Source organism: Takifugu flavidus, chromosome 8 (genome assembly GCF_003711565.1).
Source record: "Takifugu flavidus isolate HTHZ2018 chromosome 8, ASM371156v2, whole genome shotgun sequence".
NCBI lineage: Eukaryota > Metazoa > Chordata > Actinopteri > Tetraodontiformes > Tetraodontidae > Takifugu > Takifugu flavidus.
Genome location: NC_079527.1, coordinates 10403626 through 10475006, shown reverse-complemented (window position 1 = coordinate 10475006; position 71381 = coordinate 10403626). Strand labels below are relative to the sequence as shown.

General features: G+C 45.4%; 3 protein-coding genes across 4 annotated transcripts; 2 read left to right on the top strand and 1 right to left on the bottom strand.

Annotated features, from left to right (window-relative positions):
- The first annotated feature begins 15204 nt into the window (after positions 1-15204).
- Positions 15205-39174, top strand: opn7b (opsin 7, group member b). Its single transcript, XM_057039904.1, has 6 exons — positions 15205-15485; positions 30208-30295; positions 30379-30541; positions 31124-31251; positions 35077-35411; positions 35495-39174. Exons 2-6 carry the CDS (start codon positions 30208-30210, stop codon positions 35978-35980), a joined length of 1200 nt encoding a protein of 399 aa, XP_056895884.1. The 5' UTR covers positions 15205-15485; the 3' UTR covers positions 35981-39174.
- Positions 39175-49364: 10190 nt separating this feature from the next.
- Positions 49365-55471, bottom strand: spata2 (spermatogenesis associated 2). 2 transcript variants are annotated; one of them, XM_057039896.1, is made up of 3 exons: positions 55114-55471; positions 53363-54152; positions 49365-53240 (listed from the first exon to the last, which is right to left on the bottom strand). In XM_057039896.1, the coding sequence occupies exons 2-3, from the start codon at positions 53705-53707 to the stop codon at positions 51903-51905; spliced, it is 1683 nt and encodes a 560-aa protein (XP_056895876.1). In that variant the 5' UTR covers positions 53708-54152; positions 55114-55471; the 3' UTR covers positions 49365-51902. The 2 variants fall into 2 exon arrangements, with proteins under 2 accessions (XP_056895876.1, XP_056895877.1); XM_057039897.1 differs by lacking the exon at positions 55114-55471 and having other exon boundaries at positions 49365-53286; positions 53363-53501.
- Positions 55472-55623: 152 nt separating this feature from the next.
- rnf114 (ring finger protein 114) lies at positions 55624-58742 on the top strand. Its single transcript, XM_057039910.1, has 6 exons — positions 55624-55821; positions 56371-56521; positions 56665-56771; positions 57140-57254; positions 57323-57430; positions 57503-58742. Exons 1-6 carry the CDS (start codon positions 55685-55687, stop codon positions 57566-57568), a joined length of 684 nt encoding a protein of 227 aa, XP_056895890.1. The 5' UTR covers positions 55624-55684; the 3' UTR covers positions 57569-58742.
- Positions 58743-71381: the final 12639 nt, after the last annotated feature.

Below are 71381 nucleotides of genomic sequence, written 5' to 3'. Positions count from 1 at the left end.
AGGCTCAACCTTCAGTCAGAAACATGCGAGACCAACACACCGATCAGGTCATGTTAAAACCTGTTAACCACGTGACTCTCACACCCGCTGTAATTTCTTTTTCATGACCTTCTGAGCATCTGGGCATCGATCAGCTGCTCGTTTTATTCTCAACTGGCGTGCGCGGTCACTCCAAAGGTCGGCGGCCCCCATTTCCCACTGTAAGCCGCGCAGTTTACTTATGTAAATAAAGCAGCTTTGGACATTTCCATAACTCAATTTTGATTTAGGGATACAGTTTAACAATGGCGAGGATACGCTCCCGGGGTTTAAAATGCAACGTAAAGAAATGTTCAGCCAGGCTTTGGCCCAGGACAGCGTCATATTTGAATGTTCTCCAAGCACCGGGGGGGTGGGGTAACCTTGGAAATTGCGTCATCATCAAATTAGCCTTAGCTAACCTGATGACGGTGCGAGCAGGCAGAGGAGAGGCGGTGGGGGAGGGAAGTAGAAAGGGACAACCACAAGAAAGAAAACTGAAAATCTGTGTGTGTGTGTGTGTGTGTGTGTGTGTGTGTGTGTCCTTTTATTAGCTGCATATTGAGTACCAAAACACTTGTTCTACTTGCAGGTGATGAAGCCCATTTGGATGGTTCCCACAACTTCAAAGGACTGTTTGAGGGTGAAGACAAGGTTTTCATCGTGAGGACAGAATTGGGTTTAAGGTTAATGTAAGGAACACCCAGTTCCTTACATTAACCTTGTATTATGTATTATGTCTATCGGAGTCCCACGAAGCTAGAAAAATGGTGGCGTGTGAGGGAGACTCCTCTTCCTCCTGTGGACCCTGATCCGGAATGAGAAGTTCGAATGAAAAGAGTTCTGCCAGGATGAAATACAGCTGCTCTACAAATCAAAGCTCAATCTGGAAAGCAACAGCGCTGAACTACGAATTTGTAATTTGTCAAAAAAAAAAAAAACAATTAAAAAAGTCGCTGCTGAGGTCACCGGCTCCTTCCGTCAATTGTGTAAATCTGTTTGACGGGACAGGACGCGGGCGGGAGCGGCGACGGCCGATGATGTATTTGTGACAGTCTGAGGTCAAAACAAACGCTCTTTTGGGTATCGACATGTTTTTCATGGGAACGACAAAGTCCAACAAGGACTCCTTTGATCTGGTTAATCCACAATGCATGATGGGAAAAAACCACACTGCTTTAGTCTGGTTCGCAAACAATTTTTGCCTGCAAACACAGACCTGAAGAAAAAGGAGAATTGTTGCTGATAATTGTTGAATCACGTGTTGAGAATCTTTTTAATGGGGAACAGCGGCAGCTTTGCATGAGTTTAAATCATGCTGACGGTACCGTTAGCATTGTTTATTACCGTTAGTATTGTTTATTACCGTTAGTATTGTTTATGTAATATCGGGAAAAGAAAATCTGAATTGGATCGAGTGAATTGACCCAGAAAACGTCTCCGCACATCAGAGGGAGAAAAACCCTCCTTCAAAGACGCGACCGATGACGTCATCATTAGCGGTGTGATGACAGCAGGGGCAAAAGGTCAACGGCGCATTTGTTGTCAACATGACACCGTTTATTAGAAAAAGACGTCTTATTAGAGGCCGTTTATGCAGCGAAGAGTACCCCCGCTGCTCACGCAGACCAAATTTAGAGAAACAGGAATTAAGTGACACCGGCGCTCCTGGGAAAAGTCAACATTTGTCTCCTTAATGCAAGTCTCTAATTACAGAGGTTGAATTTAGAGCCGTTAGCTGTTTGGGCTCTTTAATCAGAGGCTCTTTCTCCCTCTGAAAATGAATGAGCTTTTCTATGTTGTGTTGACAAGTTTACCAAAAAAAAAAAAAAAAAACCCATCAGAGGATATGAATCCCCAACGCTTTTGTGGATTCGCATTTTCCTTTTTGCGTGACTCCCTCAGAACCGAATCCGAGTCGATGGATTAACGTGCACAGAAGCTCTTTTCTGGAGTCAAAGCTGTCTGCTGTGAGAGTTCCCATCCGCCTGACGTAGCTTTGCATCAGCACAAACAACAGATCCCCGAATAAAAATATACCATTGTTTAAGTCTCCGATCTCACCTGGGGAACACGTCCCCAGATCATAATGGTGCCAGTATACGCTCCTCCGCTGGGCAACAGCCCCCAGATTAGGCTGTGAATCATATATAATACCCTGACTCGTTGGGAGAAGTCTGTTCACGTCAAACCGCTGCACATCTCAAATGCTTATATCCACATTTGGAGCGTTTGGAGACACATGTCAGAGGGAGACAGCAGAAAGCAGCAGCTATGGTGCTTGTTTGGTTTTTTTGGGATTTGGAAAGAGTGTTTTCCCCCAATCCCCCTGGAATTAGATGGAACGGTTTTGATCAATGCGTGGATTTAGGCTGGCTCAACGTTTAAAAGTGTACGTTTTCAGAGATGAATCGGCCCGGCTGTTTATGTTCTCTGTCCTGAATCGATGAGGAGGGAGGAGGCGTGATGCAGGGTGGAGGTGGATGGGCGTCTATTGATCTTGCCCTTGAGGAACTCTCATATTCTTTTCTAACAGCATCCATAGAAAAGAGAGGTCTTGACACGTGTAGGGTCCGTCCTTGGAAAAGCACAAGCTGACTTAATGAGCCCAGTGTTGTTTTAGTTTTGTGTTTGGTTGTGTTATTTCCCATTTTTCACTGACAGTTGCGCCCTCCTTCTGCTCTGCATTTCAGTTTAATCCCCTCATGTGTGCAATTTCCTCCTCCTCCTCCTCACATTTATGCCCTTGCACTCACTTTCCTCCTGTCTGTGACTCTGTGACCAGGGCCAGCGGTAGCTCAGTCTGTAGGGGTCTGGGGTGACAAGCAGACGTTTTGAATTCTGACCCACTTTCCAGAAGAAATGCAGCTTGACAGTGGAGGAATGGCTGTACTTGGTATTGGTCCGAGTCCTGGAACACGCTTCAGTACCCGAGAATGGGCAATATCTGCAGCAAGCAGCAAATTATTCAGCACGGTGATGTTATTTTTACTGAAACACAATAAAAAACAAGCGAATCATGTGAGAGGAGCATTGAAATAAAGAGAAAACATGTAATTTATGGTAAACAGGAACTTCTGCAGGCTGATGTTTGCCAGCAGCTCCCAGCCGCTGGTCCTCTGGTCCCCACCATGAGTGGGTGCCAGTTCTGTGAGCGTGCACAGTGGTGCACGGCCTTCTGCTAACAGCAGGGACAATGCTCACATCTGCTCCCTTCAGCTGAGACGTGCAGATGCACAGTCCAGTGCCTGGCCTGGACCCAGGGTCCCTCAGGGCTGGACAAACAAGTGTCCACCTAAAGATCGATATAAATGGCACAACTGTTGTGACTGTAGATTCTCAACACGTTAAGAAGGCACGAGTCTTTCAGTTAAGTCGAATCCTCTAATGGCTCTGTCTCCAGGGTCCAGCGGAGCCACGTTTCATCCTCCCAGTCCTTTCATTGCCCCAAAGCCAGTGCAGCCGCTCAGCTGTGAACAGTCGCCTCTCAACCCGAGACGCTAATGAACTCCACTGCCGGCCTGAACAGTGAACCGAGCAACACATGTAGTTCACTCATCTTAACCATCATCCCTCAAAACGAAACCTGCTTATCGGTCTTCTGCTAATCCTGTAAAAACCTTTTCTCCTTCGCAATTACACCAGGATCCACCTTCCACTTTTAGATTTACATTTATATGAGATTTAGATTTATAGAGCCCAGCTGCATCATGCGGTCCAGACTGACATGTTTATAGACTCGGCTTCAACCAACAGTTGATCCAAAGCATGTCTGTAAATCCTAAATCACATCAGGCACGCCAGCAGATCGACACCGCAAGCGTTCCGCAAAAAGATCACAATTATCTCGTCCACAATGCCGGGGGAAGTTCCCACACATCGGCTTCTTAATCGCACCCAAGTCACACGCTCACCACCCCCTGAAAGCATCACCAACAGGAGCAATGCTTGTGTTCACATTAGTGCCAGAAGTGTTATCTGGGGTTGTGGTTCTGGAGGTCCCACGCCGGGCTTTCACTGAACTCCTCTTGTCTGCATTTCAGTCAGAAATAAAGGAGGTCGCGTCCTAATGCATCACTGCTGAAAGGGTAAGACAGCAAATTAATCAACCTGAGCATTTTGGTCAGCACTCCAACACACACCTTTGTGCGTGTGTGTGTGTGTGGTGTGTGTGTGTGTGTGTGTGTGTGTGTGTGTGTGTGTGTGTGTGTGTGTGTGTGTGTGTGAAAGAGACACGGGCTGATAAGAGTTTCTCAGACATGTGTCCTCTTGATGTCAATATACCCTGAGGGAAAAGGTGCCACAGTGGAGGATATCAGGCAGGACGAGGAGCGTTCCGCTCTGCTCTGCGATTCCTCTCCACTGTCTTCGCAGTCCCCCTCCCACAAACACACACACACACACACACACACACGTGTCCTCCCTCCCTCTCCTCTCTACCTCCCATGCTGGAATAATCCATTTGCTCCAGTAACATTTGGTTTATTTTACCTCAGCGGTGAATCATTTTCATTCACGTGGTGTGTGTGTGTGTGTGTGTGTGTGTGTGTGTCCCCGTTGTGTGTGCCTGCCCCTCGCTTAGCGGCGGCTGGCCTGCTGCTGGCACAGACCCCAGACCCCCCCTCCCCCCCCCCACTGCTTGGGAAGACGGGCACGAAATTGTTGGGCTGATTGTGGTCAGACATTATTCTCACCTCATCCCTGGAGCTGTGCCAAAAGGGCTGTTACAGCTTTAGTCGCTAATAAAATAACTGCACCAGCCATTTAGAAGATCAATGGGGATGGTTGGATGAAAAAATATTCCCTTATTTTTAAAATTCGAGAACTCATCCAGCCACTGCCGCTGCAAATGATCGGCCTCCGTCCACACAGCGATGGGCTGGACAAAGAACCAGGAGGCTATTTTCAGTGAACGTTAGAAGGTCGGACCTGAGAAGAGAACAATCCTCATCTGACGACTTCTGTAATCCTTTTATCCCTTCCCCTGATTTCCCTCCGTTGGGGTTTTGGTTATGTAACTCTGTTTACAAGAACACAGAGATGTGACTCTCAGTGACACACATGCATGCGTGCACACACAAAGGCACAGGCAGTGTGTTCTGTAGATATACACACCGACAACAGCACGTCCTCTCAAAAGACCTTCCATCCTTCAGCACATATGAATATATATGATGATATATAGTAATAATTCAGGTTTCTGTCTCTTCAAGCTGTGCTGCGATCATGTGACAAGAATATGGTGCTCAGTGCTTAAACAAGGGTTATCAACCCAAGCTATCAGGGTATCTTCTTAAATGGAGCCAATACGGGCGGGACAGTTATCTTCCTTTTGGCGTCTTGAAGGCGTCTTCCCGCCATCATCACGTGGCCCCTCACATCCACTAATAACATAGGCTTTCTTAAATTCAAGAGATAAATGAGCATCACATATGAAGCTATGTCCCCCCCCTGGGCAGCGCGGAGTCAGCGTCTGAGTGACAAATCAGCACAGAAATCAGCACCGCACCGGAGCACATCAGACCTCCTGTCCATTAAACAGGGCGGACAGTTATGGCGCTCTTCAATGATAGCATCCTCCTTAAGTGGCTGAAGCAGTCTTCATCAGCTGTCGCCCCGCAGTGGGACTGCAACGCCAGGATCGGAGGGTGTGTGTGTTCTCGAGTGACAACATTTCGATTTCAAACGTTTAAAAAAAGACAGGAAGGAGCGAGAATGATTTGGGAGTTGCAGGCGATGGTGCGAGAAGAGGGAGCGACGGAATTGAGATGAATGGAGCGATCCATGCTCTGATAAACAGGCCTCGGCTGCAGCTCACCAGGGTTTCACCTCCCAAAACAGGAACCAGCACACAGCCAAAATAGAAAACACCCTGCAAACACAATTGAGCAACGAATGTTTTTTTTTTTTTTTGACGAACAACTTTCTTTCTGGCATGCTCAAACACCCACACACACACACACGAAACCGCAGACGCACACACGTTTGGCACATCTCCCCTGACCCCATCATCCATGCAGCCAGTGCATCCAGCCTGGGATGCATCGCATCCAGTTTAGTGGAAATATGATAAATGACCCCCCCCCAGGCAACATGTGACCATCCATCTATCCATCATCCCATCCATCTATCCATCCATCCAACCGTCCAGCCATATATCCATCATCCATCTATCCCTCCATCCTCTGTTCTCCCAGATCAGGGTTGCAGGGCTGAATAATTCAACCCCAGCATTCACCAGGAGAGAGTCGCGCCCTCACCCCCACTGCACCCCGGCCCCTCCTTGCAACAAGATCGGCGCTGAAAAGTTTGAGCAACTTAGCTTCTTAGACAGACTCCTATTTTTCCTCTTGGCCACTTTCACACAGCATGCAACCTCTGAGGAACCTCGTCCCCAAGAGAAGCACGCCACATTCCCATGGATGCTTTAAACACGATTACTTAGCCCAGAGACAGCAGAGGCCATTATGTATTCATGTGACACCAGTAATTAAATCAATGGCAGCCATTATTGCTTTACCATCAGAAGGTAAATCAGCTGCGTATTTAATGTTTAATGTGGAGCTGAGAGGAATAACCTCAGGGCTGAAGTCCAAATACACACATGGAGAATGTGTTTATTCGATCAATCAACTGCTATTTTCTAATCCGACAGAGCTTCATTACTCTTTTTATTAGTGTTAATAATATTATCATCTATCGGTGCCCAGCAGTGCACAAGTCTATGTTTTCTGCAAGAAAAGAGATGTATCACACATTCAACCTCTGGAATATGCACATTCATTCAATGCAAGCACAGACAATGAGCATAATTGCACTCGCCACACAATGAGAAAACGCTCCTAAAGTATAGGAAATACTGTGGCTTACATCTGTGGGAGGCAAGTGCCAACCATCTTCACAGCTGATATACTTGAGCTTCATTTCTACCACATGAGAAGAGGTTTACCCCCAACTTAAGACCTTATATTTGGCTTCCTCGGTAAAAATGAAATATTGGTTGTGATCAGGCATTTCTGGGGCCTGAGATAAATTACCTGCTGGTATTATGTGAGTGTGTGTGCATTGAGTGTATGCATAGCAGATAGACTGATCATTTATTAGCATCGCCTATGCCGAAGGTAATTTCCCAGACTAACCTGCTCCATCCATCCATCTACCAATAAGCTTTATCTTGCAAATCATTTGTTTTTATTAATAAATATTAAATGCGACATCCGTTGGGAAATGCGGGAGGATTAATGCAGCTGTAATAATGTCACCTCTTAGCATGCACATACTGTAAATCCTGAACAGTCAAATCTGTCTAACTTTGCATAAAAGTCAGGTTTAGCGTGACTGTCAGAACAGGATGAAAGCAGCTAGAAATTCATTTCCTGGGCATAAAAACAATTTAATATTGAATGATTAAAAACGCTGTATCACGCTGCACAGCTGTAGAATCCCATTATGCTGCCCTAAAATAATGTCTTCAGGACACACTATGAATGCTGGGAAAAAAATCTAATAAAGTTGCCTGTTTTGAGGTCGGTTTGTAGAGCGGCCCCCGCCTTGCCAGCCTTTTCCAGCCTCCGTGTAACTGACAAATGACAGAATACAAAAGACGGCCACCTGATCTTGGTAGATTTTTTATTGGTATTGACAGTCGCGGGAGTCACGTGCTGTGCGGAGCTGTGGCATGGAGCTTCACCCAAGGATTAAGGGATCAACAATACTCACAAATAAATGACACCGCAATATTTGGCTGGTGAATAAAATCTGGATGAAAAACGTGAGTGTTGGACATCTGTCGGGAATCAGTCACTCAAAGTCAGGAGAAGAAGCACCCGAAGCCCCAGGAAACTATAGCCAAGGCGGGTCCGGGAGCATGGCTTATATAGAGGAGGGACTGAGAGGGGCAACGAGGCACAGGTGTAACACATCAGGACAGAAAGGAGAAAAAAACACACTGTTTTCCAATCTCTAAATGCACTGAGGGCTATTTAAAAATGTGGTGCTATTTAATTGTTCAATATTGTTCGACTTGTCTAGTGATTGGGATACCTGCCGCCTGTGTGGTATCACATATTTGCTCTTTTCCTGCTCTTGAAATCAGACGGTATTTCAAATGTCGCAACCGCCACTGTTTTCAGACAAAGACGAGCACAGCAGTCAAAGGTGAAAGAACAAAAACATCATTCATTTTCACAGCCCTCAGTTCAGACGTTTGAGCTGACCGAGCCAAGAGCAAGAGACCAACAACCATCCGAGAGGCTTTTACAGGCTGCCTGGACCAGGTGAAAAGCCTTTCACTGGTGACGCTTCGTCCTAATCCTTTAATGTTGGTTACAGAAGCCCGGTGCTTCAAAAGCAGTTTTTGAACATTCCAATGTTATGCAATGAGGCAGTGATCACGTTAATGGGGGAAATGGTGCGCACGATAAATTAGCTGCAGACGCCTTCGATTTTCAGGTTAGTGGTGCTCTGCTGGTGAAAAGGCAGACAAATAATCTCTCTGCAGCTCAATCAGAATCATTGAAGGGAAAAGACATAAGAGATCAGGAGCTGAACAGAACAGAACGTCTTACAATACCAGGCAATGAAGGAGGCTGGCTTTTGAGAAATGGAGGACAAATGTCTTTTTTTTAGTCAACTTGAAGTTTGTCCTTGAATCAGATGTAATATGTTACCCTGTAATCCAGGATAAAACATCATCCATGGGATTCTATTCATATCCTCTCTGGAATTCCATCCCTCAGATGATTCAGTGAACCTTTTGATGAATCTCTCTACTTTAATAACAAAATTATGGTGATTTATAACAGAGAAGAAAAGCTATAGTTTCATCACCTGTTTACCAAGTTTTCATAATACTGAAACAGTGAATATCTCTGTTCCTGGAATGGAACCCTGTGATGCACCTACATTTAGATGTCACAAATAAATGAACAATGTAGACTGTAAAACAGACAAAGCAGTCTGTGATAATTAGGTTGACAGGGGTGTTGTGGTGTCTGTCTGCAGCCACAGGGGTCACCAGTCCATCACAGGACACACACCATCCATGCATCTGTCCCTTTATCTGTAGCCAGCTGAGGGTCATGCCCCTCCAGGGCGACTTTCTTATCAATAAATGAACGGGTCAGTCCTCTCAAAGGCGTCATGTGACAGTTGCGCTTTCAAAGTCACATTCACACAAACTCACATGAAGTGCTTTTAGGGTCCACTCTCACCAAGGACACGTTGTGAAGCTCGCAGCAGGAGACAAGTCCTGTGATTGCAGGACAATCAAACCCCCGATCGTCCTCAGGACAGGACACTCCCTGTGCGAGCGTGTGTCGGAGTGGTGCTGACGTTGCTGCAGAGCTTCATCATGGAACGTCAAATTGAGCCTCCTCTCAAAAGTGTCCTCGATCACTGTGAAGAACGTGGAGAATGTGGTACAATTTGGAGTTAAGTCATTTTCTTCCGCCTTTTCAGTCCATTCACACCAGAGTGTGTGGCACACTGTCGCTGCGTGATTTTGCTCTTGTTGGTACCTGAATGAAAAACAACTATTACATTAGTCGTGTCTGCGGCCAAAATTTTTCTTTTCGTTGTTTTTATTTAAAAGTGCACGACAAAAGTCACCCAGTGGCCCACTGTTGACTGTGTGATCAGTTCATTTGCATGTAGCTGCATTAATTGGCTGCTTGTTTACAGCAGCCCAAGGTCACTGTGATCACCCAGCTAGACATTAATCACTTGGCATTGTTCAGCCATGATAAGCTGTTTTTACTTATCGCCACCATCAGTCTGCAACACACTAAAGGATTTTACTCCACTTTTTGAGTGAAGGGTTCTTTCCTGTGATGTGCACGAACGAGCGAAACTCTGCGATCTGGAACATAATCTGTATATTTTCTGTGTACCTGGCCCAGGGCTGTAATTGGACTTCCTGCAAGCAAAACTGATTCATCCTCCCTCAGTGTAACGAACTCATCTGGTCTGTATAATCATCAAGGACATGCTGAGGGCATGCACAATGCTATCAACATGCTCTCCTGACACTCCAGTACTGTTTTCACACTGAAATTTGAGGGATTTTCAAGTGTGGATTGACCCGCGCTTGTTTGGCATTGTGGCCAACTTCACATTGTAGCAGCTGGGGGTCTGATGTTCTACTGAGAGGGGCTGGCAGTTTTTTCCTGTCTCTCATTAAACACTTCTGCACACTGCCACACTGCGAGGTAAACCGGGGGAGGTGTTCTTCTGCACGTTACAATTTTGTTCCTGAAGCAACGTGTACACACTCGGCACTGATTGACCGAAATCGAGGTCTAATGCTGAGATCAAGGACACAATGGAGGACGCTGACGAAGAGCAGCGGAAAACACATTTTCAAGATTTGAAACACAAAAAAATGTTGTGATTCCCAAGAAGTAACTTCCGAGGAAGCTTTGTGCTCATAATAACTTGATGTTTGACAAAGTGTAAATGAACTTAGACCAGAGGAGGGCAGAGGGCACCGGTGGTGCAGCTACCTGACAGCGGGAGGTACTTGGGGGAGGGAGGGGGGGGGGTTGCTGAATATCTCTAAGTACTAAGCACTCTGTTGCACATGTACAGTTTTAAATTCTTCTTCCTCAATACTCATAAGGCTTTTTATGGGTGTAATTATGCCTGAAAATAATGTTCCCCAAAGTGTTAACATGGAACAGTTAATAATCATATAGAATTGTATATTTATAACAGTCTAATGACCACTTTATAAGAAATACCCTTGAAAAGCTAAGAGATAAAATTCAAATTCAATATTATTTCAACTGGGGATAATAAGGAAGAGAGGGAATAGGAAGAAGCGTAGCCATTCACTCCCTCCTGCAGTCTCCATGAGAGTCTCTTCTGATTTCACCACATTGTGAAACACATTGTGAAACAAACCAAAATCTGATCTCACAGAGCGGGTCAAGTTGTTGGTTCTGCTGAGTGGTGTGAAGACTGAAAAAGACAGTGTTGCCCTCTTAAAGTAGACATTATTCCTCTTCCTTACTTTTGCAACTTAATCCATTCCAGGACTTTCTTTTCAGCTCAAAGCATAAGCACGAAATGATTCAGCGTGACCGTAAAACAAGACACTACTCACCACTCGGTGCTGATCAATGACGTCATCTTCATGAACTCTGACCTCCCAGTAAAGAAATGAAATGTATTTGTCTGTATGTAGTTGTAAAATGTATAAAATGTCACACAAAAGAAATACACAAGAGAGGAGGAGGAGAGGAGAGGAGAGAGAGAAGGAGAGGGAGAGGAGAGAGAGAGGAGAGAGAGAAGGAGAGGGAGAGGAGAGGAGAGGAGAGGAGAGAGGAGAGGAGAGGAGAGGAGAGGAGAGGAGAGGAGAGGAGAGGAGAAATTTGAAATTCTAAAATGGAAAACTCAACTTTCTAAGTCCCCTTTAAAAAAAATTGAAACGTGTCCAGGAGATGATTCACCTTCGGTTAGGGTTGCCATGGTGGTAGAAAATATGGAATTTTCCCATATTTGGAAACTAAGAGATGAACAAACATCTTTGTTCTGTGTGTTTGAATATCCATGTTGTCTGATTTCAGTTATTATAAATCGGGGCAGTTGCGATACCTGTTTGGAATGAGATTCTCACTGACCAATGAGACGCCGCCGTGTTTCTCTGTCACTGTTGCTACCAGAAGGCAGATCTCTCAGCCAATAGAAAGTGAGCTCAGTGTTGCTAAGATACGCCTGCGACGCTACCCAGACAAGTGTGGTGGAATCACTGAGGTTAAATAGTCTCAGGAGACAGGAGGCAACCACAGAGGAAGGAGGTGCTTCAGAGGAGTCAGGGAGGACTTTCAAAGGTTAGTATTCCTCTGGGAATCTCCAGGGGAGCAGTGACAGGGAAAGGAATGGAAATGTGAAAGCATAGCTATTATTAATCACATGCACTTCACTACTTTCCCATTCAGAAAATGATTGTCTGGAGGCTACTAAAAACGTTCACTTTTATTTAGAGCTATGACAAAACCATGTTTGCTTGTTTTTTAAATTGATGCTGTATATCCATAAAATGCCCCCATCTGTTGCACTTCAACATGATTAAAACCGTTCGCCTTGATGTTTGTAGGCTTGGTTAGTAGCAGCTAGCATTAACACAAACAGCAAGTTTATGGTCCTCTTAAAGCAGACGTGACTCATCTCCTTCACTTTTGACTTCACTTTAGTCAACCCACTTCTTTTTTGTGTGTTTGTTTTCTTAGCTCAAGCAAAATGAACTGAACTCAGCGCAAAAACAAGACACTAAACATCATCATGAACTCTGACCTTTCAGTAATGAAGGTGACAGTAGTATTAAAACAAAAATTAACACACATTATTTATTTCTTGAATACATACAGTTTTATAATCTCTCTGCCTTTGAAATGATCAAGTGGAAAATTCACCTTGACAAATTCCTCCTAGGTCCAAACACGAGCCAAAGCCATCATAAATCACCGAAATTGAAATTAAACCACAAAGTCAACATTTACAAGACAGAAAACAAACACTGATTTCACTACTGAAAAAAGAGAAGAGAAGACTTGCTCTTTTTCGTTCAGTCGTTTCCCACCCGAGGCGCGTCGATCTGATGTTTGATCTGATGACCTGCTCTCAACAACGGATTTTATTGTCAACCTAAGTCACGAGTGTGTGGGGCAGCTGTTGGAACAATGTTAGCTTCAAAGTGTAAAACCAAAAAAAAGCAAAATGCAATCAGCAACATCAGTAACTAACATTGGCAACAGTCATAAAATGACCACCGTATACAGCAGCGCGACCAAAGGTGATGCTCAGGACCACAGACCTCAACTGAGGAGCAGAGAGGGAGGACAGAAGGTTGTTTTTCCACATGTCATGTGAAATATACACTTACATACTATCACAAATGGACTCCAGTCTGGTGCAGCAACGAGGAGCTAAGTGAATAGAATTAGCAGTTTGCTAAGTGAATATCCAGCATAAGAGGAAGGATCCAGCAAACTGATAATTCTGATTTCATCTTTCGTTAAAGAGCACAAAGAAAGACCTGTGATGGCTTGAGCACTGATTGGCTTTGTACCCTGGTCTTCCTTTCGTTCCCATTAATTTATATTTCTACACCGAACAAAGAGAAAAATTTGTATTCTCTCCAAGGTAGTTTTCTCTGTCAACTGGACTGCGTTTCTTCTCTTTGAAGACATTTTGCCCTCTATCCAGAAGGCTTCTTCAGTTCTGAACTCGCTGGGGACCGAGCTTGAAAATACAGCCCCTGTGGCCCATTGGCATGTTAATTATCTGAGTGGTCACCTGAGAGTCGTCGGCAGGGTCGTTCACCTAGCTTCGGTTGAGGTGTTTCCCCTTTATCTGCTGGCTCACGCGGTGGTGAGTCACCAGGTCTCCTTCAAAGATGGATGATTGAGAATCTACACAGACATTTGCATTCTAGTGCAAACCTGAATAGGTGTCATTATAAACAACACTTGGTATGAAATGTTTCAAGGTCTCCCTCACCTCTCTTTCCCTTTGGAAGTAGTAGACCAACATGTGCCTGTCTGTTTTCTTGACTAGCCTACAGTGGATCTTCCAGTCTGTTGGGAAATTGTATTCATTCACTATACTTGTCTTTGCTGGTGGCAAAAGAAGCACTCGCTAGCAAAGATTAGCCATTACATTTTGCTTTCATTTACACTTCAAAGCCAAATGCCAAGGCTGCTCTTAACCCCACCCTACAGGACTTTCACACCCAGATATCAATTATGTGTCTTTGCATCCCCTTTGTCTTGATCTTTTTTCTGTTTTTCTGTTCTTTCACTCCATTGACGTAATACACTTAAGGCTAGCACGGTGCGGCATGAGGGGCAGCAGGAATGAGAATCCAGATGAAATGCAGTTTTTCACTAGGAGAAATTGTTCTGGGAGGATGTAAAAGCGACACGGAGGGTAACTCGCCACTCTCAAGTCCGTGTCTGCAGGAGAATCGATGAGGATTTAAGGTGGAAAGAGTCGGCAAATGCATCAATTCGCAATGGATAGTTTTAGGTCTACCGAGAGGAACCTATCATTTTCTGAGGATATTATTGTCTACCCAGCTCATGAATGGTGCAGGAGCTCATGCATCACCTTCACAAAGAAATGTGGGGCATCTTTAACCTCTTCCTCTCACAGGTTAAGTAAAATGTATGAGTATAAGACATTTACAACAAGTTTCAATACAATAAGATTCAGCCAGAACAGCACAGGGAACATCCGGGGACAATGACACTGACAAAAAGACAATAAAACATTCCAAGGAGGAAGAGACCTCATCCAAAAATCACATGCAGTTAGCTTAGCGTAAGCTACCAAAAGCGAGCCTGAAACAGGTGTGACTTAAAGATTTAAAACCAGCCACAGATGTTTCGGATTTCAATTCATTTGGTAAACAGGTCTGCCGCCTGGGAGCAAACACACAAAAAGCAGAGTCCCCTTCCTGTACCAGACAAGACTGGAACGTCAAGAACTGTTCTGAGCTGGGAAAAGCTACCACAGCTTTACCACACCGTTTATCTGCTTGTCAAAATTTAGCATGGCGTCAAACAAAAGTCCAAGGAGTAACCTCAGTTTTGCCCTTCTTTAATGAAGTTGTGCGTCATCCTGCAGTCACTGAGCACGGTTCTAGAGTACTGACTACCAAGGGATAGAGCAATATACATTTGCAGATCATCGGCATAGCGAAGAAATTAGATATACTTTTGAATAATAGAACCAATAAGGAAAGTCGTTGAGCGATGTCCGGGTGATTCCAACAGAGACACGGAAGGATTTCAACAGCATCACAACTCAAACAATTCTTTCTCACAGATGCGACCTTTCAGAACAGAGAACAATTCTGGTGTTGTTGCTTCTTACTTTTGGGACTTGCGCCTGCAAGCACACGTGGGATAAGTCACATGGTGAATTATGCTTCCACGTAAAAAACTCGTGAGTTTATTTTTTTTAAAAAGGCTTCAAAACTGAGTTTACCTGGAGATGAGTTTCACTCTGTACTTGTTATCATGGTGATATAGATGCTGTGGGTGCTGGGAGCTACAGCCAGCACGGGTGTGCACGAGCGAGCCCGTGTGAAAGAGAGTAAGTGGGGGCTGAGGGGGGTGGGTGCTGTTGTGTGTAGAATGTGTGTAGAAGACAGGGATTTAAGCAGAGAGGCAGAGCGGCGGAGAAGGCACTGTGGGGGGAGAGCGTGTGAGCTGCAGACTGTCAGAGAAGAGGAGCAGAGACCAGCGGCACGTCTGAATCCATCGGTTCCCTCTCGGATCTCCCGGAGCACAGCTGTTCAGCCGCCGCCTCCACTGGTGGCGCCACGTGCCAGGGTCCCAGGGGCGTGCACAAGCCCGTTTTCACCTGCTCCTGGTGCTGCTGTGAAGGTTTGGCCACTTTCGCTCGGGATTTGACAAGACACCCATGATCCCCAGCCAACTCTGGCATACCTTCTCATTACGGTAAGCAGGGAAGAGATGACCTCATCTGTGAGTGTGGTTCTGGGACTCCTGTGGGCACTGGAGGAGGACTAAGTGTGCGTTTCCCAGCCTCGTTACTGGTTTTGTCTGTTGCTGGCACTTGCATCCATGTGACTGTCTTATCTTTGCTTTGTGACACATCCTCGACCTTCTTGCCTGACATTAGAGGGACATTAAGTGTCTGTTCGTTTACAAGCTTTTTTTGTTTGGAAAAATAACTCTATGCTGGTCATGTGACTCTCCTCAGCAGTGCATAATAATTGTACCATTAATTCTACACTCCACCCTCGTGGTCAATGTGGTTCTCTGTGTTACCTTGGGAAGCTCACACTCACTTCTGTTACGTGAGCTGAAAGTCATAAAACACGTTATGTTATTGACTTTCCCAAATATTTGCTCAACACCCAAATGTGAACTCATGCGTCTCCTGCTGCATTTATTCTTTTTAAAAATTTGTGCCGGACGTAGCCACGTTAACATTAAAGCCAAAAGAGACGAGGTCATCGGTCCCGTCCTCGTTCTTTCTTAGGGTCACTTGGCTTAAGCTTTTTTACGCTTTCCATGAGTGAAAAATGTGAGCTGCAAAAGCTGCACGCTGAGTCATAAAAGTGATCGTCGTTTATCGAGACATGTTAAGTCGCGTTGTGCCGCTGACACAATAATCAGACAATCAACATAAGAAGTAACGGAGCCTCTGCCACGTGCTGTCGACGGCATCGCCGTGGGAAGTTGCTTACCCCAGATGCTAATTTCTCCGTCATTCACACGGCGCTCACGAAGCAAAAAAAGCAATCGCTAATTCAGCACAGTTGGGAATTACGCAACACTGTGACCCATGCAGAGCTGAGGTGGTCGCAAGTCACTGTTAGTTAATCAAGCGTTTCATTTCTGCAAAATGAAAAAAATATGCCTTTTTCTTGTGTGTAGCAGGTTTGATGTCCCATTATGAGCTGACTGGTTTTGAGAAATAACCGTGATGAAACACGGAGTCATCAGATGAGGTTCTGACTGGTGAGAGTGAATAGAGAATCCTTTAACATCACGTCCTGCAGCCTGAGGGTGCGGTACTTTTGAAGCACGCCGCCTCCCTTTTATTTATCCTTTCACTTTTTGATGAGGGTGACAGACCGAGCCCTAAATTAATTACAATAATGGAGGAGATCAGAGGAGAAATTTTGATGACTCTTCCCATCCGGAAGGTGATGTTTTATTGGGACGACAGTGTTCATGCTCAAGGTTGGATCGTGCACCTCATGCGCTGTTTCCTGATGGCGCCTTGTGTGTTTTCTTTGTTCCTGGTGTTTAAGGGAGGTGGTGGAAGGGTAAAGAATGAGTTGTATGGATTCATTTACAAATGACTATGAAGGATGTTACAACAGTGCAACCGCGATCAATGATCACCAAGCAAACATGGTCTTATTTTGCTAGTAGAACGAGGACAGACACACACATACACACCCACAGGAGGAGGCACTTGAACCTTGATTTGCTGGCAAACCTGAATGGGAGAGGACTGGCGAAATGCTCACACATGTGTGCAGTGCCACACATACACACACAAATCGGAGTGTGAATCTGGTTCCTCTGACTTTAACTGTCAGGGTGTCCATTTTACATGGGGGAAAACAATAGTGGACTCAGGACTTCTGTAGACGACTTCGTCTCTAGATCATAGCTCCAGCCCGTGCTACTAGCAAACGCGAACGAGAGCAGTGGGAACAATGTGGCAGCGTCTTGATTTTAGAAGGTTTGTATCTGAGAATCACTCCGGTCCTGAACTCAGGCAGGTCAGCTGGAGGGGAACATGTCTGGTCAGGGTCTGACAGTCATTTGATTCACTCTTACCCTGGCTTATCTAACAGGATGGAGCAGGACTAAAATAGCTGTGGTCACTCTTTGGTTGATGAATATTTGACCTTGTTTTCACATTTATTGTTTCAAAAATACGACAACTCGTTTACTGTCATCTTTTAAACACTAAACCTGTAGGAGCCCCAGAGATTTGGGAAATCAGTCACAAATAAAGTTCTCTCTCTCTCTCTCTGTAGGTACGTGCAAGGTTATTTCACAAAGTGCTTTTCAGTGTGTTCTTACACACATATATATTTTTTGACATGTTTTTACTTCTGGTTTTATGCTGAAAAGTGTCTCTGTGTGTGCTCTATGGGTCCATACAGACAGAAAAGGCACTGAAAAGAGTTGATGCGCGTTTTATACATTTCAGCTGGAAACAGACCCCCCCATGACAGGAAAAAAAGAAGACTTTCAGACTAAGATGTTTTCATAATTGCTTTTTATGTTTTAGATTTTACATCAAAGGCCTCATGATGTGTTTGAAGGAAGTGGAACAAAAAGAGTTTTCATATAAAAACACCATCATGTAATTTCGGTGATTCTCCAGACTAAACTGCCTGTAAATAACATGTAAAACTGGATTCTTAATATAGAGCACTCACAGGACAGACAGACAGACAGACAGACAGACAGACAGACAGACAGACAGACGGACGGGCGGGCGGGCGGGCGGGCGGGCGGGCGGGCAGGCAGACAGACAGACAATGATGTGTGATGGGTGGTTTATTAGCAAACAGCTGTTAATGACCACAAAGACAGGAAGTTCCCTATGCAGAAGTATGAAGAAGTCTTTTGTTTTCACTATGAAATGAAATCAAATGTTCTTTAGTACCGATAAAAAAGTGAGATGTTCTCCTCCACTTTGGCTTCTCCTTGAAAACACATTGCAGCACAGCCTTGTGACCAGCTGAGGAATGTTTATAGAAGTTGGACTCTTAAAGTACAGAATAGCTCGTCCCTTTTTAGGACAGAAAGTTTGATTCTCTGAATTTGTTGCCCATGAAATCCTGAACAGACCTTAAATTATTTCTCCTGACTTACAAGATCTATCACATCTGGAGGAGCTGATGGAATTCCAACAGACCGCTGCACCCTCACCAGGGCCAAGACTACCTCTCCTCTCCTCTCCTCTCCTCTCTCCTCTCCTCTCCTCTCTCTCCTCTCCTCTCCTCTCCTCTCCTCTCCCTCTCCTCTCCTCTCCTCCTCTCCTCTCCTCTCCTCTCCTCTCCTCTCCTCTCCTCTCCTCTCCTCTCCTCTCCTCTCCTCTCCTCTCCTCTCCTCTCCTCTCCTCTGTGTTCCTCACTGTTCACACATTCAGATAAAATCAAGCACAGGCGATCTATCTATCTAAATATCTAAAACATTTTTCTGAAGAGAAGAGTGTTTACCCTCACAAAACACACAAACAAAAGCACGACCTGCTCTAGGAAGGGTCGTCTGATCGGATTTGCAGCATTTTGCTACATGTTCGGGTAGATCTTCAGTGAGCAGCTCCTCAGGTTTGTTTGGAGCAGAATGGATGCGAAGTGTCAGCCGGGCGGCGCTGATCGTGTCTACTCTAAAACATTACTGGGAAACAAGGATATAATTAGAAACAATGTTTAAATTTGCATGCAAGTGTGACACATGCGTGATGCAATTCAATTGTTTCAGCCTCATTAAGTCCTGACTTGTTAAATCCAGTCAGGCGAGGCACCTCCTGCAACTTTGGAGTCCGAAATAGATCAAGGGCTTTAATATAATAAAGACTGGGGGGGAAAAAAACCATAAAAAACGAGGGAATAAACAAGAGAGTGAAAACCAAAGTGGGACGAGGTTTAAATCTGCTGCGGAACTGATTTTTTTGTGAGACCCTCACAGTTTAAAAATAAAAGTGTGGCTCCAGCAGTGAGCTGCAGACAACCATCTGCACGTCCCACCGCTGAGCCCGAGATCCACTTATGTCTGCGTATGCCGACTACGCTGAATTCTATATGTGAGCATGTAGAGTGTGATGGCCTCGGTGTCTGTGGAGCACACTAATGCAGCCTTATCGCTCTCTTTTGTGCGTTTTCAATTCACGTCAATGTGATTATGTGACATTTCTGCGATATATTGAATCTGGATAAACGGCACAGTTGAAATATGAGACATGGAATGCTGAGTGGAACACGGAACAGGGCTACCAAACAGGCCTGAAGCCCTCCAGATCGGTCACTTAATGACATTATACACAAAATGGGTGATTTGTCTTTTAGCTAAATGGAGCCTTTGACAAAAAGGCAGCTGTTCTTACATTATGTGTGTGTGTGTGTGTAGGCAACATTCCCTCAGGATAAATATATCCTGAATGACAAGCAACAAAATGTCAACTATCCTTATCGTCATATCCTGCATGCATGGAGGCTATCGCTGCTAACCAGAACCCAAGTTCCCTACCAACACCCCCACTCTCTCTCTCTAACGCACACACACACACACACACACACACACACACACACACACACACACACACACACACACACACACACACACGTTTAACAGTTACAGTCTGCATCCTTGTTAATTAAATCCCCACATCTCCAGGGAACTTTCCGTGTTTCCGTACTATAGTGCTGTGAGACACCCACGCGTGCTGAACGCAGAGCCGCCACAACGGCCACACAATTGGCATGCAGGAGCTAAAGCAGAGCTTTAATGAAGCCATGCGATGTTGCACAAGTGGGCCGGCGCTGATCATGCACTCACGTACCATGTTTACTTTCTCAGCAGGCGTCGGAATCTTCTGTGTTCTGTGAACCCAAGCGACATTCCGGACTGTTTTCTGGGCTGAAGCCAAGAATGGGAGCTGCGTTAATTAGCAGGAGGTGTCATAACCAAGTGTGGCTGCTTCTTTACTAGGTGTACAGGTGTAACTCCATAACATAACAACTGCAACATGCAGAGACGTCTGCTTTTGGCTCTCTGACTGACATAATCACTCTCAGGTCTTATTTGCTGTTTACTAGCGCTGCCACTGACGGTTTCCATTTTCCATAATGAAAGAGCAACAACACCACTCTTATGGAAAGTTGAATCCATGGTAACAAGGTCACTCTGCAGTTGCACGTCCTTCTTCACTTCAGCGAAACACTGTGGGACATTGCCGGCAGAACATCTGAGCGGAGGCTTTTGTATGATGGAGTAAAAGGAGAATAACCTCTGTGAAACACAGCTAACAGAAGATGCCACTTCCAAGATTCCATCACACATGTCTGTGATGACCCCCGCTCTTCTTTTGTCAGCGACAGCAAGGCGCAGACAAGAAATCACACACAGTTTTATAGGTTAGGGTTAGGGTTAGAGAAGAGAGTTCACAAAGTAAAAGAATCCAGTTAGCATAAGAGCTAGGGTTAGGGTTAGGGTTAGGGTTAGGGTTCTGGCCCGGTTGTTATGCATAATTCATGCAACTGGACTTTTTTGTTAAAAAGGAATTTTCAGTAGCCAGATGGAGTCGAGCCCAGGTGGCAATTTGCCCTGTTTTAGTTGTTTTTGGGCCACACCGGACCTTAAAGAAGTTAGCCAGTGAGCTAGCAGCTACTGCTAAGTCATTTTGCATCAATTCTGTCTGTACCTTTTGTATTTGGAGCACCTGAGAGCCACCATGAGCACTGTGTTAATGGAGGTAAATGTGGAGAACATAAAAGCAACGTTTCTGCTTACAGGTCAGTGAAATATAAGCGAAATGAGGCAGTAATTTGAACCACACCCAAGCGATTTGGGTCTAGCTACATCCAGGCTACTCTGGGCCGGTTCTAGTTAAGCTACGGGATCCACATGAAGTTCAATATGATTATTTGAAAACGTTGATGTTGATTAGCTAGAAGGATTTTGCTGTTTGAGCAAGCTAAAGTACCAATTCCAGCGTCCTGCCAGTTTTTATAAAGTGATTGCGACTCAAAGTTTCTAAAATTTTAGTCGCATCGTGTTACAACTGTTAACTCGTGTTGCATTTTTCTTTATTTTCATCAGTGGTGGGAAGGAGCACCAGTGATCTCTGCTAAATTAAACACAATATTTTGACAGGCAGGATGGCTGTTTGTAGAAGCTCTTTACATCTGACTTTCCATGTGAATGTTTAGGAAGACATTCTGTCCCGAACGTTGACTCGGGCGCATTAAAACGGGACCGTTTGTTTATGAAAACTCCGAATGTCACACAGCCAGGGCCTCTTTCATTTCCTTGCTTTAACAGCACTAATTAATTGAAGCCTTCAGGATGATCATCTCTATTTGTGAAACACAGAATAAAAACTCAAAGTACAAACTGAGCTCAAACAGGAGGAAACTCCAACGTCTGGCTGCAGGACAGAAGGGAGGAGAGCCACCTTTGTTCCCCAGGCTGTCCTCCTAAATAATCATCTCCGGTTGAACTCATTGTTACAATTCACTTCTTTTATACTTACTGTGTGCAATTTTGATTTGTTGAGCTATTGTGTTGCTTCACTTTGAGGAACAGTTAAAGTTTTATCAAATTAAATTGAAATAGAGACAGATGTAGTTCAGTGGTGTCAGACTGTTTAGAACAAGCAGAGGTGGATGTTGATGGAATCAATGGAAAAGTTCCACCCTCAATATTGGATTTGATCTCCTCCAGCCTTCGTTCGTGCTCCTCTTATCCTTTGATATGTGACCACCCGCAGCTGAATGTGAGACTGAGGTGGGACATTGCAAGAGCATCAATAAGGTGTGGACTTCACATATTCGGAGGACTGGAGAAAAGCTGTTTGAATGAGTTATATTAAGCTCTTTTAATCAAATATTGATGAAGCTAAGCTTCAGCAAACCCTCAGCTTTATGAATTTTGAACATGCGAAAGTTAAGCTTTTTTTGTTAAACTTTAAAAAAAAAACAGTCAGTCAGAGATATCCCCTAGGTGGCTTAATATTCTAAGAGAATATTATTTCCTACAGCTCTGTGAAGCGTGCAGTTTCAGACTTTTGCCCAAATGTGATTGTTTTGTTGTTGTTCCGATCTCTCGCTGCCAGCTTGTCATATGAGTACCTGCAGTGGAAACATGCCCTAATTGGGAGACCCACATCTAATCTAATTTTACAATATAACCTGAATGCAGCATGAGCATTAACACCATCTGGTTTAACTGACATTGTCACGCTAACTGATACTGCTCACATATAAAGTTATTTAATCTAAGATGTAAAAGCAAGTGAAGGTCCTGTTTGTGCCGTAAAACGGCCACACACTGTTGAATTCATTCACTGTTGGGACATTGGCATCAACCTCCAAGAGAATGATCTACCAATCCCAAAAGAATGTGGTCACAAGTGGATCATACCACCGCAGAATGGATTTTTTTTTTCTATTTGTGATAAGAATACAAGATAAATCTCCATCTTGTGATTTAAGGAGATGAAAAGAATCACCAAATGGACACAGCCTGTAGTTTGTTATGTGATACCACCAGCGGAAATCTCAAGAAAGGGTTTCAAGGATCAGAAAAACAGTAAAGTTAGCAAAGACATGTTAAATGATGTGAAGAATCAGCCAGAGAGAGTCATGTGTGCTAACAAAGACAGATTTGCAGCTTGGTGGGTTCATTATCATGGAAGTCAGTGAGATCTGATATTTGTCGTGTGTGAGGGAAAGATGGAGCAGGTTTTCCTGTCCCTCAGTGATCACCAGAGCTGCATTTGTTTATATGTTTTATTTATTTCCACATTTCATGGCAACCTCCTGTTTCATCTTCCTGTTTCTCACCCGCGTCTCATTGAGGAGAATCACTTCCTCATTCCTGACCGCCACCTCTAATGAGAAGTTGGTATTTTTCTTGTTCATTCTGATTTCATCGATTCCTCTTTGAAATGTTTGATTATTTCATTTTTTTCCCTCCCTCCTTTTTATGTTGTGACCTTGTGGTTGGGTTGTTGTTTTTTTTAAAGATTTTAGAATCTATTGTGATTTTCAGGTTTGTTTTCTTCTTCAGGCCTTTGACTCAATCTTGACTTCTTAAGTTGTTTTACTAGGTCAATGCATCACCAAATTACAGCAGAAAAGGTCATTAAAAGTCCCTCCGCGGAGCAGGAGGACTTGCACGTTGATTAAGCTCAAAGTTCTGCACGTTGTGCCTTGAGTGCATTCGTTTATCTGTCTTTTCAAGTCCCGACCCGTCAGCTGACTTGGCTCGCTTTCATCCGACCGCTAAACTGATCTAATCCCACCGCGGCGTGCTTCAGCCTCGGTGTTTGGGCGTTGGCAGAGGAAGCCGTGTCTTTCCTGAGCTGTCAGTGTGCCATTCGAGAGGCTCTGAGAGGTTTTGATCCCAGCTCTCCCAGGTAAATAACGTTCGCCCTGGCAGCGCCGCTGTGCTGTCATCACGATTTCTTTTACGTAACACCTTTCTGGTGTGTGCGTGATTTGGTTTGTATGTCGTGAGAATCTGAACACACAGGTTTGGCCTTGCAATGTGCCTAGAAAAGTAACAATGACAGGATTCAAAATAAAAAATAAATTGCCTCCCTCAGGGTTAACAAAGCCTTTTGACAAGGCTGAAGTCTTGAAGTTAGGGCCCAAATCCACAAAATCCACATCTGCAGCTTTACGTCAAAGACCTTTGCTGGCTGAAGTGAAAGAAACCAGAAAAACTTTAGTCCATTTTCTCTACTCGGGTTTCCATTTTCTAAAATAACTTAACAAATGGCAGGTGTGCTGCTACCTGGGGGGAGGGGCCAGGACATCTCGAGAGCACTATCGGGGTAACCTTGATATCAAACCCAGAGGGCCCTGTGATGAGCTGACGGCTGGTTCCACCCTATATATATTTACAAGTGATCTCTTTTACTTATTTAATCATCACCATCATCACCTTAATATCCCGTGATATTGTGTTTTTTTTGGGGGGGGGGGGTTGTTTTTTTGCAGACGACATACTCATATTTGCGTCACCTTCAGTTTACGCTGAATAATTTGGCAGCTTTGCGTGAAGGTCCCGGGATTAAGATCCTCACTTTAACAGACTCATTAGAGAAATGCAGTTTCCACTGTGGCTGCGCTGGTACTGTGACCTTGTTTTCACCTTCACGAACAGCCAGCACAGACAAAATGAGACTTCCAGGGAGACTCAGGATGTACTGGCAGAATTGCCTTTCTGGAGGTGTGGGGATGGGACACAAATGCTCTCATCCTCCTAACTGCCTTGATCCAGACCCTGATAAGAAGTGGAAAATGGAACATCCATCCATGTCTTTTTGTCATTTATTACTTATCTGGGTCAAATCTGGATCCTTTCCCAGTGGAGGCAGTAATTCAGCCAGGATATGTCACCAGTCCATCATTCTCACCCGGTGGCAAATCATTGGGCTGTGGGAGGAAACTGGGCTGCAGAAAGGCTCAGAGCTGGAAATGAACCCAGAACCTTCTTGCTACGGTGCACCTGTGTGCATTCTGAGGGTGTAAACACCCAAACAGAAAGGAACACTGTGGATTAAACCTATAATGTTCCTGTAACATGTGGTTTTATGGTGATCATTAATAACATAGAAAGATATTGTTTTTGGAGGATGATGGTTGAAAAGATTCCTTCTAAATCTGGTGTTTGTGAGAAAGGAGAGCGAAAGTCATCCATATACAGCACGCACGCACCACTACTTTCTCTGATTCCATGGCCTGGGAATAGAGAGAAAGGGTGATTGTAGCTAATTGAAAATGGAGCTGAGACATAGTGATCTATGGAAGAGGAGTGAAATTGCTTAGAAAGCTTCACCACAAACTTTCCAGCGCTCGTGGCAAAACCTTTAAATCCTCAATGATGTGGCGTGAAATTTCTTCATAAGTAATACAATAAAGAATAAGAAAAAAAACTTACGCCTCATAAATCATCAGTTTGGCTGTGTCATGTGTTCATGCCACCGGCCCCCCGACCGCACCAGCACAAGTAGAGCGGTGTGAGATGACGGATTCGATTCAGCCTTCAGTCGAGTGTAAAGTAAGATTTAAAAAACAAAGAAAGACAATGTTTCAGAGGAGCTGATGGAAAACATCTAGATGGTTTCCTCCCACAGTCCAGAGATTTCCATATGAAGGACTCTAAAATGACCTGAGGTGGTCAGAAACCCCTGGGACCTTCTCACTGGCACCTTAAACCCCCAACGTAGCATCTCTTGATCTCCTCACTCCTCCAACTGGAAGGGATCACGTAGTTGTCTCTGTAAATATCACCCTGCTGTGACACCTGCTGTTATTTGGCTTCCCCACTAGTTGTTTGAGCCCATTGGCTGCTTACAGAATCCTTCGGTGGTCCTGCCGCCGCCTTCATGGAGGAGCTAATCTGTCTGGATCACAGTGCATGTGTGAAAGGTGCAAATGTTTATTTGGCAACCTCAAGCCATGAAAGTGTGCCAACAGGGTGTTTCTAATGTTCCATTTCAAATGAAAAAGGAAAAGGATATTTTATTCAATTCCAAAAAAAAATCTGAGCTGTTTTAAAGTAATTTAAAAGAGATAAAAAGACCTTATTGAAACTGTATTCACACTTGATTTACCGTCATTATCTCCCCCATCACCTTCATTTTAATTCTCTGAGGTGAATTAAAGCATGGCTGCAGCCGTCTAATGAGATTATTATCGGGGTGAGATGAACCTCAAAGAACAGACAGAGAATTTCTAATAAGAAAGATGGAGATGTTTGTTAGGTTATTAACTCTCATATTGTCCATTTGTCTCACATTCATTCATTTAATTAAATCTATTTTCCCTATTATAAACTCTGTTGATCACACTTCTCAGGCTCCATACTCAGTAACGCATAGATTGAGCATATTTGATGGCGTGAGAGACCTCAGAGGACAGATCAGACAATGTGACGCAATTGTGAGAAGAATCCCCGGCTGAAGCTGACTTCTCTCTCACAGCAGAAGAAATCATCAAGGGAGGAATAAAGTTCCCTGGGAAAATGAGCTTACTGCAGAGGAAACAAGGATAAAGGATGACAACGTATTCCCCTCTTTCCTGTATTAGCGAGAACCCAACTGGTGGAAGTGACAAGAGAAATGGGAGCGAGGGATGGAGATAGTGGGCTGTAATGGAGGCCATTTAGGGCCGTTTATCATCAGGAATGAAGGTGTTACAAATGGAGTGCCGGATCATAGCAGGGAAAATCGTGAACTTTGTTACTGTTACAAGCGATAGAAGCACTGACCCGTCACATATGAGTTATGAGACTCATTATATCCCATAGTTCGTGTTTTTAGGTCACTTTTTTAAAATCTTTAGTTTCCTGTCTTGCAGACACAGCTTCTATCCAGCGTTGGCGTCCAGCTCTGCCATCTTTTATCCGTGCCCTGACAGCGCGTTTTCCCACATGCGTCGTGCCTCAGCTGTTATCTTGATGATAATGTTCAAATTTACAGCAGTGGTGAAGAGTCACCGGACTGTTTGCCCGGAATTTTGGAGAAGCTGGCAAATTTAGGAGGTAGTGGCGGACATTTTTGCTGGAGTCATGTTAAAAACAAGGTGGTTGTTGTATCTTTAGCCTGTGAATGAGGAGAATCCTGCTCCTCACTCTCATTAACTCTCTGCCAAGGGAGCTGCTGTCCATTAAAGGGAATGAGAGATTAACATGAGGTAAAAATGTGCATCTGAAATATTTATAAAGAAAAATAAAACATGGGAAATTTTGTAGAAAGAAGGGAATCTCTATGTTTTTTTCCCTTTCCCTATCAGCAGCAGAACAGCGTGAACATCCTGCTTCGGAGCGGGAACAGGTCTTCAAACGCGTGCCAACATTTCGTGCCCTGATTCCATTTTTGTACCCATTAATTGCATTTTGGGTGGAGCCTCCGCAGGGTTCTTAAAAACAACCCATTTTTCCTCTCACCCAGAGGCATCCTGCACCTTTGATTTGGTGGCTAACCCTGACACTGGACATAAGGAATAAGCTTTAATGCTTTAATAACCTTCAGTAGCCGGGCTCCTGTGGTCACGAGCCCTGTTCTGCAGCTTGAAGTCACAAAAAAGAGAATAAATGAATTTCTGTTGTGTTCGCTCAGATCTTGCGATGAGCTGAAGCCGAGAAAAAAAAAAAGGCAGTCTCTGGTGAATAATTAAACAGGGGGAACGCGTCAGAGGCCAATTCCAGCCTGTACATAATTTTCTCCTCATTTGCCGAATCAATGTTTAAACACTTCAAGAGTCGGGTGCTTTAAGAGTACAATTTGACGCTGCGCATTCAAATCAATAGACCTTCTCGCACATGTTGTTCCGCTGCTCCTCCTGAGTTGTTCTTAAACACAACTAACGTCAAACTCTATCTTCCAGAGAGCATTGATCAGCTGATTACCTTCAGTCCATTACATTCATACCTACTGATGACAATGCCGCTCCCGTTCCCTTGGATGTAAATATTGGGACGGGTTCTTTGATGTGGGGCCATTCCAACAGTACACACATGCAGCAGAAAGAAGTCCTAAGATGTCAGTTGCAGAGCATCTCTTAGTGGAAGGACACCGTAATACTCCGGGAAAGCCAAAAGGACTCAGAGCCTGAGTTCACCCAGAGACCAGTATGGTCTGAGCTCCGCGTTGTCACTGCTGCGGACCTCTGAGGGCCTTTTCAGACCAAGGGGTCACTTCCTATGATCATCGGCTTCGTTAGGTGTGATAGCTCATCTGAACTCTGGTGCAGATTAAACAAAGGAACTCCGGTCCCCCTTGAAACTGCAAAGGCCTTTGATTAGGTGTTCCTGGCCTGTTGCCGGCACTTTGCTGCTGGGGAAACGCGCTCAACCTTACAGACTGGAAACCCTCCACCGCTTGTGTCCTTCCCTGCCAAGGAAATTCAGCGCCAACTGTGTTTTACTGCCCTGTTCCGTCTTTGGGATTATTTTCTCTGCTCTTCTTCCAAAAAAATTTGATAGTTCCAATTAAAGGATTTCCTTTAATTCCCCCCTCTTCCCCCCAACACCCCCATTAGGGTGCTTGGAATGTCTTCCTGACAGTTCTCCATCCATCTCTTTGTTGTCGTCTGTGAGCTCTATTTGGGAGATGCTGAGACTTCATTTGTCCTCCTGATGAGTCCACATTCACTACCGAGTTTCAGGCTGGTGGACAGATCCTCTCATTTCCTCCTTCCGCCCGCCTGTCCTCTGTTTTTTAGCACCATCTTCTGAGACAGGCTTCTAATCTGTTCTAGATGAAGGAGAACATGACACACAGAAATAGACAGAGAATCATCTGAAGATCACTGCTGACAGCTGAGAGCTAACGTTCTCGTCCAACTCCAGAGCTTTTAAATGTCAGCGTTGTTTGCTACTCATCTGCTATCTGTGGATTAAATCTGTATCTGCCACTCAGGACAGGATGAATGCAACAATTTCCCACCTGTACTCCGGGTTTCCTGACTCCCAACAGTCGAGCCGCTTTTTACAACTGTTTAGTGCATTTAAAAATAAAACTTTTGGGCTAATGCGGGTAATAGTAGTAGTTACTGAGCTGTAGGTACCAGGACGTCTCGCTCCTTGGCAAGCAAACTTTTAGTGATGCTAACTACCGGCTAGTTCTGACCTGCCGGGCTGCTGTCCGGGCCGGGCCCAGCAGTCAGAGGAAGATGCACTGCTGAATATCTCTTGGAACACATTGATTCCCACATGTTCCTCACAAGAATTTCTCTGTTATTTTTTAATTTCCCTCATATGATTTTGTACAATGTGCTCGTTCTTCCAAATGGTGACGTGTTCTTCACCCCTGATGCTTGTTTTCCAGTGTGCTTCTCTAATGCGTGCTCTGTTCATTTTGGATTTCATCTATATTAATTGTTGGTTGTGTGGAACTCAGAGTCACACGCACACACACACACACACACACACACACACACGCACACTTTATTTAATTTTTTTTAAATAAAGAAGAAATACTCCTTCATGGAGGTTTAAGGAGAACATTTGGATAATTGCATTTCCCCGAGTGGAAGAATTAATTTGTCACATCAGTGCGTTTCAACTCTTCATAAGTGAAAAATGTGAATTTATGCCCGTGTTTTATATCAACTTGTATGTTCACCATCATTTACATTCATAACATTCCTGCCGATGAGGTACAAGCAATAATGAAACTTTAATTTGATTCCACTTAGAGCGAGTTTATTCCAGCATTTTTATGACTTTAGTTCACGTAAAGTTGCTTTTCAGGCGTAGCAACACTCATTCCTTTGCCCATTTATCAAGCAACATGCAGGTGTGTGCAGACACGTACGAGCAGCACGGAGGCCATTTAAATAAAGCGTATGGAGAGAATAACGTTGAAAGAATCCCCTGAGCACGCTGCTTCTCTTTGAACATCATGTCCTCGGCCCTGCTCTCCATGGGTTCTCGGTATAGGTTTTATATAATAAACTTAAGGCGACGGTACGCACAGTTTCAGAAAATTGGTTCAAAAGTGTGGAGTGTGGGTGGGTGGTAGGTAGAGGCTCGATGGCGCACGGTAGCACAGATGTGAACGATGAGGTTTAAATGTAATTCTGCCTGGCATTGAGGACTGACTGGATGGCACGTTTATGTTTTTTTTGTCCCCCACCACAGGTGAACCAGGTCTAATGGGATAACTCCCAGAAGGCCTGTGGAACACAGGTTGCAAATGAAAATGTGTCGCTTTGAAATGCTGAAGCAAAGGAGCACGACTGCCCGCCTTGAGGGAGTCCACGCCGCCTAAGCTAACCAGCATTTATTTTTGTTCTGTGTTTCATCAACTTGCCTCCTCCTGTTGAAATATTCCAGATGTTTGCTGCAGCTGAGTCGCAGTGAGGGTGATCTCTAAACAAGGTCTGCAAGTGGGAGGGAAAATCACCCGTTTTTACTTTTCTTGTGCTGTTTTCTTTGGTTTTAGATGGGAAATGCCTCTGAAAATTTTCTGCTCGTGTCCAACATATCAAAAGATAATGACTTCATCATGGGAACTCTGTACACTGTCCTAGGTGAGCCTTTGCATCTTCTTTTCGCTGCAATGATCCAGAATTCCCCCTCCAAACTTGCTGACATCTGCCTCTCTGTGTCCCAGGTGTGCTTTCAGTGCTGGGGAATGGAACCCTTCTCCTCGTGGCTTACAGGAAGAAGGCCTCCCTGAAGCCAGCGGAGTTTTTCGTGGTTAATCTGGCCATCAGTGACCTGGGCATGACATTAACGCTCTTCCCTCTCGCCATCCCTTCAGCCTACTCTCACATGTGAGGGAACAATTACGTTTTTTGGTTGATATCGTCATCGTAGTTCAACATCATCTGAAAGATCGGATGTGTTCCTAGAGCTGGGTGGGATGAAAACTGCTTTTCCAGGATAATTTATACCCAGTGCTACTTGATTATTAATAATTCTTAGGCTCTTTTTTAAGTGTCCTGAATCAGCCATCAGTGAGATTTGTTTAAGAAAAATCAAAAAGAGCAGTCAAATTTTAATTTAAATTCTCAGCTCACTGCTTCAGCCATAATGGATGAGAGGGTTCCAAAGCTGAGCTCTGCTTGGCAGCAAGATATCAGCTTCATGTTGAATAAATGTAAAGCGCACAGGGGAAGTGGATGATGAATATTGCAGCGAGACACTGTCGTTGTGGTACTCACATCCCTGGAGCGCTCTACGGCCCTCGAATGTGCCAGGATTGGGTTTGAATGCATCGCCGCTCTCTGCAGTTCTGCGTGACTCAAGGCAGGACCTGAACTGCTCAACAGTTTCCCCTCAGCCAGCTGTGAATTGCATTATACATCTGCCACATTTATACCCATTCTTCTATATCTCTGCTTTGTTCCTTCCAGGTGGCTGTTCTACAAGTCCACCTGTATTGTCTATGCCTTTTGTGGGGTTTTATTTGGATTGTGCAGTTTGTCCAACCTCACAGCTCTCTCCTGTGTCTGCTGGCTCAAAGTCTGCTGCCCAAACTATGGTAAGAACACAACAATGTGTGCAAGTATGCTAGCTTTGTAAATACCAACTTGTCTTGATGCTATTATTAGCTAAAATTTGCCCTGTTGTTTAAGGTTGCATCTGAAACTGGATATTAAGAATTTGCCTCAGCTGCACTCGCAACTGCAACCTGATGCCCTGGCAAACTTCTTTGCTTGCAAAGAAACAGCTATGGTTCCAACAGCAGCGCTTCGTAATAAGAGTTGGCCGAACATTATTAAGGGCATGTTGTTCAGTAATATACACATTCCTCTGCAGATGCTTCTGAAATACAGTAGCTGCATGCAGCCTCGGTGGTGTGAACAATGGTTCCTCTCCTTATGGCGTCCAAGGTCAAAGTTTTACTCATGTGTTGTGTATGAGGAAAAACCTCAAGAAAGCATTAGTAGTGACAACGAATGTATTATTACCTTTGGAAGCTTTTATGAATTCTTTGAAAGTGCTGTGGAAAAGAAAAGAAAATGACATTATTGAATTCAAACAGTGATTATTTTCTATCCCAGAACTAAATTTCTTAAGGTAAAGGCCGAGATATCTGGATGGGCTTGTGGAGCTGGACCGAAGAGGTGCACCCGTATGCAGCGCACATGCAGCACATGTGCAGCCATGCATGTCTGCCGTGATTGATACTCATTAAACTAGTGCAGTGATGGTGATGAAATGATGGAAAGCCCTGTCAGTTGCATGGGGGAGGAGCCTGAACTGTCTCCTGTGGGGTGGGAGCATTTACAAACCAGGTTAAGAGTCTCACACAGGATTTCACATCTATTTACACATCAGAACTCTCGTGTGGGCTGAGCCTGAGAAATAAAGATGTCATAACCACCTACCAGAGTAGCTGCTGGTGGAAATAAGGGGGGGGGGCAGCTATCAAATTGGTCCTCACCTTTTAATCGTGTCAGACTGTCGTGAAGGTGAAGAAATCACTTCAATGCCATGCCAACTGCCAGACTGTTGCTATGACAACTACTGAAACACACTAATTGGTCCTGGATTTGAATTTGCACATTTTAATGGCAACAGTTAAGGGAACATTTGCACTGAGGATTGCAAACTGCCTCGCAAATGCAATCAAAGCAGGATATTTTACTCCAATCAACAGCTTTTGCCTCTTTCAGTCCCATATTTGAGTTCACAAGGTCTGTCACACACATTTATCTCCTTCGCTCTCCCACGCCCAGTGCTGCAGATTCAAGTGGAAATAATCATCCTCATCCCGCTGAAATGCAGGTTCCAGAATAAAAAGCACAGTTCAAAGCTCTTTTAGGAATGCCCTCAGGAGCTCTGTGTCTGCTGGGATTTCTGATTCTGGCCCCACAGGATACCAAGCACAAGACCTAAGCTTTTATTGTGTTAGCTTTAGTACCAGTGGTTGGAATTTCCAGGTCCTTTCAGGCAACGTTTGGGAGCAGCACGTGAACCATCACACCTTCCATGGCCTGTGCAGCTTTAGTAAACTTAACACAAACCACACTGTGAGATATACCTAAATCTCTGTGTGTAAGTTTATCAGAAGTATATAGAGGAGTCATTGAAATGCTAAAATGCTATGTGGCTCGGTGCTGTGCCATAGCTCTCTGACCTATGGTGGGATCTGACCCAGCTCATACACGTCTGTCGAGCTGCACACATCCAAGCATCCCTGTGTTAACAGGTCTGCCTCACATTCTGGGTCACGGATACAATTCAACATCCTAATACGAAGGTCTCAAGGCCAATCCCAACAAGGTATTAGAACCACATGAACCTAATGACATCATCACCCAATTAAACCTCATTTATTACTTCTGGGCTCAAACTGGGCTCAACCCCACCATGGCAACAGATCTTTGGCCATCAACACAGGAGTCAGTGTGAAGTTCTTTTACCTTAAAGCTGCCCCATTTCATAGGGTTCATCAAATAAATCTGTAATATTCCTCGCCTGGGTGAGCCCTACTTTCTCTCCACACCCAGTAAACCATGAAGTGTTTCCCCAGAATACTTGATTATATTGTGGACAAACTTGAATGACTCCATGGAGGTAATATTTTCAGTGTAGCCCCCTTTGGGAGTATTGAAAACCAAGAAAATAAGCCACGATCCTTCAGATCAGAACATTTTTACCTCCAGCTAGAATTAAAGTTTAATCTTATGATGCCTCCAAGATACTAAAATGTGATACGATGTTTTAATGTATCACATTTCAGGCAAACTGACCATGTAAGGGAGTAGCAGAAGAGCACATGTTGGTGGAGACCAGTGCGCAGGTACATACCTGCACGTGTGTACTTTGAAGCACGTACTTCCCACCATCACCTCGGCTGTCGCTGGCTGAGATGAAATGCATTGTGGGATACTAGTTGCCCCAAGTCCACAAAAGTCCTGTCTGATTCATACTTTATAAAATGGAAAGTGAAAGTACTCTTCCCAGAAACTTACTTATGGGTTTGCGAACACAACAGTACTTGGTGGTGATGGTTGATGCTTCACAGGAGAACGAAGGGGCCGAGAAGTCTGATGGCCACGGTAGAGCCAAGACAACACTAAACACAAATCCAACTGCAAAGAAGTGCCTGTAGGTGCAGAAATAACTAAAATAAAGTCTGACGAGTTTGAAGAGAACTACATCCGACAGCATTAATCCTGAGGTTGTGTATGTTTTTTCATGTGTTGTCCTCACCTGAAAATCTGCAACATTTTATTGATTATTATTAGACCAGTGAACTCTGGAGGTCATACCCAAGTAACTTAAGGTCAGACAGCAGCTTTAAAGTGATCGCAGTCATTTGATTAATCAAAACATGTTTATGACTCTCCCATCAAGCTGAATGACCTCGTGGAGACTGAACAGAACCTCCTCAGCCCCAGGATATTTACTGGGCTGCTAGATTTAACGATGTTGTCCAAAATACTTTTAGACAGTGAGCTATGGTACGGGAATACTACAAACAAGCTACAAACTACGTGGTAATACACGGTGTCACCATGTTCTGTAGAGAGCAGAGATGGGCCGGATAGAAGAGACGGACAGATCCACTTGGAAACAATACAGAGGAAGGAATTCTAATCTCCTGGGTGATAATGATCCTTTCTAAAGGTGTTAATAACGCATTGACACATGCCTGAAGAGTCTCAGCCAGACAGTTGATTGTCCTGCAGGGGGAGGAAGGGGGGGGGGCAATACCGGGATGAGAGTGGAAGAAGGTTATGAGAAGCAGAAAACAAGCCGCTAAAAAAAAAGATAGCGTACATCCTAACGTAGCACTTCAGGCCCCTTTTTCCAAACAGCATACGACATGACATGAGTGCCACAGGGATTAATCACCAACCCCCACCCTCCACGGGCGCAGGGAGAGGGGACGTTACAGAGCTGCAGCGGCTGTACGATACCCTCCGCGCTGGCTTCACATTAAGTCCTTGTCCACATCAATCACGTCCAACAGTAGACACTAATGTGGTTAAACACAAATAGTGAGCTCTCTTAACGCAAATGCAGGGGAAAAATAGCAGCAAACTGAGATGATTATTTCAAGTGACAAAAGCACGAGATTCTTTTTTGCAGTCCCCTACCCTGAGTCTTCAATACCGAAAGCGATGCCATTTTCTGCAATGAAGTTAATCCCTGCATTGAACGATATCAAGTGTTAAGCATGGGAGGAGGAGGAAAAAAATTGACTTGCACAAGCAAACACAACCTCAGGCTGAAACGCTGCTTCAGACAAAAAAAACCCAGATAGCAATAATATCATATCACTCCATTACAGAAGTGTTGTGCCCCCCAAAATGTCTTGATTTTTGCTCTGATCTGATATTCTCTTCCTCAGGCAACAAGTTTTCCTATTATCACGCCTACATGCTGGTCGCAGGGGTCTGGTGCTACTCCAGTGTCTTCGCCATCGGCCCCCTGTCGGGATGGGGAGAGTACGGGGCCGAGCCATATGGCACGGCCTGCTGCATTAACTGGCACGCTCCCAGCACGAGCTCGGCGGCGATGAGCTACATCGTCTGCTTGTTCTTCTTCTGCTACATTATCCCCTGCACTGTCATTTTCCTGTCCTACACGTTCATCTTGGTGACCGTCCGGGGCTCCCGCCAGGCCGTGCAGCAGCATGTGGCGCCACAGAACAAGATTGCCAACGCCCATGCGCTCATCGTCAAGGTAACTGGGCTCACCGGCCAAGGACATGTAAAGGAGTGCATGTTTGCGTGACTGATATATGTTGTTTGCTGCTGTCTTCTAAGATGTCGGTGGCGGTTTGCATCGGCTTCCTCGCCGCATGGAGTCCCTATGCTATTGTGTCCATGTGGGCAGCATTTGGTAACCCAGCAACTGTTCCCCCCATGGCTTTTGCCATTGCAGCTATATTTGCCAAGTCCTCCACCCTTTACAACCCCATTGTCTACCTGGTCTTCAAGCCCAACTTCCGTAAGTTCCTGTGCAGGGACGTGGCCCGCTGCAGAAGGACCCTGGGTGGATGCCTGTGCCAGCGAGGCTCAGCCGAGAAGACGACCTGCCAACAAGAGTGCAACTCTACCAGGTTTTCAAACGGGCTCCCGGAGAGTCACGGGAAGTGTAGACACTGTCCTTACCCTCAGACAGTCTCTGGGAACAGGGACGAGTGTACCGACTACAGCCCGCAGCAGACTGTGAGGATACTTAAAGGATCACTACACCAGGAGGTGGCGGTCAGTCGGCTGTCCAACGAGTTACAGAGCGACTTCCTGTAAACCATCACCGGCCACCGAGAGCGACGTCTGAAGAAAATGTAGGAAAGTCCCGTGTTGTGGAAAAGGGAAAAACGGAGCAAGGCGCAAGCTTGTGAAGATTGCCTCAAATGAAATTACATACTGTATATACTGTAGGTACAGTACACAAAGCCAATATATGTGGAGAAATGAGCCAATCAGCTCTCAATATGCAACCACAAGTGTGTGTTTTACCTGGTTACAAAAAACTGAACGTGATGCAAACCAATAACAGATTTTGGGTACTGTATTTAAGTATTTATTCATGCATATCTTAAAGCTAAGCACTACAGGGTTCATCCATGCTGTGTCCTCACTTTGGAGTGCTCGTGAAATTTAAAAAAACACACCACTGAGGGGAAGATCTGACCGACTGAGCCTGTTGTTACATGTGTAAACTTTATTCAATGGATCTGATTTCTGTCTATTCTCTATTTCTATGTCAGACATCTTGTTAGCAAAGAGGTTTTGTTCGTAGATTTCCTCATTTAAGAAAGAAGGAAAATGAAACCAATGCAACCCTTCCATGGAGAGGTTGAACTGGTGACACGGTTGGTGGCGAAGCCTGACGAGACAGAGTAAGATGTGCAGTAATTTATATAATTGTGATGTGTATTTATTTCAACTTTGTCGATGTGTGCATTTTTCTACTGTGCCTCTGATTGATTTACAAATTGAACGCTAAAAGTAATGGTGTTTTTTATTTCTGTATATAACAAAAAATATATAAGTATTAAGTCACGGTCAGGCTCGTCTATGCACGGATGTCTGCCACATGCCTTTTGGGATCTTTTTCCCACCTGTAAAAAGAGGATGTGGAAGTATTTACAAGTTCACAGTCCCATCGTGACGCCTCAGCGGTTAGAAAAAAATATATGCTCAGTGGCTCAGCCTCTTGTTTGTCCAGTCAGCATTTTCTACTCCCCCCCGCCTTCCCGGCAGCGCGGGTCATCAAACCAAAGTCCTAAACGGCTGGATAAGATTAATTAGAGTGGACTGAGCTCACATTCAGGCTGACTCGTGCAACATTGACAGGCGGTTATGGTTCCCTTTCTTCACCACGAAGATGAAGGTGGCGTTGCCGCCTGTTTTCTCCAGAGGGGTGTAAAAGCAGCTCGGCTTTGACGTGAAACTTTCCCATCCGCTACTGTAAAAAAGCCATTTCAGCGTGTTTTTTTGCCGCTGACGGCTGCACTTCTTCAATTACCAGACTCTTACTGATAGTGACGGCTGCTTCTGATAATCAGTTATCAATGCCGGCTAATCTACCAGCTCAATTAAACTCTTTAAAATGGGATAGCTGTGGGAAGGCTGTTGTAGGATCAAAGAGTTTAGCATCACCCAAAAAGTATTTGCAAAACAAAGTTCCGAATCTGTTTATAGAGACACTGTCTACCTTTTCTGAGCTAAAGAAAAGAAACTGCCATCGCGAAGTATAAGCTTACACCATGAAATTGTACATTGCTGTTTCCTTTTTTGTGTGTTTTTGTTACTGATAAGCCTTAAAACTCAGTGGAAGACATTTTATAGACCCTTTACATGCAATATCATTCTGTGGAGTTGATGGATTTTATATAATACCCACTTCCAAACAAAATCAAAATATGTTCTTGTTTGAAGGGGATTTCTAACAAACAGCATGTTTATGTAAAAGCTTTATGATGATGCCTCTTTTACACTTTAGGCCTGTGTGAATGCGACAAGAAACAGGTGAGAGGACTGGACAGAGTGATGGACGGACAATGATAAAATACCTTTAAGTTATTTTGGTTTTTATCCAATTTATTTGGCTGTTTTCAACAGCAACAGCAAGATAAGTATCTGCAAAACGAAGAGAAACTGTCTCCTTTGAGCTGTAAATGTGGTATCAAAGGTTGACCACTTTAAAACATCCTTCAGGTGGCCAAGCAAAGGGAAACCAGGCCTTTGGTGCTCTCCATCCCTCTGTCCTGTTGTGATGCACAGTCCGTTACAGCACTTCACTATTTTTCCAAGCATGGATGAGTGTTGGTTCTGTGTCACCTTAATCAGAGGTTTTTAAGTGGATTTAAAAAAAAAAAGAGGGTTTAAGTTTAGCTGAAATCAGACAGGATTATCGTGCATGTCATACTACAGCCAAAGCTGTCATCTCTGCTGGTTTCAAACGGTATCAGGGACTTTTTGTACTCGTGGGTTTGCATGTGTGACACAGCCAAAGTTTATTTCAGATAGCAACAATCCTAAATGTGTATATAAGAGCACACCCTGACGTGAATGTAGGCATCAATTATGTCTGTTCCCGTCTTTTTAAGCTTCTAAACTGTGACTGACTTTGTGTTTGTAAAAAACTACCATGAGCCTCAAAGTTGCCATTTTTAGGTCAATCTATGGAGGAAGAAGACTGATGTAATGGCAATAAGTGAGGGCCATTTCTGTTGGACCATATGTAACAAACAAACTACAGCTGATATGTTAACAATTAATGCAGATGCAGTTTCTGTGAGGGTGAGTGTTACTACCTCCAACTAATGGAATGTAGTTGGTTCTCCTGTCGACTGGAAGTGAGCAGCCTTCAGTAAAAAGCCAATTAAAAGCACGATTATAGTCGAATGAAAGAAAATGGCAGATGAATGGGAAAAGTGCTGGCACATGTTGCGTACATCAAACAGCCTCTCTTTATTCTATAGCTCACCTGCCAAGTAGATTCCTTTAATCCCATCTGAAGGATGCGGCTGAATCAGCAGAAAAAGGCAATATGTGATTTTGGTTAATATACTTGGCGGACTCTCTGAACAACCGAATATAAATCCTAATACAGCTGCCTATATGTCCCCGATAATCCAATGCAAATAACGCTATGAGGACGCTCAGTGATCCAGGCGGGCGTCTTTTGTTTCCAATAGGACTAACAGGAGATGGATGGGATGTTTTACACTAATGTTTAAAAATGCAGATTCCCAAACACGCAAGGCCGAATGTGACTGTAAATACACCTTATGTACATATGTGAAGATCCGTGTGTTCTCTGCATCATAATTGTAAGCATCAAGAAATGTCCTCATCAGTGACGCATTGTGAAAAAAAAGAGAAATGTTTACGTTTGTTTTATTTTGGTTTGTTTACAGATTTGTGGATTGTATGAACCGTCATAAATCTATATTTCCAGAGAAGGACGAATAAAATACCAGATTCCATTACACGGAGAGCAGCTCTCGTGGTTTTTGGGGGGACGTCTGAACGGAAGACGCACCGTCGCCGGTAACAGGCTGCAAACACAAACCAAAAAGGGTCATTCCCCCCCCCCCACGTGATTGACTGTTTGAGTCATTAATCTGCTATAAGAAGCTAAACCAACATTACATAAGGGGGCTTTATATGAATATAAATTACAGTTGGCTCTAATCGAAATATTTAATCCCTGAATAATCAACATCTCTGACCTTGAACAAAAACACGGAGACCTTTGCGACTCTGCTGCAACGCCATGATTGTGTCCCTTTTTCTGTGGCAACAAGCTCGCAGGTTTCAGCTTGGAAAGATAAAACACACATTTATTTGTTTGAAATCAAAGATGTATTGTGAAGTTATAAAAGGCCAAGAGCCCGATAACCTGATCACCCGAGCGGTTCAGTGACAGTGTCGTCACTGCGGCGAATCGGTCCTGTTGTGCTGCCAGAACGCCACTGATCTGACCTCCCCAGCTACCGTACTGATCAGTGTCCATGAGGCTGCAGACTGAAGCTGCCTTCGCTGCCTCGTGTGCAGTCAAAGACCCGTTAATCCAAACCCAAACAGAGGCATTAACCCCCCGTCGCCCCGACCGATGAGGCTTTGCTCCCCGGCGGAGCCGTGATGTCGTAATCAAATTGACTTTTTGCGCCTAATTAACGGCCAACACCTCTGACACGCCGCTTCCTTCCGGGCGTTTGACTTTTCACAATGCAAAGATTCACTTTTGGGTTAATTGGTCACTCAACGTCGCCTGGAGATGTATGCGCTGCGAGTGCGACGCGTTGTTAGAGGACAAAGGGACGTTTAACAGAATAATGGCACTTAGATCTCAGAACAACAGCAACACGTTTAAGCGTGCTGAGACTTTCGCCTGAGGAGCGCCTGTGCAGTAATCCCGCTGAATCAGCATCTTGCTCACGAACACACAGGCAGATTTGTCAGCAATAAATAATCAGGGTTTGATCTTTCATATTTTGGGTCAGCGTAGCCAAGGAACACTGCAGGTTTTAGAGAGTCACACATGGAACACCTCTGGAACATCCATGTGCATGCAGGCGGTAAGAAGCCGATAATGAAATTGCCTGTTACAGTTAAAGATGTCTCCTGATTCTGCAAACACTCCCACATGAACCATGGTTTCCATAGCAACGTCGTTGCTTTAAGATTCACATCTGCCATTGTGGAAAACATCTTTATCCCATTTTCACAGTTGGAAAGATTTTCCATTTGTTTTGGCCGTACAATCATGGCGGTATTACGTGTCATTATGTCCCTCGGAACACCTTCCTCCGTTCACAACCACCCAATGTTCCCGGGGGCTTCAGGCCTGTGAGCAAATACAAACAGCATGTTCAGCATGACAGTCATTCCCATTGCTCCCAGGGCGCTTTATGGTATATTAAGTCAAAATAGGAGCCTAAATAAATACAATCCATAGCTACTAATTGGAGATTTGAGCTTATTTTGATTCTATGTCTGGAATGAGCAAAATGATTAAAAGATAAAGGACAGCACAGGGACTCACATATTTTATATACAGCAAAATTAATATGCTGCTGTTTAAGCCGCAGTAGCCAAGCAAAGTTTACATAATGAAGAGGTAGATTAGCATAAACTAAAGGTCATGCCTGTAAGGACAGGCATGTGCATCCATGTTAGTCCAGAATTAAATGTTCCCTGCAGTTAAACGGCGATCGGGGGGGCTGAATTTGCAGAATTTCCTCCTCTTTTCCATCCAATCTCTCCTCCTCCTCCTCCTCCATTACCCAGCAGGCCATCAGAAGGCTACTGCAGCCTTCTTAGTTTTAAATGGGACTTGAACCTGTGGTTCAGCTTTACTCAGTCGGTTCCTTCTAGACATTCCAGTGTTCTGCTCATATGACTAACAGGAAGTAGTGAAATATTTTTACATATGGAATATAATCACCATTAATGGCCAATGTAAGCAGACCAAACATGCAGGAGGAAGGTGTTCTGGGTGGACCTGGATGATTGGGACCTTACACTACAGCCTGTTCTGATGCCTGGAGCTCTGATAAAGCTTTTTCCAAACCAGCCTCACATTTGTTTCTTCTGTTAGAGAACACTCAGTCTGCCTCCCAGGTCTGCATGTGGTCCCAACTCTGCCTCCAGGCCCGAAACAGTGACAGCACTCGGCACGTGTGGCAGCCGGCTGTCGGTCACGCCAACCGCGACTCCCAGTGTTGGCCAGAGTTATTTTAGGAACAAACATGCTCTCTTATCTCCACCGTGACTAAACCTGATACTTTTGTGTGGAGGCAAATTAGCAGCTATCAAACTCCTCCGTGAGACGGAGCGTAACTTTAGAACACAACTGGAGGAGGAGCTGTCGTGGATGACATCACAGATGCACCGACAGCTTCCACAAACAACGAAGCCCAGAACAGGCTGCGCGGATGGACCACCATAGCTTTCTATTTTTTTAATATATGTTTGGACACTTTAGTCAGTGTTTCATATGCAGAAACATAAATATGGAATCGCCTGCAGCTTCGTCTTTTAAAAAGAAACTTGGGCATAGCTTAGCGTTTAGCGCTTCGGCTGTGACAAAAACCCAGCACCAGCGGCAGGAAGTCCAATTATACAGCTAAACTGTCAAAGGCGGAATTGTTGACAGAGACAATGCAGACAGATCCTGCAGCTCCTGCATGAATCCCTTCATGCTCCTCTGTTAGTTCTACAGAAATGGAAGGAAAAGCTCTTTAAGGCTGGTTTAGATGCACCGTTGTCGACAATGGCCTGGAAATGGGATTCCCCTGTAGAGCCATATTTGGTTGAGAGTAACACATGTTTAAACCACTTTAACAGATAAGTGGGTTCTTAAATTTGGCGATGAAGCTTTGGTTTTGTTTTGAAGTTATGGACGTTCTTCTCTGAGTCACCTCGATGGATCTGGATTAATCATCAGAAACTCTCAGCAGTGGCTCAGAGCTGGGAGATGAGGGCCCCCCCCCCCCCCCCTCCGCTGGCTCCCAGTTGGCCTTAGAACAGATTTGTGAGTGAACTTCTTAGTATAACGCAACTCTGTCCACCTGTCTGTCACCAAAAACCTTCATTATAGCATTTTAATTTTATATGAAGTATAAATAAGAGTTGGGTGCACGCTTGGGTGAAGCGTGACTCTCAGAAACTAATCACATTTTGTGGTTTCGCTGACCTCCCGCACACGGTCTCACGCTGGATTTCCTAATCTGTGCAGTAAATGTGTCAGGAACTGTCAGGAGCATCCTCAGAATAGAAAGCTGTGGAGAGTCTTGGGGGGGGGAGGGACTCACTTATTCCATTGTTACACAATCTTTCTTCTGGCTTCAGCCGGCTGACGGTTGTGCTTCACACAGCACTTCCTGCACTTGGACGCCTTTTCCATTAAACCCAGTGAGAAAAAAACAGTTTCATCCGGCGCTGATTTGTTCTAATGTACAGTTCTCACACGATCCACTGTTACATGATCTGCAGTGATTTCTTCATTAACACCGTCTGTCCAGTGTTTCCTCCACATGTTCGCTGAATAGTTCCAGTGGCTGCGCTGTATTGTGCTTTCCCATTTTCAGTTGCATTACACACACACACGCACACACACACCCCAATAACTAACTCTGTAACTTTGGTTGGTCAGGAAAAAGAGCCTTTGAATGCAAACTTTCAGATTATTTCTTTTTGGGATCACATACACATATTTAGGTGATTCTGTGATGGGGAACTAAACACTAGAGGGATAGATGAGAGTCAGATGATGAGAAAAATCCAGGAAAATAATTAAGAATAGAGAATGTTGCTGTTTGCTTTGATAAGCCCAGCTAATTATGCTTACTTAGCTATTGTCTTTCCCAGTTTCTACTTTTTGGATTTGCCGAAATCCATTTTATATTCGATCAAGAGACTAGATTAGCAGCATGTGAGCAAAAGGCGATTCAACTTTTTTGCCGCCTACATCAGGAGAACAACGTCCACAGTTCGCCTCCCCAAGTTCAGAAATTTTCTATTAAAAACAGTCCCAAGACCCCATCTTCTATGCCCTCTTCCATTTTGGGTTCCAGTTTTTCATTTTTGCTAAATCTCCTGAGATCACGTGGGATTTCTGGTGTGGAGGACGAGCTTAAAGATCTGGGAGATTACAGTGCTGCATTAAGAACACACAGTATGATCAAAACAGGTCAATGCCTAATTTTTTATCTTTTTAATTTTATCTGTGCGGGATTTCCAACAGATAAAAGAAAATCTCTTAAGATTTAGCCAGAAAGGACAAAACAGGAGGTGACATTGAAGTACAGTCGTTAAGGCCTCCAGGTTGACGTTCTGCTAGTGTGATTAGACTGGACTTATGCTGTGATGACAGTGGAAACAGTTTTATTAAATCCGCAGGGACTCCAGAAACTGACAATTTCCTTAAAGAGAAAACCTTAAAGCTTTGAATGTGGCCCTCCAAGATTGAGGTGCAACAATATCACCTGATTGTGCAGTGATATGTCTGTGCTGGAGCTTCACAGAGGGCTCCTGCTGGTCTTTATTTATATTGTAATGTTATACATTGTGTCCCTGACACCAGAGGAAGAAAAAAAAAACAGGCTATACATCAGTGGGCGAGGACAAAAGGAAAGTTAGAGAGAGTGATCGGATCCATTAAACATAGTCAATGTTTTTTTTTTAGTTATGAAGAGTGTTAAAGCGTATAGAGCGGAGGCTGATGATGCTATTGAGCGATAATGACTGGGAGGATGGATTGACCATCACCACATGGACGCTACCACTGTTGGCACTACCAGTTTGTCACGGCATCATACGATTCCTTTAATAAAATAGAGACTTGTCTGAACCGGCCATAAAGAAGTTGCTCTTACTTCAGTTTGGCTGAAAACCCAGTTTGTTTGGTCTGGAGTCACATATTTCCCAGCTAAAGACTTCCTCTCTGAATCTAGACGGCATCAATGGATGAATTCGAGCACAAAGCGATGCATGAAGCCGTGCGCGCATGCACAATATCGCTGCACAAGGATCAGCACCCTGGAGAGTTTACGGACAAAGTTCACCGTTAGCAGATGTTTTCAACTGTGGAAATGAATGTTAAACCCTGAAGGTGCTTCAGTACGTCAGCCTCCTCCAAGGTTTCCCATTTCATTCACGTTTCCACACGTGAAGCAATTAAAACTTGGTTAGAAGAAAAATCACCTTGTTACGGTTCCATTTTTGACACCAAAAAAGCTCTCAGAAAATCAAACTTTCAAAAGAATTCAGCAAAAACAGCATTTCATCTTCTCGGAGACAGGAATGATGGAGGAGGACGTCTCCACAACTGCTGGCTGCACATTCTTACGTGCCCTGATCTGATCGTGCGCGCCTTTCAACTTCCGTGCGTCTTATCTGGCACGGGGAATATCAAGATTTGTAGTCTGGCTGCGTTACGTTCAACCTCATCAGGGAGCAATTTCCGCAGCTAAACCACCTACTCACTCATTCAGCTTCTCCTTGCCCCCACCCTCACTTATTGGAGTGTGATCAAATTGGGGATGTGGAGCCTCGACGTGTGTATTCATTAGAGAGCCCGTTTGTGCTTCCCCCGCGGGGCTCCCGTGATGGAGAATGTCCTGCTCTTCTTCATCACCTGAGAGGGTTTTTTACTATCTCGCCTCACTCCTGCACCTCATTGCAGATCCGCCATCGGAGTCTCAACTGAGCGTGGCCTGCAGTTGCACAAGTCTGCTTCTCTGCTCGTTTTAACGGTCGGCAGCACAGGTCCGCACCTCCCAGCGCCTCAGCAGCCATGAGGCAGCGCCGGGTCTATCGCCAGTGCTGCTCCGCCGAGTCTGTTCCGCTTCATGTTCCTTCCGACTGCTTGACTGGGCCTTGCTGAGAACTGAGGAACACCATACTTCGGATTAAAGAAAGCCATTGAGTTTGGATTTATTGGTCCCGAGGGAGGGTGTCTCCGTGCCAGAACGCATCATTGCCGGGGATGGATCGTTTGGGCTGCACAACTGCGCGTTTGCTATGAAATAAAGCACTAGCATCATCGAACAAGGGGCGACCGTGCACGAGCACGGGGCCATTAGGTTGCATCCTTGCTGACAGAACAGTGGTACGGCACATTATAAAAGGCCTGTCAGAAATGCACATTACTCACGCGTTTGTGTTGGTTTGAGAGGTTCCAGGATAGCACCGTGATCAATAGACAGGCCTGTCAGTCCATCATCAATTAGCACATCCGCCGGTCACAAGGGTGCAAGGCTGAATAAATTCACTCACTGAGAGAATATGAACAATAAAGGGAATTTTAAGAGCGACCTTCGCTGGACGCTTGCTGTCCAGTTATCATTATTATTATGAGCAACATATTAAAGCAGCGGACAAGGGGGGAAACGACGCAACGGGACGGACACACACATGAGATGGGAACCATCTGTCATCATCTGCATTAAAATGCAGGGGCTATACTGCCTAATCGGTGTAAGTACTAGTTACGTCTTTACGTAACCAGGGACTGCATAATTCATGACTTAAAATCGAAGTAAATGACAACTAATTACATGAACTATGGATCTGAGGTAGGGCACGCAGCAGCTGCATACACGCAATTGCACGCATAAAAATCAATAGTTACATTCCCGTCTCTTCTATAGAGCCATCCTCCCCTCCAACACGCACACACTTGCCAAACGTTGGGCCCAGAGAGCACATCACAAACACATGAGTGCGCGCGTGTCCTTACGCACGCCGGGACTGGTGTTTTCCCACTGGAGAGGCGCGTCTGCTCGCTGGATCTTACATAACCCGCTACAAATCTGCCTTTTTGTCCTCTCCCGTCACATTGGGTGTCGAGCGGCGTGTCTCCGCGCTGACACGTGAAGGAAAGAGAATAAAATCTGTCAGTGTGTCAGCAGGCGATCATGTGTGTTCCCTCATTTTCCTGCCTAATCGTTGTGGCAGCCGACCCGACACGGCTCGTTATGCGCGCTCCGTGACTTCTTCATTATGGATGATACACGGATACAAATTGCCTCCAACGGGCATGAGCCGAGGAGAACAGCACATTTGCAGAGCCATAAATCTTCGTACGTTTAACGGCATGTTCTCGTAGATGAGTAGACGATGAGGCCATGATTAAATGTGCCAACTGTGGAGCAAAGCCAGGTTACTCAGAGCGCACCAGAAAATAAATATTATCTACTAACCGTTACTAAATCATTTCGGAACAATATTATTCTGGCTTTAGCGATGGATTATTGACAGTTAATTAGCTTAACCAACAATGTCAAAAGCTTTGTGGGGTAATTAATCATCCGAGTTTTTTTTTTTTTTTTTTAAAGCTTTTTGTCACTTTTCGTGACAGAAAGTGAAGTTGGCAAAGTCTGGTTCTTAAAAAACAATGAATATTGAATATTATTCATGAAAAATGTTAAAAGTTTCAGCTCTCCTCGGGAGGTAAAGGCAGGTGGGAAGGTGGAGGCATTTGACTTCTCCAGGCAACCAAGTGGTGGATGAAACGGGACAAACTGGAGACACCGGAGCACCAGGTGCTGAGCACATTCCTGCTAATATGGCTCCTGGGGAAAGGCCCCATAGCTTTAGAGGGAGATTAGTCAACTCCAAAAACTAATTCCGAACACAGCTGAGCGATGATTCTGAGACAGCTGGTGAGTCCTACAAGAGCACTGACCTGGGCCGGGAAGGTGGAGGTTGTGGGTGGGTTCCTGGCTGCCACGCTTCTGCAGCATTGAGCAGAGGGGAAGGGAGGGGAGCAGAGAGACTGCTCCATCTATGGAGGCATCCTGCCTCAGCCTTCCCGGAGAGGTCCACCAGGCCGCTGGAGAGGAACGCTGGTTCGTCAGTCGGCCCTCAGATTCAAGAGGAAGGATGTGGATTTCTGGGACGCTGGATGACCTCTGTACCCTACTTGGGTGCATGTATGCTGTAAGTGTCTATTCTCCTCTTCTTCCTGACCTAGCTCCCCTTCTCTTCCTCCTTCAACCCTCTGTCCATCAGCAGAAGGCTCTCTTCATATGAGCCTGGTCCTGCTCAAGGTGATTTCCTGTTGAAAGACGGAACTGTTGTAACAGATACTATATGAATAAAGATCAGACGGTGACCTTCAGGACTGAATACCCGAGTGTGAAGCTCCCGGGATGAAGAGCAACGCCTCCATGTCAAAGGGAAGGGGGGCAAGGATCCCGGGGTCTTGTTCCTGTGATTGAAGACTGGGAGATGTGTGACAGACGGGTCGGTGCAGCCCCCACGGGGTTTCAGATGCTGCATCGATCTGTTGTGGTAAAGATGGAACCGAGCTAGAAGAGTTTATTGATCAACTCGCATCCCGACACTCATCTTCATCATGTGCTGTGGTTGGTAGCCAAAAAATATGATCACAAATACCTCCCCACCCTGAGGGGGGCGGTTGGATAAGGGCAGTGTTTGGCCATTTGATTAAAATGTCTGGTTGGGAGGACATATTGAGGACATCCTGTAGGGACTACAAATCCCATGTAAAGGTGGGGCGTTGTGATGGAGGAGCTGGCTGGGAGGGGCACAGTCTAGACCTCCTGGACCTGAATGTGGGTGAAAGCAGAAAAGAACATTAAAGGCATGAGTAGAGAAACAGTGATGCCAGAAAGGTTGTTGTGTTCCTCCGTTTCCACAGCGCTACAGTAACAGCTTCCATCCTCTGATCGACAGATGAATGATGAAGATGAAGAGATGAAGGGACATCCCCTCGACGTCTCTCCATCTAATTCAGTAACAGTTCGGAGCGACTACAGCCTCCAGTTTTGGAATAATAACCATAGTTCTTGGCTTTGCTGTTTTAAAGGTTCAGGTTTCACACGTGTGAAGGTGGAACCATCTGCTTTCAAAGAAACTGTTCTTCTTGGTTGTTTTTAAGGTCGTTTCCCCACTTTTTATGGTTCATGGTAACCTAATTTACAGTGCCTAATTCGTTTAGAACATTAAGGTGCTGACGTGAGTAACATGTTCCAGGAAGTTCCTTCAGAGCCTTGTGATCACTCTATTAAAAGCACCTCTTTCTGAATTCTAAGCCAGTTTGTTATCTTCTATCTTGAAAGTGTAGTAGTGAAGTGCTTTTGTGAGCGCTCCAGAGGTCAAAGGTGAAGAAAACATTCATTCAAGATCTTCATTTAGCGATGTGAGAGGGAGGACAAGGAGAGAAAGCTTCGAAATGAAGTGGTTATATTCATTTAATCCAGTAAAAGTCTGAGAGGTCTACATAAAGAACCCCTCGGGTCACCGCGCTGCTCCCGCAGTGCCTGGTTTATTTGTTCATTTTCTTACATTATTTCTTTAACACATATTCATGCAGGGGCTGAAAATCTGGATCTCAACGTTTGGCCTCAACCTCCCAAACACATCTGAAGCAGAGCAGCGTGGTGGGATAAATTAATTTTGTAATTTGGGAGCACAATCCTCATTTGTTGGCTAAATTGGTTCCCCCGTATCCAGACATTGGCCTAATCAGTTCTGGGCTGTGACCAGAAAAGATGGCTAGAAAAAGGAAAACTCAATTAAACTGTAGCTTGATGTGATTTATCAAATGCGGGATATATCCTGTCATGCAGTCAGTCTCCATCTTTCTCCCGCTGAGTGTTAATGTTCTTTACTCAGTGTGTTTGCCCCCCCCCGGGGCTGATAAAGACTGTTAGTCAGCACCACATGACCCAGAGGAGAGGCTCACGTTCCTGCAGCCTTCTCCCCCTTTTTGAATCATAGTTGCACCAGTTCTCATATTAATTTATTTATAACAGAACTGCCACTGATCTGATGATTAAAATAACTGTTTAAAACTGTAAATATTGTCATCTGGAGATTTACTATTTACACACCCTCTTCTGCCACGTTGACCCACTCGGCAATGACTGGTAAATTGAGTTTTTTTTATATTTCACTTAGTTCTGAGATCAAAGACATGACTTGTAAGTAACATTTAAATTTACACAAGAAACAGATAAACAATAAATTCAATAAGATCACCATTAAAATGTTACTTGGTTGAATACTGAACATCTTTAATAAATTATGTTATCAATTAGACAGATGTTTCCATACCTTCCTGTGTATGTGGCACCATCTGCTGGTCATGTGGAATAACTACAAGCCATGCAGGGGAGGTGGTGTGTAAATTCCAACTACATCCTCCAACAGAAGCCAGTTTTTAATGGAAATTTCCGAATTTGTACTTTACAAAGCTCTCAGAAAATACAATGTAAGGGTATTAATGAGGCAGAAAAATGGCATGTCAAATGAGTACCACACAAGCAGAAACAACCCTTTGTTTCCCAGAATTTTATTCTTTAAATTATTTTAGAAAATCATCTCATTTCACATATGTATATATTTATATATTAGTTCCTTCCACTCACTAATTGATCATTTTGGCCAGGTCCCATTTTCACCCCGTGTAACTGACGGCGAGTTCATTTCCCCTTCACGTGAACTTTGTGCAATATTCCCCAGGAAGGAAGAGAGGGAGACAGTGGATAAAGGTCTGTTCATGTCTTGATGAGTTTCCTGGGCCTTGTCCAGTGTGTGCCAAGTAAGCGTGAGGAAAGGGTTTTGTTTTTGTTTTCTCCAAAGGGGGCTGCCCCACTAGGGTTAACACCAGTGAAGGAAACACCGAGAGTCTGCTGAAGGTCAAATAATCACGTTCAGATGGCTCAATGTGTTCCGCGAGACTAAATCAAAACAAAAGAGTGGCTCTGAAGACGTTTTAGCCCTTAAGTCAGCTGATCCAGGTCAAACCCACGTCCGCAGCCAGCTTTCGCAAACAGACGCGAGGCTAAACGTTAGCAAAACCACACAGGTACGCTGATTTTCTTTGTTCTTCATGGCAAAAATGTTCAATGTGGAAACATGGCTCAAAACTTTAGGAAATTGTTGCTGGTATGATTAATGAGCAGGCTAAAAAAAAAATGGAACGAGTGACAAAATATTTTAACAATAAAGGCAAAATAGCCGAGAACACACACACGCCTCCTTTCATTACGGACTAAAACCTTCAAGACGCATGAAGACGGTGTTGGAACGTCCCTTCGTTGTGTCGTTTTAGCACATCGAACGATAAAATGAGAAGACTTAAAAGGGGACGGAATGAACTAAAGCTTGACATCACTTCTGAGCATCGTGTGGTTATCAGACGTGAACCCCTTCAGCAGATAAACAGAGTCAAAACATTTCCAAGCTGAATGACTGCTGAATGGTGTGATTAGGTTTGGATTTTTACCAAGTCTTTCCTCAGCTTTTATCCTTCAAGCTATTTACATACAGTAGATCATGCAGTCTGGAGAATATAGGTTCACTTCTTTACCTGGAGTGACGTAAAAGACAATAAATAAATTAAAAATATATATACGATAAGACTGTAGAACATTTTTAAGGCATTTACAGGTTATTCCAGACGGACCATGAAGGTTCAGATGCCCAGGTGGACTTTTTAAATAACCCACGCTCAATTTATTTAAATATGAAAGTGATTTCAAATCAGCCCTTTGGGTCCAACCCCTGGAATTCACTGTATTGTTCGTCTTTTTCGTCTGGAAATCAAAGCTGACCGCAGAGTTGGGATGGTGTCGCGAGGCTGTTTTGTTGATTTAGTCGTAGTTCTGAAAGAGATTCGTCACAAAATCGAACACCTCTGCTGATCAGCTGACTGTAAACAGACATTTGGAAACATGCAGTTACTCTAGTCGGGGCTCATTTCAAACCACGCTCGGTCTGGATCTAAACGCCGAAGACTTTGAGGTAGACGGAATCCAGGTCTGATTATTCTTTCAAACTGTCAGTTTGCGTTGGACAGACTCAAAGAGCTGTCAAAGAGCCTCGATCGCCTGATATCGGGCCCAGCAGGGGACACCTGAAGTGGGGGGGGGGGTCATAATACAAGGCGCACCACGACGATGCGGAATATGGTAGTGTGATGAGAAAGAACGGGAAGGGGGGTCGGATATGTCGACGGATCAGTGCCACGCGTCCACAGCAGCATTTCAACCTCGGTTGTTTCGCCAGGAAAAAAAAAAAAAAAGTCTTTTTACAAGACACGTCATTCAGAGAGAATATATGGCATCTGTTTCAGGATTTCCCTTCCCCCCCCCCACGACTGCACGGGTTCAAACCCCGCAAACCTGCCCGCTTAACATCTCTCTAGAGAATAGAGTTTCAAATAAAAATATACTATTGACTCGTTCACTTCCAGTGTACGTTTTCTCTTTTTTCAAGTTTTTAAAGATTTCCTTTGTCACAACGCAAGCTTAGAGATCTTTTCTACACACACTCACGTACATATATACTGTATATATACTTATATATTAGAGGGGATTTTAGCTTAGATGCGAGTGGAAAGTTCACGATCATGTCGAAGGGACTCTTCATGTTTCCCTTTCAGGTGGGATGAAATTTGAGGAATTTGGGAACTGCTACAACATCACGTGACTACTCCAGAGCAGGTAGCAGGGTCAAAGGGGGTGGGGGGCAGAGCAAGAAAGAAAAAATATACCAAGAGCCTGCACAGGGGAGAGAGATGTGGGCGGGCGATATGGCTCTCTGCGTTCCTTCCAGGGCCCTGCTGATGGTGAGACGACGGTGCATGAATCGTTAACGCGGGACCGGGGCTGACGCAATAGTGCAAGACTAAAGAGAGGAGATGAGCGGGACGGGACGCACGTCTTATCTGCCGGGTTCACCGGTACACCAGGTGGGACATGGTGCCGGATTTGAAGTTGAGCTGATGGTTGGGCACGAAGCTGTGCTGTGGATTCTTCCGCGTGCACATATCCTTTGCATATAAGCTCATGCACGAGTCACATGACACCTTGGAGCAGTTCACGCACGTGTGCGACGCGCCCGGCTTGTTGCAAAACCCGCAGCGCGACCCCCCCAGGTTCATTCGATCGCTGCTGCCTCCCTTTGGTGTCGTCAGGGCGATGGACTTGCTCGAAAACAGCTTGGTGGACATGAGGGGCTTCTCCACCAGCTGGGGGTGTGGGTGGGGGTGAGAGTGGGAGTGGGTCAGCGTGAGGGGGTGTGGGTGGAGGTGGGAGTGAGCGTTGGAGTAGACCGAGAGCTTCTCCTTGACGGGGATGTAACCATCCAGGGGTCTTGGCGTTTTGAGGTGGTAATCCTGGAGGCCGCAGCAGGGGGAGGGGTCCACGTCGTGGCAGGCGGGACAGAGGATCACCTCGCATCTCTGGCAGGACGCCACGGACGAGCAGCCCAGACCGCAGCCCTGACACTTCACGCTGCCGTGGGCTTTGAGCAGCCACCCATCCCTCGCTTCACGGGGCTCCCTTGACGGAGGACGGGAGGGGGTCTGCCTCCCTCCCGTCACCCCCCTCTCTGTGTACAAGTCAATCTCATCCAAAGAGTGGTACGACGTGTACGCTTCGGCTGGGGGAGGCGACTGAATCGGAAAGAAATCGGCGATGGTGCTGTGGGACGGCGGCGCTGCCACGGAGAAGAGGGACGCCGACGGGCTGGGCCTGATGATCTCATCCTTCATATCCTCCTCCGTGTCCACAAACAGAGGCTCCTTCCTCAGACTCAGCGAAGCCTTCAGCACCGGCTTGTTGACGGCTGCGTGCCAGTGGCCGGCCCCATCGGTAACGTCCACGGACTTAGACGGTCGGCTGCCTCTCCTCAGGTGGTGGCCGTGAGGCCTCTCGATATCCAGCGGCCTCACGGAGAGCCGGGCCATGTCTGCCCCGAGACTGTCGCGCCTGCGGAGCGCCTCTGCGCAGCCAGCCGCGTCGTCTCTGCAACCTCTGCGGAGCTCCAGGGCTTCCAGCTCCGAGGCCGAACCGCGAGCCAGTGCCACCACCTCACCGAGGAGACGGCACTCCGCCTGGGCCAGGAACAGCTCAAACGCCAACTGACGGAGATGATGCGTTCCCCCAGGATGCTCCTGCAGACGGAACTGCGCGTCGTGATCGCAGGTGTAGCCGATGGTGCGCATTAGAGGTCGCAGGTCAGCATCAGGAATGGCAGACTTCAGATAGTACACATACGGGCCAGTGAAGGTCTGCAACAGGAATGACAGGAACCCCATTAGTGTCCCAACACAAAAACTGTGTCGAAACACCGTTGACATTCTTTAAAATTCAGATTTGAAACACTGACAGTCTTCGCAATAAACCAACTCACCTTTATACATCTGAACTCTTTCTTCCAGGGGAACAGCAAGAGGTTGGTGCAGATGACCTCCAGTGTGTGGAAGGCTTTCTCCAGGCTCCTCAGGTTGCTTCCTCTCTGGCAACGGAGACAGTTCTCCACCACTTCGTAGAAATTCACCATCCGGAACCGCTGTCCTGGGTCTGGCTGGTACGCCCCCAGCAGAGCCGTGGCTGTGGAGAGCAGGGCCTCGCTGTCCTTGCGTCTCCCTCTGTCCCCATCGGGAGTAATCCCCATCCTCGAGTGATCCTCCTCCAGACGCTTCTCCAAGGCCGTCACGTACCTCCGAAACAGGTCCTCTTTTAACTTAGCATCCATTGTAGGCAGCAGCTAGCCGTTACACTTTTTGAGAGAGCCTTGCCTTTTTTTTAACATTTCCTGCACCGGCGTGTCACATTCGAGCACCATTTTCGGTCATCATGATTCACTGTATACGTGCATGCTCTCAGGGTTAATAGCATTCTGCAGAGGTGGGTGAGGAATGAGGCTTCCTGTCCAATTAATAGAACATTTTCGAAAAAAGGGATGCAGCTGACGGGCACTCTCAGTTGGCATCGGTAGGCTGCAGCCTATTAGGATGCCTTCGTACAGGCATCTCTACGGACTCAAAGCCCTACTTGTTCCAGAACAAGAAGATAATGTCGTGTAAGATGAGGTCAGGAAGAGCTGTTACTTCACACGCTGGTTCACTTTCAGCAGGAGCTGGTATTGAGGTCACCCATCTCACACTCACTTTCACAGTCCATTCTTCTGTGTTCTCGAGCTGTAACGACAACAGAGGTTTGAGGAAAGACACAAATAAGGAAACCTGAATCAAAGTTCTTGTGACTCTCTCATTTATTGGGATCTTTTTACAATTATCTAAACGCAAACTAATTGCTTGCATAATCGTCGTGGGTGGTTTAAAAACCTCAGCCATGTGAAACAGAAGGTGTTTATGCATCACTGGTTAGAGAAATGGAGCCTGTGCTCCGAGTGGGACGAGGTGAGGGCGCAGTGTGTGGGCTATTTAATACCAGGCCTGTAACCGTTAGGCTCTATTGGTGTAACAATACGTGACATGCACAATAAAAACGCACAGTGAACCGAGGATTTACATGCTACATAACCCTACTCGCGAATCAGACTTGACGAGCGAACTACATTCGTGAAGTCCATCTTGGGTCAAATGTGCTCATCTCCAACTGCATTCCGGACAGATACACATGTATGGATAGGCGTATATGCACGACTACGATCACCAATATTTACCCGATTGATCAAATGTGAGCTGACTGATTTCTCACACATCATTGCCTTAGCAATCATTCGTTTAGCGAGCAGTAGCTACATGTCTGCTAACAACATCCCCGTGCATTACTACTGCGCATCCACTGCAACACAAGCCCGTCACGACCAGCGCTGAAAAAAATATCAGGCGACACCTCATAGATCACTGACAGACGAGCCTCCAACTCGAAGAAACACGATGGTGTCACTTTCCATCCTCGGTTAAACGAGTATATTAGCAGAGCAGTGAACGCCCATTTCAGCGCAGCTGGCCAGCTAACAATTGCTTCAGCTAGCAGGGCGGTCAATCGCTAGATTGTAATCTTTTGTGAAAATTTTGCAGTGATTTTACGGCACACGTCGCAATTTTAGACTCCTCGTTGTGACCACCGGATATCCAACACCAGCTGAAAAAAACTCATTTGAATAAAAACACCACAAGCCGAAAATCTTACCTCTAATACATTCTAGCCGCAGCTAGCTACGCCTCAGCTGTAGGAAATTCCCACCGTCCTGCCGCGCATGCGCACACGTCTGACAGTTCATCAGAGGCCCACGTGCTGTTGGGGAGAAGGAGAGAGTATCGGAAAAAAAAGCAACGTCACAAATTTCAGGGCTTCTGTGCATATAATCCTTTCACAAATACAATTCAAATGCAATTTTTAACTGCATACGCAGCATCTATAAAGTCCACTAGGCTATAGAACACTTTTCATTTAAATAATTTCACACGATTTTGAGACCACATCTCACTCGCTCACTGCGATTTACGGCCGACATTAGCAGTAATTACAACATTGAAAAAGAAAGGTTCCTTTTCGTGCGGGCTACCATGCTTAGTCTCGTTGCATATTCTGACTATATCATCCCAGTTAGTCTATGTTTAATCCAAAATGGGATTTTTTCCCCCCTCTTTAAAAACACCATCATGTGTTGGACTGTCAGCGATAACTCCGCCCTCGCGCGTGAGAAGGCGCAGGACCTGGTGACGTCGTCACAGGAGGACCGAGTCCGAAAAGAAAAGAAATGGCGATGCTTGGAGGATTTAGCGCAGCACAGCACAAAAAAGCCGCTTCTGACGGGAGCGGCGACGTGTCAGAGTTCGTGTGTCCAGTTTGCCTAGAAATTTTCGAGAGTCCCGTAACGACACAATGCGGCCATACGTGAGTATTCTGTCTTATTTCTGTTGTCTCGCCTCCGCCACCGTCTGCTACTAGCGACTCCGTTCACACAATAAACGAGAGGGGGGAAGAAAATCCTCATTTTGAGCACGTCGAGCTGCCCGAGACACGGAACATCGCCCTTGTGCTTGACGGTATCTGTCATGACCCAGCGTTTTCATTTATTTTACTTGAATATCTGCAAAAAAAGTCGCTTGCTAGATCGGTTTCAGTTTTGTTTACATCAAAGAGTCGTCCTCGCCTGGGAGTTGTAGTTTCAATTACAATTGTTTTCTCTCGTTCTTCAGCTGTAAAAGACTACAAACTCTCCCGCCCTCTAGAGGCGGTGACCTTATTTTGGATTTACAGGAAGCTGGTTTAGGGACTTTTGGGCGTTTTAATGCTATGTCCTTTGAGTTTCAGGAGAGTTAATAGTTGTTTTATTCGTTTTGACTGCACTTGAATCAATTGTTTAATAGTCGATGGTTTGGTTTCCTTGTAATTGTTATATATATATATATTTTTTTTTATTTTTTCTGTTTCTCTTGTCAGGTTTTGTCAGAGTTGTTTGCAGGAGTGTTTGCGTCCACAGAAGCCAGTGTGTGCTGTATGCCGGACCGGGCTGGGTCAGTGGACAAAAGCTGCTAAGCTGGAGGCTCTTATTCAGTCATCAATGGCATCTTGCAAAGGGTGTGGGACACAGGTGTGTCCATTGATTAAAACTCACTGGTTCTGTCTGGAAGTGATCTGGATCCCTTTGGCATATGATCTGCAATTGTCACTACTGCTGGCGTAAAGTGTGTCCTGATACAGAGTGTAACCGACATGTGTTGCCTCAATATTCAGGTTGGCCTTTCTCAGATGAGAAGCCACACAGCTGCCTGTTCAAAATACCAGGAATACATCGAGGAAGGAGTAAGAACTTCTGCGCAGAATCAGCCAGCCATCATAAGGTAAACTTTGTTAAAGTAACTTTATGGGCTGGCATCTGAGCCTGTGGCGATATGAACTGTTGGCACATGGTTCAAGGCCAATCGCTCATCTGTCAGCCGTGTTGAAGACAGCGTTATAAAATGGGCTGACTCATCGCTGTTTCTTGATTGATTTGCCTGCTGTCAGAAGAAATGGAAATAAGTCTTTAGACCTGAAGTCCATAGATCCAAACTGTTCGCACACATTTTAACCAGACAGGTTGGTGCTTTGCTTTGTAGGGGGCCCCAAACGTTGATATTTTAATATTCAGTGTCAAGATACTCGTACAGTTTCTGCATTTATGACTCAGTTTTGCCCAGTTCAGCCTGACACCTTTTGTTTTCCTCAGCTCGGTGCCGAATCGCTACACCTTCACCTGCCCGTACTGCAACTGCCCGAACCTCGATCAGGACGGCTTGATCGAACACTGCACCTCCCATCATGCTCGAGATGCACGCCAAGTGGTAGGAAATTCACTCAGTGCATCCACTCCATAAGGAGCCCACATTTGAATCTGCTGTCTTTATTCCAGGTGTGTCCCATCTGTGCCTCGATGCCCTGGGGAGACCCTGAATACAGGAGTGCAGACTTTTTCCAACACTTGAAGATCAGGCACACATTCTCATATGATACTTTTGTCGTAAGTAGACTCTAAAATGCATCTCTTCTTTATTGTAAATCAATAAGACGAGCAATACCCGTGTCCTCGTAGGATTACTCTACAGATGAGCACACAATGATCCAGGAGGCTCTACAGCGCTCCTTACTGGACAATTGAAGTGTGAAGAAGAAGAATGTTCTGGAGAAGGACGCCAGTGAAGAGATCCATCACTGAACTCCAGTTTTACAGGGAATTATTCTTCTTGGCACATTAAGGTTGATTATTCAGCAAATGAATATTGCAATATGATTATTTTCAAGCATATTGTGCCCTCCAAACTTCTGGGTGATGCTGTGTTCCTGCTGTGATGATCTCTTATGCTCCCTTAGTCATATCAGTAGTCTGGATCATTTGTTGAATATCTGTTGAACCTTATTGATATTTCCCCCCACTGGTGACATGGTGTCTGGAAACCAAACTGTGTAAACTGTTATTGAATCTTCCAGTGGCTAATACTTGATGTTATTAAAGGGTTTCACCACTAGGTGGCTAAACGTTAGCGGCAAACTGAAGTACTCAAGTATGTTTGTAATAATACCAATAATAAAGACTGAGTGTGACATGTTTTTTCTTACAGGAAGCAGATGAGATGTAAGTGTATTAATGGAAGAAAGAGCTTCCTTTATTCTGTCGTCTGTCCTTTCTGTTGAGAGATCTGAGGTTGAGGGGAAAGGAGGGGGAAAGGGCGGCACACAGATGTCTGTTTGTCCCTCGAGTATCTCTCGTGTATTCATACCTTCTGGTAAATATTGACCCAAAATACACGAACCTGTTTTCGTAAGTTCTGAGGATATTTATGTCCACACGGGGGCAGTAGAGCTCCACGCGTTTTCACAGGACGGACGAGACAGTTCATTTTTCCAGGGCCGTTTGAGTCGGAGTGGCTTTTAAAGCTCTGGTTTGTTCAAATGTAGCATTTAAAACATGCAAAATCACTACTAAAATTTCACTTTGCTTCCAAATCTCTAAGCAGTCTCGGCTGCAGTTTAGACTAAATATAATACGTTTATTTGTTTTTCATGGCTATCATCACTGCCAGTTAAAATAAATAACCTAATAATAAGCAAGGTTGTACGCTTTCTGAAATAGCAGGACAGACATTTTGTTTGACTTAAGAGCTGCTGATGTTTCATTTTAATTTGTGATTTATCAGGTGTTGTAATCTTCACAGGTCAACCTTAAAGGTCACCCAAGATTTAAAAGCTGAACTCTGATGCCTTCCCGTGTAGTCTTGGTGACACTCGGCTCTCAATGTTCGTAGTACACTTCAATAAAATGCAAATTGATTTTCTGTGTGTGCACTTTCTGGATATATCTGGCTGGCTATTGTCAGACCTACTGTTGGCCGGTGCTAAATCCTGATAAATTAAAGCCCTTTAATTATTTAAACCTCGGCCTCCAGAAATCAGGCGTGGTGATTTATACCTGTGTGTATGAGACATGTGGGGGAGAAATAACACTGGCTTGTTTGATGGATGACCTCAGCAAGTGTGTGTGTGTGTGTGTGTGTGTGAGAGAGAGAGAGAGAGTAAAAGTAACGTGCAGGCTGCTTCAACTAAAGCTCCGGGTTCGCTCAGTTGTCATAATTAGGCACCAAATGAAACAATGTGAGAGAAAATAACAAATATTAGGTTTCAAAGGAGGATTGTGTCCCATGATCAATGCTCCTGTAAGGTGTTTTTGCATGTTCTTGTATCTGGAGAGACGAATGATGAAAGCTGGAGCCTGGGCTGAGCACCATCCACAGGGAGAGGAACTCCTCTCTCCTTTGTGTGCTCCTGCATCTGTAATTGCTGTAGTTAAATGATATTACAGTTCCTCACCTTGCTCCGTGGAGAGCCATTCCCCACATCTCTTCTTGATCTAACCCCCCCCCTTTTCTTCTTTTCTTTTTTATCTCTCCCTCCCTCTCGTCCCCAGTTGTTTAGCTCCAGGCAGACAGAGGAGAGATGCTACAGCTAACGAGATACTGGAGCGCTTCCGGCCAGGAAGGAAGTCGAGCCGAAAAACACGGGAGGGAGAAGTCTTTCTTGTCTGTTTGGTGGCAGAGCTAAAAGAAAACGGGAAAGGGGGGCAAGGTGGGGAATAGGAAAAGGAAGAGAAGTGAACACAATGAATAAAAATTTCATAAAGTTGAGCGTGTGCTTTCTTTGATGCGGGCCGTGGATGGCGTGTGCAGTCTGCAGGCTCTGTGGAGGCAGCAATTAATGCGACACGTGCCCAGGGGGCAAAGCGTGAGAGGCGCAGCGACGGCGGCTCGGTTTAGAACTGTGTTGCACCATCATTCTACCCGTGACACCCTGAGCGCTCCTCGTTGTACTAGAAACTTCTGCCCAGTGGAAAAATTCAGCAGCCCACAGGTGTTGGAGCTCAGAGGTTTCACACTAGTGTAGAAATCCCACCCTTGGTCCGAGGCCCTGAAGGATGGCGCCTTCTCTCCTGGAGAAGCCCAAAGATGGAAACTTTAAAGGAATACTGTGGATATATACAGAGGATCAATATTAATTTAGTAAGAAATAAAATAAATACATTTTGAAAAGATCGGCCTCATTTCCACCAACGTTTCCAGGACTCTTTTATACCAGGAATTTAGTTAGCAGGTAATCTGTGTGGTTTGTGTTTCCAACGCACCTAAAATTCAGGAAAATTGATTAAAATGATGCTGACCACGTCCATGGGAAGGTTTCAGTTGTCGGCCCCCTGCACCATCATAATCTTACCTTAGATTCTTTAACTTTGAATGGATCTGTTGCAGCGTGGCCGCCACATTTAGTTTCACCCTTTAGCTCCATAGACTCAAAGCCTGGGTCTCAGGTCCCCTCTATTGGGTACTTTTTTCCAGGGGTAGTTTCTTAGGAAATATTAAAAATGTTTTTAAATATTCTGCATAAATGGTAAATTTCCTGCAGTGGAACAGGAGCGTTCCGGTGCAGCCATGTGTCCATCTACATTGGTGGGAGTTATGTGTGCAGCCGCTACACCTCTATCTGACCTCAGTGGGAACATCTGGGGGGGGGGGGGTGTCAGCTCTTACACACCTGACAATTCTTTGAATCAGGGTTGTAAAAAGACTTCCGGTGCACCTCTGCTATAACTCGTGTGAGTCAGGGGTTGACAGGAGGCTGGAAGTGCTCAGATGCCTGGAAAACTTCTCCCTCTCGGTCTGTCTGTGTGGGGTTTTTCTTCTTCTTTTCTGCTGAGGCAGGTATCTGCGATGAGGTGCGGGGCGTGCGAGGAGAGCGCTGGGAGTTTGCACGCTGCAAAATTCCTCAAAGTCAGGAGAAATAGGAAGTTCGGGAATCCTGCTGCCCGGGCGTGGCGGCGCGGGCAGGTCGGTCCTCGCAAATGTTTGAACACAAAGCGCCGGTGGGCTTCCCTCACATCAATGCTGGTTCTACACCAGCTCCTCTTCCGTCTTTAACCCCCCCAGTCACACACACACACACACACACACACAGACACACACACACACACACAAATACACACATCAGCCAGAAAGACTCTCCTTGTTTTGCTAGCCCAAGAGCATTAAACTTAACTTTGCTTTAATTAAGGGGAACCTGCATCTTTCCTGTGTGTCCATGCATCCATTTCTGTATCCACACTGGTGTTTACCCAAAGGTCCTCACAGAACTGGTTTTCACTGTATGTGTCCATTCTGCCCATTAAAAGCAGCATTCTGGAGACCAAACCCTTCTGTGACTCCTCGGACCACATTCCACCTCTCTAAAAGCCCCTGCAAATGTTCCCACAATCCCTGTTTCTGCAGGAATATTCTCCTGGAAGTGAAAATGAATATGAAATGCCCTGATCGAGCTATCAGGGGAATTGCAAATTGTCTCCCCCTCCTTTATTTCTTTATTTATTTATATATTTGAAACCCGCACCCGCCACTGTACTAATATTTGAAAGTTGAGCTCTCTGAGGTGTAAATGAAGGCGGACGTGGGTCCCCCAAGTGTGTGTGGGTCTGCGGCGCAGTGGAACAAGCCAAAAGAGGCAAATGGATCTCAATTTGAGTCCCCCTCCCCGTCTGCGGTACCCCTGTAGACCAGCGGAGATGTGTGCGTGGAAGAGAGCAGGGCCCCGAGCTATTATTCTCCCATTAATTTTTCTATTTGAAATCAAACCTCAGCAGGAGCACATGAGGGAATCAGAGGAGGGGCAGGAGACTAGATTGTGGATAACCTCATCGGGGGGGGGGGGTCCTTGCAGCAGCAAAACTGTCCAATAGGGGAGGCACTTCCACTTTCACAAACAGAATCATTTTGTCCAACCGTCATATCTTTTAGACAATTTGAAGCCTGGATGTTTTGTGAGGCCAATAATAACAGGAATAACCACAAACAGCAGGAGACCATATGCTCCAAACATTTCAACACCCCCCACCCTCTGCCTCATTTCATCACCCTGTTTCCCACCTCCCCTCATCTCTCTTTGGAAAATAAAAGTGCCAGCGCTTGCTAATCTGTCAATCAGAATGTTGTCCTGTTGTGGCGATGACGGGGGTCTGTGGCAGCCGACCATACACCTCCAGCGGCTCGCGGGCTCGGAGCGGCTCGATGATTAACCAGGCAGGTAGTGAGTCAAAGTGCTGACGGCAGAAACACACTGACAGTTGATTTGGAAGACAATGGCTCAGTTCTCTTTGCTCAAGTCGTCACAGCTCCCTCTCCATTAACTTCTGGAGGATCCGGAGAGTTGGCGGGAAGCGCTCACGGAAGAGACTGAAAACCTTGGGAAGATCTCTGGAGATCCATTCATGATCATGATATCACCATCCTGGAGAATGTACCAAAACCTGAGAAAGCCTTAATACCTCAATGTTTCAATCATTTGAGCCTGAAAGTACCTTTGTGGTTAAAGAGTCATTGAAGGAGATCATTCCTAACTTGTATCCCAGCTCAGACTGAACCCCAAGCATCTGGATTCAGGAAATATCCTGACAGGATTCACTGACCTTGGGAGTATTGAACAGCCATTGACATGATTGGATTAATTCTCTGTGTTGGGAAAAAGGGACATATTATAAAATTCCATCACACACCAGCAACAGGCTCTTTTCCCTATTCCAATTCGGAATTTCTGCATTTTTTTTTTTTTTATTAAATAAAAGCTGATCCCAAGACTCTTCACTTCCTCTGAATGGTTTTTGGGGGGATGCTCGTTCTGCTCCTCTCTGAAACTGTTACATGGAAACTGCGCTCCGACTTGTCTCAGATTAATAATCCAACACTTCCCAATTATTAACCGCCCCTGCAGTGTACTATTCATATTCAAAGCTGTTTACCTCCCTCCACTTCCTGTGCTTTGTGTGCTCGTGTCTTTGCAGGACGGAATGGACGACATAGGCAGATCTGTCAATCAGACAGCTGTCCCCCCTCCCGCCCCACACCAGCGGCTGCCCATACACCCCTGTCTATGCACCTCCACCGGCTATGGGCCCTCCTCGGCTCAATGAGTAACTAACTCGCAGGTAGTGAATCAAACTGCTGACAAGCACTTGGAAGGAGGGGAGGAGGGAGGAGAGACGGCTGCTGTGTAGGTGGATGGATGGAAGGATAGAAAAGGAGGGGAGGATGGGGATGACAATAGCATCATTTCATAGCCCACCTTGGTGACGTAACCTTTAACTTCGCCAAAGAAAGACGGCTCTCCTCCCCGTCGGTCCAGCCTGGCGTGTTTTCCTCCGCTCTGCCTCATTTCTCCATCTCACTCTCTAAGTGGCGTCCTTTGATGCGCCGTCCCTCTCTCTCATCTTGTCTCCTTAGACAGATGAGTCTTGTCAGCGCCGCCGTCACTCCCCAGCTAAACATTAATGACTCTCTCGCCTTGACAAGTGTTGGCGGGGCAGAGGAGAGGTGAAAGGGGGATGACTCTGGACAAAACTGGGCTAAAAAGGAGAAGTGACGGCTTCATCTGGCACATTCCCTTTTGTCTCGCTCATCTTGAGTCTATGCATGTGTGCCATCAGCAAATTCCTGGTTTGACGTGACAGTTTTATTGCCCTGATGTCGGAGGAGACGGACCTCTTTGTAGTACCAGCGTCCGTCATCCTTCCTTTTGGCATTTCTGACATTCCTTCAAGTATCTGTGCATGCCTGAAAAGTGAGCGGGCGTGTTTATCTCTGCTACTGCTTATTTCCAGGTCCACGTGCTTCCGTCATTCCCTCGTATGCTTATCTCAGAGAACATCCTGGACTTTGATGTCAGCTGCACGCTGGTGATGGCAGGACGCCAGAAATGAGGCGAGATGGAAGCAGCTGCCAATCAGTAGAGTCCCAGCTCTGACCATTGAATCTGTCCAGAAGGCTTATAGAAACATCCTGCTTTGGCTATATACCTCTACTCTATTTGAGACACACCCACCCTGAGATATATCCGCATGTGGAGCTTTACCTACTTTCAGACTCTGCCTTCAAACCTTCTACCAGTTGATAGTACTCAATATTTGCTGACCCAGCAGTATCGAGTATAACGCACGTGTGCCAGCATCACTGGCATGCAACCTGACGCCAATTTGGGCTGCTGCCATTATTGCAAAGAAAGCATCAAGTAAATCACATTATTGTCAGCATACAATATTATATTAGCATCTGTTTGCTAGCAAAGTAACAGGCATTGTGTAGCAAATATATTGGTGAAATAAACTCAGCTGCCCTGATGGTAAATTACATTTGTCACATTTATGTGAGTGGTCGGAGTAGGTCACAGGTGATCACGGTGGGAGCCATAATATGTCGCTGGCATATTCGGCTGCTTCGTCCCCGCCCTTTTAGACGTAATTTCACCGGTCTCTACCTCCCTCTCTGGCTGTGTTGTCGTTTAGGCCTCTGGCCTCTTATTTCATCTCTGACTTGAATTATTAACTCCCCAACTCAGGGGAGTGACACCGTACTGCTGAGTAGACGCTCCACAAATCCGGCGTTTCCCATATTTTGGAGGGTCCATTTAAGCAGATGATACTGCTGGTCCCATAACACCCACCTACCCCCAGGCATGCATTAAGGTGTATGAACACCTCCAGCATGTTATCATAAGATTTCGGACAAGCGGACAAGTTGTTTAGCCTTGCTGCAAGCATTCCTTTGCTGTAGACCTGCAAGGCCTCCTGCGGTGTAACCGCCCACTCTCCTGGCTTACTTCTCCCCAGGCATCCTCCATCTCCTCTGGGTTCCCACTGCAATGATTAACCCTGGTAATGATCAATGCTTCTGCTGACTCTGATACATCACCGCATCCTTGCAGCTGCCATGTAAAGGAAACGTCAAGTCTCCGCTGCTCACTACAGAACACGTCCACTCCGTCATTCCTATAAGGCACTGCGCACCCGAATGGGGTTGTCAAAAAAAGAGGTGTGCGATTTGTTCCACTATTGGGTGTTTTTAGGGATGTTCTACTTTTACTGGTTTACCCATGTTTCATATGCAATGTTCAGTGTGAACATTATAACATTATACATATAATTCTAATTATATAAATATTTTTCCACTTTTGAGTTTCTGTTCTGAGTCCTTTAGCAATGGGAACTTTGTTGTTGCTGATGGGTAAAAAGAGAGTAGAGAGGCAAATATAGGAACTGGAAACCAAAATAAAAGCAGGGAAAAGGTTGGCATCGCTCATCACGCGGCGGCGCTTTACCTCGACAGCAGGGGAAAGCCCCGATTTCCTGAAGATGACAGGAAGCACAATGGCAGAGTGTTCTGTCAGCACATCCTTCTCACGGAGCCAGGTTAATGATTCCGTAACCACAGCTGAGCTTGTGAGAGAGACGAGAGGGATGAGCAGAGGGAGGAACAGAGGTGGTTGGGGGGAGGCAGAGAGGCTGGTATTCACTTAGGCTGTCATTAGAGCCGCATTAGGAATGATGGTGTTTTTTGTCATTTTAATTACCTTTAATCTGATCTCTTCATAGCCAGGGCTGTTTGGTAATGAGGCAGAACAAAAACTACATGTCAGAAATGTTTAGTATGTATCCGCGTGATCCATCTTGCAGCTAACACGGCACGGCAGGAGGAGTTAGGTGTTTCTAGGGCCTTTGCAGTCTGTCTTTGAATAAACTAAGCTGAAAGTCTCACCACAGTTGCATAGACAGTTCAGATTTAAAGACATGACAGAAGTTTGAGAAGTTGTAGAGATAAGCTAGGGGGGGTTAGGGTACCCACATCCCTTGTCTACTTACCAGGACTGAGTTAATGTATTAACCAACTGCTGCTGAACAATATTGCTGACTGGTGTGTGGAAACTGGAGGGATCAAAGTTATCATGTAGGGCAGAAAGGCGCCTTTCACCAGGCCCATACAGCCTGTCCACTCCATCTTACGGGCCCATTCACAGCAGCACTCAAAGATACTTCCCTGGCCCCCACTTCTCACCTCCCTCATTCTACTCTCATTTTTTATTCCTGTCCTTTACTCAGAGACCACCTCTCCCTTATTTTTTAACATGCTCATCCTTCCCTTCTCTCCAAAATATGAAATAATTATTCCCCTCCCACTCTGGGAATCCACCTGCGTTTCCTCCTTCCTGTCCATCCGTCTCTCCGCCTGTCACCTGGCAGAGTAATCACATCCACATTTGATAAGGCTGGTTAGGTGGGTCATAAAAAGTTTATGCTTGTGATGCAGGAGTCTCATTTATTATCCCCGCTAATGTAGGAGCAGGAGGAGGGATGGCGATGCGTGAGTGGGAGAGGTTAGGAGAGCAAGGCCACCACATTAGGGGATCATTACTCCCCTGTAGGCTCTGTCCCTTGCTTTCAGCATAAGATAAGTTCTCTTTAAGCTTTATGGCCTCCATGAAGCCAGCACTCTCTGTATTTAAGTGTTCCTTGGCCACTGAGAGTTCAAGACTCTTACTGCACAGGAGGTAGTTACTGTTCTCTAACCACAAAACTATTGGCTTAAGCCCTAATGCGCACATCTACTTCCTCTGCATTTACTTTACCAGTAAATGTGAAAGTGTGCCAGTTTTAAAGGGCACTCTTTAGTGGTGGCCAGTTGCAACAGCAGCAGGGAGCAGTGCCGGGAGGTGTGGCGAGTTGATGCAGGTTTTCTCATAAATTGTTTTTTTTTTTTAGCAAAAGTTACATTCAATGCACCAAACAAATCCATCATAATGCTTCTTAATAGGAAAAACACATGGAATAGCCGAATAAAATGTGACTTGCTGGCATAACCTGGATTCCTCTGCGCAGCGGACATCAACCGTAGTTAGTAGTTTCACTGATTTATTGCAAAGTGCAACAACAAAGATGCTCATTTTAAAGTAGCAAAACAGGTAATGACAAATTAATCCTACATGCAGCAGCAGTGGACCAACACCAACCAAAATGCACAGTGGGGGGGGCAGATCTACCCGGAGGCAGAGCCAGATATAGTGATAGATTGGCCTGGGAGAACTGCGATGCAGATCCACTCATCAAGATTGATGTTCTGCCATCCTGCTTTAAGTGCAATTAAATAGGCCGCTGTGTTAAAAAGCCCAGCTGATAACGTGGCCGAGTCTGGGATTACGCTACATTTCCCTTGCGCTTTGCCTCCGCCCTCCACCTGGCATTCTCAAGTCTTTGCCGGCTGGCGATCTGCCTTTTTCCTCATAGCCTACAAGGTACTTTTAAAATCAATGGCCCCTATAAAGTTTTAAATCACTTTCTAGTGCGTTGTCTCACCACAGGGTTGATGACATGTACATTAGTGCACGTTTAGTGTGTAATAATGCATGCTGGTTACTGAGAGGAAGTTTCAGGTCTTCACAAACAGCTCCAACATAACTTATCTCCGCCAGGGACTTTGTCAAGATTGTCTGTTCTGAAGCCCCAACGAGGCCCTGAGGAGATCTATTGCACTTGTTTTTACATCTGCAAACAACATTAAAAAAAAGTCTCACTTGTCCGGCAGCGCTCATAACACGCACGATTTTACGCTAAATGGAAATATTTGCAATAATTCAAATTGAATGTCGATCACAGTCCAATCCATCTCTCTCTCTGTCAGGGGCCCATTCTGCCGCGGGCCTCGCCCACCTCTGTCAGTGTCAAGTTGTTAACCCCATGTCAACAGCGGCGCAGTGCGTATTTGGACCCGGTTGATGGATTGGTCTTGGTGGACTTGTCCCACGCAAACATATTCTCAGAGTCAGCTGAGTGAGGTGCAGCACATGTGTGTCAATCCCCTCCACCCACACACATATCCGTCCACATCCACGGGCTCGGGCGGTATGCTGCCCCTCTCCCTTTCACCTACTGACACCCAGCATCTCCAGTTTAGAAACAGACGGGCAGATCTTTGACCCCCACCGCCACGGGATGAAGGAAATCAGATCGGAGAGTTTTCTCCTGGAAATGGTCGCCTTGACCCGTGTCCCTTGCATGGGTCTGCAGCATTTCCCTGACATCATGTTTCCTTAACAGACCGATAAAATTAAATTTGTCACCTTATCTCGAGAGAGCCTGGTAATAATTGAGGGGAGGACCGTTGCAAATTGTGACCATTTTTTTCTTCTTTTATCTAAACACACATCTCTCACGTCCAACACATCAAAGCAACTCAGTTGGGGCCATACAATGAAACTCAATTGTTCTTTTCTCCTCCACCACGAAGGTTATGTGATAGCTGGCATTTATCTGCTTATCCTTGAGCAAAATAAACATTTATCAACAGATTTTAATTAAACTTTCAGGAAAAGGGTGATCATAGGCCAAGGACCAGATGATTGAATTTTGGTGATATTCCATATTGTGTAGGGACTTGGACCCTCGATCTGCCATGGACCAAGGCCAAGGGGTTATTTTATGTAACCTAGCATTTCTACTGCCTATTATGTAATTATCTGAATCCAGAAAATTTTGAAGGATCCATTATCATTGCTTGGACAAGGTCTCCGTGCTCCATGTGCTTTCTTTTCAGTGCAGTTTCATCCTGAGAAAAATGTCCTTTAATAGCTTGAATATTAAAAAAGAGGTCCTAGACGAACTCCATTTTAGGATGAAACAAATGCTGTTTTTTGACATTTTTACCTAATTATCTGGGACAAGACAGAATAGATAAATAAGCATCTGAACACATGGTTCGGCACCATGACGGCATCTGCAAATGACTGATCACTCGTCAATAGCGCCGGCTCGTCCAGCTCCATTAGTCATCTGCACCGCGTCCTGTCACTCGCACGCAGCTGCTCCTCGTCTCTTTCCTCCGCTGCTCATTTTTCTCGCTCTCCTCCAACTTTCTCTCTTCATTTAAGACTCTTCGTCAAAACACGCTCGTCTTCTGAGGCATTCCAGCCGGGGCTTATGGGGGCTGGGGGGTAGGTTGACTGAAAAGGAAAGGGGAGAAAATATAAAGGCATAGCTCATATGTAGGCGGGTGACTTTACTTACATGCCATGTGTTCTCCTTTGACTTTTAGATGGGGTGGGGGGTGGCGGGTCATAATGTGTTGCGTTGTCCACTCTGGCACAGAGGGTCAGATTAACAAGGAGTCTGGGTCCCTCTTTGCAGTGGTCCGCTCATAGGGCACAATGACAGGGGCGATCCATCACTTCTGTCCCTAACAGGGTGGGGGTCAGTGGGGGTGGAGGCTGTGGTCCAGCTCCTTCTGGCTGATGGGGTGTTGCGAGGAACAGGATGGGGCTAGTTAAACTTTAACCAGCTCCCTTCCTACACACATTCAGCCACCATTCTCTGGGAGATTCCGATGTTTCGTTCATCCCTGACCCGCCGCCCACTCGGTCCCCCGTCTGTCGCCCACTCACGGCCTCCTTACCCACCTGCTTCCATATGGAGCAGCAAACTGTTAGCTACAGCGTGGGAAGAAAGTGACTCTCTTCCAAGTGGCTATATTAACCCAACCCTCTGCACGCGCCATGCCCCCCCACCTCCCACCCCCTGCATTTTACTAAATGTGACTTCATTGCCAAAACTGCATCCCCTGTTGGTCTGTGGCATTGTTGTGGTGTTCAGAGTAGACTGACAGCAATGTCCTCTATTTTGATTGAAGAGACACGAGTCTTGGTACGCGGCATGGTTGCACCGTGAAAAACGACCTCGGGTTTTCGGATCATCATTCAAGACGCAGTTACACGCTTTGATCGAATTTGGCAAAAGCCTCTCCCCAGTGAGTTAACAATGCGTGCTCAGAATCATATTTCCACGGCTGCCCGGTCAATCCCGTCCCAGCAAACCAAAAAGCGGTGACAAATGGGGTGTGCGAGCGCACTCTGCGTGGCTGTAGGTCACGTCAGGTGCGAAGCAGGTTGGAGGCGTTGACCTAATGTGTTCCTGTTCACTGGTCCAATCATCTTCATTGATTGAGCCCATGATTGAGAGGGGCTCCCACCTTTCTTTACGACTCCAGCGGGAGGTGGTTAAAGCTAAAGCAAGAGTGTGAACCATCCAAGTAAGATGGCAAATTTTGCAAAGAATCTGGTTTGTATGTATATAAATCCTGTTCACATAATGTCTCCAGCAGATTTATTAGGTTATAGGACAGTAAGTAGGTTAGGCTCATTTTCAGCCATTTATGACTCTGTGTTTGTGCATCAAGAGTAGGATTCGTGTGACAGGCTGACTTAATTAGATCCGATGAGGCCCGGTCCTCCACGCTCACTTAATAATGCAGTAATGTCTGCCCAGTTGACATGGGGGGAGTCAGACAGTGACATCCTCTGGAGAAAGGGTGAGGACGGGACGTTCAGAGAGTGGTTGAGTGTGTGCAGTGCTGCCTGGGAAAGAAAGAGGTGAGCAGTTTAAAGCGAGGAAGGGGGAGCTGGGGGGGGGCTGTCCATTTGTACAAACCTAAGAATCTGTCATCTGTCGGGTCGCGTTTTCTTCGCCGGGGCGTCGAGGTGGTTGTGACAGGCAGGACTTTCTCTCCTGCGTTCGGAGCTGCAAATGACATTACGGAAATTGTGTTTGTAGCGTTGCCTGGGTCAAAGACTCCTGGGAAAGTGAGCAGGTCAGGGGGGTCAGGCAGGAAGAGAGACAGAGGGAAACTGAGCAGGAATAAGCAACTGGTTTGATTTAAAGTTTCTAAAAGCCTAATTGACAAAATGAAACTAGAAAAAAACAACAGTTTAAAGTAATGAAAGAAATAACATTCTGAAGTTATTCCAGCATCCTCATGGGCTATGGCTTCTTTTATGAGGTCACATGGCCTTAGATGTGTGGGGATTACTCCTGCAGGACTGTGTCTGAGGATTTGCTGTACTTCTGGAGTCTTGAGACCTGCTAAAACTCCTGAATATTTTAGCAGTAGAAATGAACTTCTCTCTCAAGGGAGCAATCTGGTGCCTGATTGCCATGGCCTGGCACTGGTCTGTGTGGGTTTAAATCAGGCTTTGGTTCCCACTCCTGCATGACCATACATCCCTAACCCTCACTAACAAGGACCAGGGGAGCAAGGGGACCAGAGCTTGCCCGTAAAGCAAAATTACAAACTTAAGGCAGGATTTTTGCGCCCTTCTGTGTGTGATTTCCCCCTTTTACAGCTCACAATTAATCTTTAATGAGCCATTGAATATTAACTGGATTTGTAGGAGCTGAGTGTCAACTCCCATGAGTGTAACCTGAAGGCCCAAGGATTAACAGACGGAGGAGGAAAGAGGGGGAGTGACAAGCTTTTACAAGCTGGGGGAAGAGTGTTTTACACTGTGTTTATATGCAAAAAGTGGTTATAGTCAATTACAATTACAATCAGTCACTATGGGAAGGACAACCATGGTAATTGTAGTCTCAGTACCCCCCTTGAAGTCCCTAACTGCATCACAATGAAGCGAGCACTGCAACTGAGGAGAGCTGTAATGAATTTCTAAAAATCACAACGCCGTCACAACTCGTGATGATTCTAAACACAACCCACAACAAATCCCCTCGCCTGATCCCTCGTTCAGGTCTCTGAACACCCGGGGCCTAGCAGCGTGAACTCAGATTGCTC

Coding starts and splice junctions, on each gene's coding strand:
- opn7b (XM_057039904.1), top strand. CDS start 30,208: ATGGGAAATGCCTCTGAAAATTTTCTGCTCGTGTCCAACATATCAAAA. Junction 30,542..31,123: donor CCTTCAGCCTACTCTCACAT/GTGAGGGAACAA, acceptor TGTTCCTTCCAG/GTGGCTGTTCTACAAGTCCA. Junction 31,252..35,076: donor AGTCTGCTGCCCAAACTATG/GTAAGAACACAA, acceptor TCTCTTCCTCAG/GCAACAAGTTTTCCTATTAT.
- spata2 (XM_057039896.1), bottom strand. CDS start 53,707: ATGGATGCTAAGTTAAAAGAGGACCTGTTTCGGAGGTACGTGACGGCC. Junction 53,241..53,362: donor AAGAGTTCAGATGTATAAAG/GTGAGTTGGTTT, acceptor TTCCTGTTGCAG/ACCTTCACTGGCCCGTATGT.
- rnf114 (XM_057039910.1), top strand. CDS start 55,685: ATGGCGATGCTTGGAGGATTTAGCGCAGCACAGCACAAAAAAGCCGCT. Junction 56,522..56,664: donor GCAAAGGGTGTGGGACACAG/GTGTGTCCATTG, acceptor CTCAATATTCAG/GTTGGCCTTTCTCAGATGAG. Junction 56,772..57,139: donor AATCAGCCAGCCATCATAAG/GTAAACTTTGTT, acceptor TGTTTTCCTCAG/CTCGGTGCCGAATCGCTACA.